At 47.8% G+C, this 72,089-nt stretch overlaps 1 protein-coding gene across 1 annotated transcript; it reads left to right on the forward strand.

Moving 5' to 3' along the window:
- Window positions 1-6,633: 6,633 nt before the first annotated feature.
- Window positions 6,634-31,915, forward strand: LOC141088177 (NADP-dependent alcohol dehydrogenase-like). The gene is made up of 6 exons (XM_073574101.1): window positions 6,634-6,654; window positions 10,473-10,558; window positions 16,854-17,395; window positions 17,511-17,566; window positions 29,893-29,967; window positions 31,268-31,915. The coding sequence occupies exons 1-6, from the start codon at window positions 6,634-6,636 to the stop codon at window positions 31,913-31,915; spliced, it is 1,428 nt and encodes a 475-aa protein (XP_073430202.1).
- Window positions 31,916-72,089: the final 40,174 nt, after the last annotated feature.

The raw sequence follows: 72,089 nt of genomic DNA on the forward strand, positions 1-72,089 counted from the left end.
TACCTGTAGTACATATCCTCCATCCCATAGTCCAGTGCCCATATACCCATCACACATCCTCCATCCCATAGTCCCGTGCCCATATACCCGTCATACATATCCTCCATCCCATAGTCCAGTGCCCATATACACATCACACATCCTCCATCCCATAGTCCCGTGCCCATATACCCGTCATACATATCCTCCATCCCATAGTCCAGTGCCCATATACCCATCACACATCCTCCATCCCATAGTCAACCATTTTGACATCATAATGAGCGGCAGGGCTTGCAACCTATGATGACATCAGCGTCGCCATGGCAACCATTATGACATCATAATGAGGGGCGGGGCTTGACACGCACACACTCTTTCCCCATTATGTAGATAGGGGCATTATGACATCATAATGAGGGGCGAGGCTTGACACGCACACTCTTTTTCCACATTATGTAGATAGGGGCACAATTATTTGGTAAATTGGAATGTGCAGGGTTAAAATTTCACCTCACAACATAGCTTAGGACGCTCTCGGGGTCCAGACATGTGACTGTGCCAAATTTTGTGGCTGTAGCTGCGATGGTGCGGATGCCTATCCCGGACATACACACACACACACATACATACATACACACATTGAGCTTTATATATAAGATGATGTTTTTACAATGATATTACTGAGGTTAGTCGAAAGTCGTGGAGGACTGAGGACAAGGAGGAGGAGATCATGGTCAGTCGTACTCTTGGTAAGGACACGGAAGTATTGACTGTTAGCAGTCTTACACGCATGGCTGAGTTTATGTTACGCTGCTTTTCCCGTCACCCTTGCATTTTCAAAATTTTGCTTGATGGGCAATACTGATTGGTGACACTTATAGACCCACGCTACAAGGAGAACTTTATATCTCTTATTCCAGAGGCAGACAGGTGTACTAAAATGTTGGAGGACCAGAGGGCCCTTCTTGCGGAATTATTAAAAAAATTCCCATATGAAAACGCTGACAGCAGAGGTCTCAGTTCATTGGCGAAGCAAGGAGTACAGGTGAGAGAGACACAACTCCAATCCAGCAGACGCAGTGGTACACTGGCAAAGTTCGGGGAGAGTTTTCTCAGACCATCCCATCGCCCTGACCCCGAGGCACGGGGGACTCTCACAAAGAGTGCAAAGTTTGGGAAAATGCTGAGGGAGTACCTTGCTAACCGCACCAACGTCCTCTGTCATTCCTCTGTGCCTTATAATTATTGGTTATCCACGCTGAACACGTGGCATGAACTTGCTCTCTCTACTGCGCACGTGCGTGGTACTCATGGTCAAGGAACGCACAGCGCCTCGCTCTCTGGTGGTCAGTGGGCACACAGCGCCTCGCTCTCTGGCAGTATCACTTTTAGTGGCGGGAGCCAACGGGAACAGCCCTTTGCAGCGCCAGTGCTCTAAGGATGGAGCACACTGCTCAGCCTCCTATGCGCTGCTTGTCCACGCCAAAAATCTCTGCTGTCATGCCCGCTTTCTCTTAAGCTGGCCCCCTGCCTCTAGGTCACTGGGTCTGTCCGTCTGCTACAGTTTGACGCGGCGTTGGCACTTTGGGTGCGTAGTGCACTGGCCCCCTTGCTGCTCACACGCTCACAGCTGGGGACTCACTCCTACTTTGCATTTTTTTCCTCAGCTTCCGGACAGGTTCCCTGTCTAAACATGCCCCCTCTTCCTGGGTAATGGGGTCTGTCCGTTCCCCTATTCCTTCCCCTGGGAAATACGGGACGCAGCCTTGACAATTCCTGACCCGATGCAGCACATGTACCCGCAGCCCGGTCATCCTGACCCCGTACATATCTGGCCAATCAGTTCTTTAATGCAAGCATCATTACATCCAGAACAGTTTCATTTTGAAGGACTTTGTGGCTCATATCAATCCACAAGATGACACTAGTCATCTTGTCTCCTAGTCTCCAGCATCCATACTACCCAGTTGCACACAGTATGTTACCTGCCTCACTAGAGACAACAAAACAATGGACTTGTTCTTTGCCAATGTGAGAGGGGCATATGCCTCGTCAGCCCTACCGCCCCTTGGAAGATCGGATCACAACCTAGAGCACCTCCAACCCGTGTACAAGCCACTTGTACAGAGAACCTGCTGTCACTCGCACAGTGAGGATATGGACTGAGGAGAGTGATGATGCTCTGAGAGACTGCTTTGAAACAACCACTTGGGAAGTGCTGCAAGATTCATATGGTGATGACATGGATGGTCTCACACACTGTATAACGGACTACATTAATTTCTGTGTAGACAACATGGTACCCACAAAAGTAGTGAGGTGCTTCTCTAACAATAAACCAGGGATCAGCCCCGGAATAAAGGCTCTTTTCAAAGAGAAGTTGGCCTTCAGATCAGGTGACAAGGGCAGGCTGAGAGAGGTGCAGAAAGATCTGAAGAATCTAATCAGGCAGGGAAAGGCTAATTATAAGACAAAGATTGAACTGAAATTGTCACAGAAAAGGATTCATGAAGTCTGGGAGGGTCTAAAGTCTATGTCTGGGCATAGACAGACTGTCACCAGGATGGTTGTAGATAAAGAGGGGCTTAATGAACTTAATCTATTCTTTAACAGATTTAATCACACACTGGCTGCTCCTGCCCCTGCATATCATTCACACCTCTCTGCTACAATAACCTCACCCCCTGCTGCAACTTGTCAACTGAGCCAGGGTCTGTTCTTCACAAGTACCCAGGTTGCAAAAGAACTGGATAAGATCAAAGTTTTGAAGGCTGCAGGTCCTGACGGTGTTGAGGTAGGGCTAAATTAACCCTTCACGGTTGAGCCAGTAATTTCCAAATTAATTCACAGGGCGTTGCTAGCAACTGGGAATGACCACACGGAGACGGGGGTCTCTGTACGGGAGGATCGAGGCAGATCACTGAGCCCCTTTACTGAATCTCACATTACATAGCATTCTGCTTAATTATGCAAAGTATACAGCAACCAATAGAATCGTAATACATGTAAGCCAATAGTATTGCAAGAGAATCAGAATATGTCCCTCGCTGCGTGACATAGAATATAGAACAATAGCACATTCTTTTAGGGTCTCATCTCATATCTCATATCTTGTACAAGCTGGAACAGTCTGGCTTCATAACAGCCATGAACTTTCATCTAGTTAAGTTACAAAATTTAACTCGTAAACAGCAAAATGGCGTCGCAAGCACAAAAATGGATCCCGGAGAACAAGATGTCCTGTACATCTGAATACTGTACTTCACAACGGCATCAGTGCAAGGCTAATCAAAACCTGCGGGCACCAGCTGAGTGAGATCATTACATATCTGTTCAATATGAGCCTGAGAATAGGTATAGTACCACAATTGTGGAAATTATCGTGTGTGGTACCAGTTCCGAAGAAACCTTATCCGAAAGACCTTAATGACTATAGACCTCTAGCATTGACATCACACCTGATGAAGGTACTAGAGAGATTGGTTCTCACACGTCTCCGTCCTCTAGTGAGCTCGGATATGGACCCTCTCCAGTTTGCCTACAGGCCGGGCATTGGTGTGGATGATGCCATTATCCACCTTCTAGATAGGACTCTCTCTCACCTGGAGAAACCTGGGAACACTGTGAGAATGTTCTTCGATTTCTCTAGCGCTTTTAATACCATACAGCCAGCTCTACTGAGAGACAAACTGGGCCTTGTTGGCGTGGACCTCCAACTCTCCACCTGGATCCTTAACTACCTCACGAACCGACCTCAGTTTGTAAAGGTTCAGGACATTGTGTCAGACACAGTGATCTGCAATACAGGGGCACCTCAAGGTACAGTTCTTGCCCCTTTTCTCTTCACACTGTACACTGCGGATTTTAAGTGCAACTCTTCTAGCTGCTACTTGCAGAAGTATTCTGATGACTCTGCAATAGTAGGCCTCATCTCAGGAGGAGATGAAAGAGAGTACAGAGATACTAACCAAGCTTTTGTGGAGTGGTGTCAGAGGAACCACCTTAGGATTAATTCCGTGAAGACCAAGGAATTGGTGGTGGAGTTTCGCAAGGGAAAAAATCCACCAGTAGTGGTGAACATTCAGGGAAATGACATTGAGATAGTCGACACCTATAAGTACCTTGGTGTGATCCTCAATAATAAGCTTGACTGGGCCCATCACTTGGATGCAGTGTACAGGAAGGGCCAAAGTAGGCTTTATCTGCTCTGAAGGCTGAGGGCCTTCGGAGTTAGAGGGGCACTCCTTGCATCCTTCTCCAATTCTGTTGTGGCATCAGTCATCTTCTTTGGTGTGGCGTGCTGGGGTAGTGGCATATCAACCAGGGACAGAAATAGGCTGGACAAACTGATTAGAAGGGTCAGCTCTGTCTTGGGATGCCCCCTTGATCCAGTTCAGGAAGTAGGCGACAGGAGGATACTGGCCAAGGTGAGCTACATGGTGCAGAATGATTCCCATCCCATGCATGAGACCGTGACAAAGATGTGCAGTACTGTCAGTGACCGGCTACTTCATCCTAAATGTGAGAGGGAGCGCTATCGAAAGTCCTTCCTTCCTGCTGCAGTTAGGCTGTATAACCAGCACTGTCCAAAATGGAGAACGACCCAAACAGTGAACTGATAGATCCAAAGTTGTGATAGTCCGGTTACATCTTTTTTTTTTTTTTTTTCGTATATGTACCTACCTACTGTCAGTGTAATGCCTTTATGCATCTGTATCTGTACTTGTTCCTGCCTTGCTGCTGTAATGCTCTGAATTTCCCCTTGGTGGGACGATTAAAGGATTATCTTATCTTATCTTAGTCTCATACTTCAAAATTTTGGTGGTAAATCAATTCCCCATTGTTAGGTTGTGTATGTTTTGACTTATGACTTTGGACGGCTCAGTCCACATACGCTTTCCAGACGCCAGCCATTTAACATTTCCACTGGCCATCCAGACTCTCTACTTTGTCCTTCTTTTGGCTACCATTGCAAGGATTTATTTATTTCAGTAAACGAGATTTTTCTGATGAATGTCCTATGCTGGACCGAAAACGTTTAAACCTTTCTGTCTGGATGCACAAAATAAAAGTGTCTGAATATTTCACATATTGACTGCAAAGATTTTTGTCATTTTTTGATTGATGGGTTGGATACCCGACTTGAGCACCAACAACCAAGCTATTCCTGAGTGCCGTGCTCTCTTTATAGGATTGATTTGACTTATGTAACATCAATTGGGTGATAATTATTCACACCTATTTGCTTCACAATATATTCATCTTTTTCTTCAAGGCTTCGGAATATAATGTTGTAAAAGTGAAAGCAAATTGGTGAAGAGAGTTTTAACTCAAATGTGAAACTAATTGTCATCTTTACTATTTCTCCATTCCGTGTGCGGCTAACCACCTCATTGATCTTATTGAGTTTCTTTGGCAGGAAAACAACAGCTCCATCAATACCATGTGTTTTTCCTATTAATTCATCATGCTTGTAAAGCAGAGGTGAGATTAGGGATCTAAATTACATCTGTGGACTGTAGTAAAAATGACACTGTGCAAGACCCACTAGGGTCTAGCTACCAATTTGACATACCATATATACTCGAGTATAAGCCGACCTGAGCATCACCCGAGGCCCCTAATTTCGTCACAAAAAACTAGGAAAATTTATTGACTTGAGTATAAGCCGAGGGTGGAAAATGCAGCAGCTACTGGTAAATTTCAAAAATAAAAATAGATACTAATAAAAGTAAAATGGTGGCCCCATAAGATGCTCCATATTAATATATGCCCCATATAATGCTGCACAAAGGTTAATGGTGGCCCTATAAGATGCTCCATATTAACCCCTTTCTGTCATATGATGTACTATCCCGTCCATGTGACCTGGGACTTAATTCCCATGGACGGGATAGTACGTCATAGCGATCAGCAGCGCTCACGGGGGGAGCGCCGCTGATAGTGGCCGGGTCTCAGCTGATTATCACAGCTGACACCCGGCACTATGTGCCAGAGGCGGTCACGGACTGCCCCCGGCACATTAACCCCTGGCACACTGCGATCAAACATGGGCATAGGGAAGAATCACGCAGGGAACAGTGCAGGCCCCCGGATCCAAGATGGCCGCGGGGGCCTTCGGGGTCCTGCAGGGAGGTGGATTTCTCAGTGCCTGCTGAGATTAGGCGTTGAGAACGCCTCCTGCAGTACATGTCAGATCGCTGATCTTACACAGTGCACTGCAAAGTGTCAGATCAGTGATCTGACACTTTACAGCAGAGGTCTCAAACTCGGCAGAGTAAATGTGCCGCACATAAAAAAAATTTGAGCTGGCGGGCGCCATTCCTTTCAAACTTAATACACCTCGTACACACACGGCTCCGCTCCATCCACCTCATACATACGTGGCTCCGCTCCGTACACCTCGTACACATGCGACTCCGCTCCGTAAGCCTCGTTACTGTAGCCATTATCAAAGTGATCAGACCCATAGAAAACCTTGAAATAATCTTAAGCCAACCTGTTAATAATCATATCAAATTATAGATGCCGATACAGTTGAAAGCAGTAATGAAGGAGAGAGCATCATGTGATGCTCCCTCTCCCATCACTCGCCTCTGACTCAGCATGTACCAACAGGGGAGCTGATTTGAAGCTGAGAAGCTCTGCAGTATGCAGAAGCGAGAGCAGCAGGTAAGTACTGTGTGTGTGTGTCTGCTGTACTATTCTGTGTATGGGGGGACTGCACTATACTGTGTTGTGTATGTCTGCTGAACTATAGTGTGTATGGGGGGACTGCACTATACTGTGTTGTGTATGTCTGCTGAACTATAGTGTGTATGGGGGGACTGCACTATACTTTGGTGTGTGTGTGTGTCTGCTGTACTATACTGTGTGTGGGGGGACTGCACTATAGTGTGTTGTCTGCACTATACTGTGTGTGGGGGGGCCTCCACTATACTGTGTTGTGTATGTCTGCTGCACTATAGTGTGTATGGAGGGACTGCACTATACTTTGGAGTGTGTATATCTGCTGTACAATACTGTGTGTGGGGTTGACTGCACTATACTGTGTTGTCTGCACTATACTGTGTGTAGGGGGCTGCACTATACTGTGTTGTGTATGTCTGCTGCACTATAATGTGTATGAGGGAACTGCACTATACTTTGGTGTGTGTTTGTCTGCTGTACTATACTGTGTGTGGGGGACTGCACTATACTGTGTTGTCTGCATTATACTGTGTGTGGGGAGAATGCACTATACTGTTTTTTTGTGTGTCTGCACTATTCTGTGTGTGTGGGGGGACTGCACTATACTGTGTGTTTGGGGGACTGCACTATACTTTGTATGTGTGGGGGCTGCATTAAACTGTGTGTGGGGGCTGCATTATACTGTGTGGGGGGCTGCATTATACTGTGTGTGGGGGCTGCACTATACTTTGTGTGTGTTTGTGGGGGGATGAATTATACTGTGTGTGTGGGGCTGCATTATACTCTGAGGGGGCTGCTTTATACTCTGGGGGTATACATTATACTGTGTGTGTGGGGGGGCTGTATTATAATCTGAAAGGGCTGCATTATACTCTGAGGGAGCTGCATTATTCTCTGAAGGGGCTGCATAATACTGTGGGTGTGGGTTCTGCATTATACTGTGTGTGAGGGCTGCACTATGTGTGTGTGTTTGTGGGGGGCCGCATTATACTCTGAGGGGCTGCTTTATACTCTGAGGGGGGTTGCAGTATACTCTATCAAGGACCATGGGAGCGCATTTTACTATATGTACTATATGGGACCTGCATTATACAGTATCAAGGACTATCTGCACCAATCATTCTCCCTCAGCCAGAGTAAGGGTAGGTGCATACGGTCAGTAAATGATGTGGGTTGGATGCTGCGTACCTGTGCAGCATCCAGATGTTACAGCATAGCGGATGGGATTTCAAGAAATCCCATGCCTACTGTGCGTGCACCGATGCCCACGGATCACCCAGAGATGGACATGTGGCGTGTCTCTCCAGTTCGCAGCATGTCTATTTATCTTGCAGAGACACAAGCCTCCGTAAGATAAATCTCACCCGTACAATGTATTTGAAGGTTTAATTCCGCACAGTTCAATGGACACATTCAGAATCACCTGCATTCAATAGCTGGCAACACTATGGACGTAGCGGACATGCGCTGCATACAAATCGCTGCCAATTACTGAACGTGTGCAGATACCCTAAAAATTCCAGGAAACAAGCGTTGAATGACTTCAATATTGTCGATCGGGCTCGTTTAGCGGCCTGAACTCAGCGCAAGTAAATACAACAGAAATGTTTCTGAGTGATGGAGCGATATGTGAGCATTTGCAGACCCACTTTAAGCTTTTGCCAAGGGCCCCACTTTGTCTAAAACCGACCCTGCATGGCGGACGCATCCCTCAAAGATCAACCCAACCCACCTCGTCAAGGAATCTCTGAAAAGGGACATCTCATTTGGTGTAAAGTTCATTAATAAAACCTAGTTGAAAAAATGATTTTTAGCCCCAAATACATGAATTTTAAGGAAAAAATACCCATATCCCAACAGTAGAAAAGTGAAGGGTATATGTCAAAGACTGAAATAAAAAAAAAAGTTGAGAGTTAAAAAAAATTGGGGGCAATAAATATTATAATATGATTACACAGACAACATTTGTCACAGTACGTACAGGTATAAATGTGAAACTATCACATTTTCTGCTTTTATTTTTAAGAAAGTTTTTTGCATTCAGGAAACTTTCTGATGTTCTATTCTCTTTAGATTTATTTGTGAGAATACTGACGATCTGCTGACAAAACCGTTCACTGGTGGTATTGATGATGATGGTAGTGATGATCTCACTGGTGGTAATGATGATGATGGTAGTGATGAGCTCACTGGTGGTAATGATGATGATGGTAGTGATGATCTCACTGGTGGTAATGATGATATTGTTGATGTTGTCCATCTTGAACTGTCCTCCCACCTCTCCTCCTGCTCCCTCTTTGACCGCTTACAATCAGGCTTCCGACTGCACCACTCAACTGAAACTGCCATAACTAAAGTCACCAACGACCTACTAACCGCCAAGAGCAAGCGACAATACTCAGTCCTTCTTCTCCTGGACCTGTCTTCTGCCTTCGACACTGTGGACCATTCCCTCCTGCTCCAGATTCTCTCATCTCTGGGCATCACAGGCTTGGCCCTATCCTGGATCTCATCATATCTAACAGACTGATCATTCTGTGTCTCCCTCTCCCACACCACCTCCTCACCTTTCCCATTCTCTGTCAGTGTTCCTCAAGGCTCAGTTCTAGGACCCCTACTCTTCTCCATCTACAACTTTGGCCTGGGACAGCTCATAGAAGTCCACAGTTTGCAGTATCATCTCTATGCCGATGACACGCAGATCTACCTATCTGGACCTGACCTCACCTCCTTACTGACCAAAATCCCACAATGTCTGTCCGCTATTTCAGCTTTCTTCTCTGCTCGCTTTCTAAAACTGAACATGGACAAAACAGAATTCATAATCTTTCCCCCATCTCACTCTACCCCTCCACCAGACTTATCCATTAATGTCAATGGTTGCTCACTTTCCCCAGTCCCGCATGCTCGGTGCCTCGGGGTGATCCTCGACTCTGCCCTCGCTTTCAAGCCACTTATCCAAACCCTAACCTCCTGCTGTCGCAATCTCAAAAATATTTCCCGGATCCGTGCATTCCTTGACCATGACACCGCAAAAACACTAGTGCATGCCCTTATCATCTCCGGCCTTGACTACTGCAACCTCCTACTCTCTGGCCTCCCCTCTAGCACTCTGGCACCACTCCAATCCATCCTACATTCTGCTGCACGACTAATCCACCTGTCTCCCCATTATTCCCCAGCCTCTCCCCTATGCCAAGCCCTTCATTGGCTTCCTATTGTGCAGAGGTTCCAGTTCAAAACCCTAACTATGATATACAAAGCCACCCACAGCCTGTCTCCTCCTTACATCTGTGACATGGTCTCCCGGTACCTACCAGCATGCAACCTTCGATCCTCTCAAGATCTCCTTCTCTACTCTCCTCTTATCTCTTCTTCCCACAACCGCATACAAGACTTCTCCTGTGCTTCCCCGATTCTCTGGAATTCCCTCCCCCTACACATCAGACTCTCGCCTACCATGGAAACCTTCAAAAAGAACCTGAAGACCCAGCTCTTGCGACAAACCTATAACCTGCAGTGACCCACAGTCTACTGATCCGCCGCACAACCAGCTCTACCCTCTCCTAGTGTATCCTCACCCAACCCTGTAGACTGTGAGCCCTTGCGGGCAGGGTCCTCTCTCCTTTTGTACTTATGTGTGTCTTGTACTGCTCATGTTTATTGTACTTGTCTATATTTGCCCCTTTTCACATGTAAAGCACCATGGATAAATGGCGCTATAAATTGTATAATAATAATAATAATAATAATAATGTTATCTATAAATCTTGATTGTATTCTTTCTTCGTCTCTTTCAGCCTTCCACTGACCTTACCCAGTCCACTATTTCCTCTTTTCTGATATTGAAGGGACGCTCTGTTTGTGAAAAACAGGAGAAGATAATGTAATTATTTCTTTGGGTGTAATGGAGGAGGCCAACTCAAAATTAGTAAAGGTACTGTCACACTAAGCGATATCGCTAGCAATATCGCTATAACTTGTGACGTTATAGTGATATTGCTAGCGATATCGCTGTGTGTGATACTTACCTACAACCCGCTCCCCCCCGGTTATCGCTGATCGCGCGAGAACGTTCAGGACCGCTTCTCGTCGTCAGCTTCCTGTTGTGATGACGAGCGACACGTGGAGCCGGGCGGGAGGATGCAGGATCGCCTGGTGTGACAGGTAAGTAGCGACCCCCGTCCCCAGCGATGTCGCTGGTGAGATCTGCCAGTGTGGCAGCTCACTAGCGACCACTTAGCGATGCACCAGCGATCCTGACCGCGTCATATCGCTGGTCGGGATCGCTGGTACATCGCTAAGTGTGACAGTACCTTTAGGCCTCATTCAGATGTTTTGGGGCTGTTTTTGCATGCAAAGAGAAAATTTTCATCCATTTTTGGTCAATGTGTCCGCTTTTTCCATCACGGTACAATCGTTTTTTCCTCTATCCAAAAAATAAGTTCTCCTACCCTTTAAGCAGTAAAAAAAAATATGCAGTTCATTTGCTTTTTTTTTATAGACCCACATTATTGTACTTACCTGGGTCATCACTTATTATTTCTATCAGCTCATCTTCTTCCTGAACCTTTGTTTTGTTACTGAAAATAGGAAATAGAGAAAATCTTTAATCTCCTTATCATGGGCAGGAATTCTAGAAGGAAGCAATGTGCAGAATAATGCATTGTCCAACTCCAGGAAATGCACCCTATTAAGAGCGGTTATAGGAAGCTTCGCCCCCAGCAATTTGCCTCCAGCAGTTCGCCCCAGGTACATTTTGCCCCCAGCATTTGGCCCCCAGGATGTTTCGCCACCGCACATTTCACCCCCAGCGTTTCGCCCCTGGATGTTTCGCCCCCGGATGTTTCACCTACAGCATTTTGTCCCTGGATGGGTCGCCATCTGATGTTTCGCCCCTAGCATGTTGACCCCTGATGTTTCACCCTCAGCTTTTGGGGTCAACATGCAGGGAACAAAACATCTAGGGCTGAACATACCTGAGGGTAAAATATACAGGACCCCAATTGCTGGGGATTCCTGTGGCTGCCTTTTCAGCAGCTCACCCAGTGTCTCATCTGGCTGGCCTTAAAGGAGTATTATCACCCTAGAACACAAAAAAACTGACATACTTACCTGTCACAGCTGCAGCTCCTTGGGTATGGGGCGAAATGTGCGGGGGTGAAATGTGCGGGGTCGAAACACCCTGGGGGCAAAATGCTGGGGGCGAAATGTGCGGGGGCGAACTGCTGGGGGCGAACTGCGGGGGGCGAAACATCCAAATCCCATATAACACAGTCCACATAGTATATAACACAGCCACATAGTATATAACACAGTCCACATAGTATATAACACAGCCCACATAGTATATAACACAGCCCACATAGTATATAACACAGCCACATAGTATATAACACAGTCCGCATAGTATATAACACAGCCACATAGTATATAACCCACCAACATAGTATACTTTATAACACAGTCACATAGTATATAACACAGGCCACATAACATATAACATAGCCTATAAAGTATGTAACACAACCACATAGTATATAACACAGTCCACATAGTATATAACACAGTCCACATAGTATATAACACAGCCCACTTAGTATATAACACAGCCACATAGAATATAACACAGCCCACATAGAATATAATACAGCCCACATAATATATAACACAGCCCACATAGTATATAACACAGCCACATAGTATATAACACAGCCCACATAGTATATAACACAGCCACATAGTATATAGCACAATCCACATAGTATATAACACAGCCACATAGTATATAACACAGCCCACATAGAATATAATACAGCCTACATAGAATATAATACAGCCCACATAGTATATAAACACAGCCACATAGTATATAACACAGCCACATAGTATATAATACAGCCACATAGTATATAACACAGGCCACATAGAATATAACACAGCCCAAATAGTATACAACACAGCCACATAGTATAAAACACAGCCCACATAGTATATAACACAGCCACATAGTATAGTGTATAACACAGCCACATAGTATATAACACAGGCCACATAGTATATAACACAGGCCACATAGTATATAACACAGCCAACATAGTATATAACACAGTCCACATAGTATATAACACAGCCCACATAGTATATAACACAGGCCACATAGTATATAACACAGCCCACATAGTATATAACACAGGCCACATAGTATATAACACAGCCCACATAGTATATAACACAGTCCACATAGTATATAACACAGTCCACATAGTATGTAACACAGCCCACATAGTATATAACACAGCCCACATAGTATATAACACAGTCCACATAATATGTAACACTTCCCACATAGTATATAACACAGCCACATAGTATATAACACAGCCACATAGTATATATCACAGCCCACATAGTATATAACACAGCCCACATAGTATATAACACAGCCACATAGTATATAACACAGCCACAAAGTATATAACACAGCCACATAGAATATAACACAGCCACATGGTATATAACACAGCCACATAGTATATAACACAGCCCACATAGTATATAACACAGCCCACATAGTAAATAACACAGTCCACATAGTATATAACACAGCCAAATAGTATATAACACAGCCACATAGTATATAACACAGCCACATAGAATATAACACAGCCCACATAGAATATAACACAGCCACATAGTATATAACACAGCCACATAGTATATAACACAGGCCACATAATATATAACACAGCCCACATAGTAAATAACACAGTCCACATAGTATATAACACAGCCACATAATATATAACACAGCCACATAGAATATAACACAGCCCACATAATATATAACACAGCCCACATAGAATATAACACAGCCCACATAATATATAACACAGTCCACATCCCCCCCCCCCCCCGAGAATGGCCCCACAGTCCAGAACTCACTGATATATTAAAAAACTCCACAATTTTCACCTCTCCTCGTGCCATGCGCTGCTCCCGTCTGGCTCCTACATAAACATAAAAAGTACCAGCACAAAGTCAAGAAAATTTCATGTATATAAACTCAGATACATATCAGAAAATACAGAGAAAAAAATGAGTTTACCATATACAACGAAAAATAAGTATTTATTAATACAGAAGTTCATCAATTACATAAATAGTAAAATGTACAATAAAATATATCAAGTCAATTAGTATGTATGAATACACATGATCCACAAGACTGATGGCCACAGACTATGAGCAGAACATAATAGCAGGACAGAGCAAAAAATAACCTATGTCAAACCAATAGTAATAGAAAGAGTTAATGTAAACATCAGGCAGCTGATTCACTCAGTATCAGGAGGCTCATATAGCCAACCATGCAGTGCAATGGTATGCTGAACAAGTGCCCCTAAATCATAAACATCACCATGGTAGTGTGGGAGGAATGGCCCCAGTCGAGTGTCCGGACCGGAACCAAGGGAGTCATCATCTGGGGTCCGGGGGAAACTGTCCCCGGGGGACAGAGTTCGTGGACAGGCTGTTGTGACAGACAGATGGGCTGGAGGAGGGAACAATATAAAGGAGGCGGGGAATCCCCGGGACGATGAGTCAGCAGACTGTGACAGAGGCAGCAGGAGACTGTGGGAGCGACTGCAAGATAGAGCGACCTACCAGTGCCAGGGAAGATGCCGACTGAGGACTCCAGAGGGACGGTGGCAGGGCGATCATCCGAGATTTGCTGCCCCGCTCCAGCCCGCGGCTGCAGCCTACCCGCGGCCGCTGCCATCTCGCTCCACCCCGCGGCAGCGACCTGTTACCCGCCACCCGCAGTCGCCCTGCTCTCACCAGTGTTCGCGGCAAGTACAGTGCCGCCGCCGGCCACCACTGTCCCGCACCGGTTCGCAGCAGGGGCCGAGCCTCTGCTGGCCGTGGACTCCCCGTCGCAGCCGTTAGCTGCGCGGGTGGTCTGTGATTCGCCACCCTACATCGCTGCCACTTGCCCCAGTCTGGGAACTGCGGCCCATCCGTCCAAGGACTCAGCCGGGGCCTGTGGGGCTCCAGTGTCATCAGAGCGCTGGAGCGTGCGAAGACTACGCCAACGCCTCAGCAACTGGGCCCAGCGACTACTACGCCGAAAGACCACCATCCCGAATGGCGAGGGACGCCTGGACGGCTAAGTTGACTATATATTTACGGACCCGTAGTCAGCCATACCGCGGCCCTATAGTGACCGTCTATTGCCGGAAGTAGTCGTGTTCTACCCGTTTGTGTTTGCTTGTTTTAGAGCCCCTGCGAGGGCAACCCGTGTTACTGTGGCACCCCTGAGGCTTCAGTCGCCACAGAGGTACTGCACCTCCTCCTGAGGTGTGGTGCCCCACCATCCAGGCAAGGTGAGAACTCCTGACCACGCTGCAACACTCGCATCCCACACAACATGGTAGTTCAGCAAAGCCACATTGTGGCTCCTTGCTTAGAGGGTAGCAGAGCACCTTTGGTGGTTCCCTGCTTGGAACACGAAACGTGCTGGGAGGCGGGTGGAGTTTAGACTACATAAAGAGCAGGAAGAGTTAGTTAGTCAGTCAGTCAGCGAGAGAGAGAGAGAGTCACTCGGAGAGGAGTGAGGATTCCTGGAAGAGGGATGGAGGAAGGAGTGCTGCAGCTGCCTCAGTGATCTGAGCCAGCTGGCACAGGAAAGGAAAGAAGGAGAAAGACATTGGACTGAAACCTGACCTTCTATGAGAGAGAGGGATTAGTACAGAATGAAGGAGAAAAATGGAACAGAGAGGACGTTGGTTAGAGGAGAACCCTGCCTAGAAGTTCTAAACGCAAGGCCGGGGCCCGGTCCCCGAGGTTGTATGGATACTGAAGGCTCTGCAGCAGACACCGGTGGAGTAGTGAGCTACTCCCATCTAAGACTTGGGGGCACAACAGCAACTTGGATAGTGAGCTGGGACTCAGGAGTAAGGCGTCCCCGAAGCAGGCTACAGCTGTCTGCTGTACAAGTAGAGTTCTTGGGAACATCTGTCAGGAGGCACTCCAGTGTAACTCAGTACTAGGAGTACTTCAGTAAAAGGCGCTATAGAGGCGACATTCAGAAAGGTACATGTTGGCGGAGTGTTCGAAGGGAGCATCCTATCTTGCCTGGAGGTTGACTGAGCCCAGGACCCGGAGGACACAGCATGGAGGCAGGCATCTGTGTGAACTGCAGACTGTGAGTAAAGCTTTGGAACTACATGCCCTGGTGTCCTCCACTTATTCCCGCATCACTACACCCTGCAAAGCTACATCTGGGCAACGGCCTCTACACCGCCTGTGCCTCTCCTCCATTGCTACATCTACACTGCCCTGGGACTACGGCTCCACCTGTGGGGAGCTTCACCATCTTGGCTGCAACCCACCACCAGTCCCAGAGGATCTGCGTGCAGCGTCGGTCTAACACCTCACTTGCCGAACACCACAGGTGGCGTCACAAACTATTCATAAACTTTATTTCATTGTTCATTCACCCCCTTTTTTGCCATGGAGCCCCAGGGCCACGGACCGGGTCACAGCTTCCGTGACACTCCCATTGAGATCAACGGGTCCGATACCGAGTACCCCGCTAGACCCTGGTGTCGGCGCTCCATTACCGCTTTTGGTGATCAAGCCGTGACTGAGGAAAGTTCCCTCTAGTCTTATAAAAGTTATTATAGAAAGCACCAAATTGTCTCGCGACTCGTCACTGCATCCTGCGTACCTGCAATTACCACAGTATCAACAATAAATATATTTATGTATACATTACGTATGCAAAGACCGCTACATGACTAAGTAAAGAATGAAGAGGTTAATTACCCATAATGACTGCCCGTGCTGTGACCACGTTCCCCAACGCACGTTTCGCTTGATATTTCGTCGCTTCCTCAGGGGGCTCCTGTCTCAACGGCTGCACTGCCTGGCACACAGTGAGTGCGCGATGATGTCATCACACACCCGCAGTGTCAGAGGCAGAGGGGAATGATGGGAGAGGAGGCATCAGCTGACGCTCTCTCCTCCATCATTGCTTTGAACCGGAACCACCATGAGCACCGCAGGAAAGGCTATTAAATGCAAGGCCGCTATTGCCTGGGAACCATGCAAGCCCCTCAGCATTGAAGATATTGAAGTAGCTCCTCCAAAGGCTCATGAAGTCAGAATAAATCGTGCAGAGCTTGCGATGGCCAACACAGTAACATCTGCAAAAAATTAGAGTTTGCATTTGGAGCTCAATCAGGACTGATGGATGATGGTGCAAGCAGATTTACCTGTAAAGGCAAAGCGATTTATCATTACGCATGCACAAGTACATTCACTGAATACACTGTGGTGTCTGACATTTACGTTGCCAAAGTGGATGACGGTGCCCTTGTTGAAGTTTGTCTTATAGGCTGTGGATTTTCTACTGGATATGGTGCAGCTGTCAACACTGCTAAGGTGACCAAGCGCTCTAGTTGTGCTGTTTTTGGCTTGGGAGGAGTTGGTTTTTCATCAATTGTAGGATGCAAGGATGCAAGCGCTACACGAATCATTGGAGTAGGTTCACATAAGGATAAGTATCCAAAAGCCTTACAACTGGGAGCCACTGAGTGCCTAAACCCAAAGGTTTACGATAAACCCATTCATGAGGTCATTACTGAGCTAACTAATGGAGGAGTGGATTTTGCCGTTGAATGTGCAGGACGCTCTGAAACCATGCTGACTGCTCTCCAGTGTACTTACTGTGGAAATGGTGTTGCTTGTTTGCTCATGAAGTCAAAAGAAATCGTGCAGAGCTTGCGATGGCCCACACAGTAACATCTGCAAAAAATTAGAGTTTGCATTTGGAGCTCAATCAGGACTGATGGATGATGGTACAAGCAGATTTACCTGTAAAGGGAAAGCGATTTATCATTACTAGTGTTGAGCTTTCCGATACCGCAAGTATCGGGTATCGGCCGATATTAGCTGTATCGGAATTCCGATACTGACTTCCGATACTTTTTTCGTATCGGATAACGGAATGGGAAGTTCCCATAATGCTATCAGCCCGCTCGCTTTGATTCAGCCAATGGGAATCCTCAGAAGTGTGGGCACATCCTGTTAGGCATGTAAACTATTGGCATGGCTGTGATTGGCTGCTGAAATGATGTCATGATGCACTATAAAAGCCGCCGCCATTTCTGGTCACTCGGCTGTGAATTCAGTTAGGGACAGGCTGCTGTTGAAGACTGTGAGGGACAGTTAGAAATAGCGATTCTCAAAACAATATTGTGCTTTACCCAGGCTACATAAACCACCACTGTAGCTTTCTTTTCCTTAGCAGCAGTGTTCACAGCTGTCTGCAAGGGCTGTGTGAGTGCAGCTCACGCTGTGGAGTGGGTCCTGCAGCCACGTCTGGTTGTAGGCCGCCCAGCATGCCTCACTGCTGCCTCATACATATTTTTCTTTTTGAGCTGCTTATTTTTAAAAAATTCTATCTAGTGTGCTTCCATCCGAATCAATATACGTTGGTTGCAAACACTAGTAGTAGACAGCGGAGCCTTTCTGCAGCCTTTCAGTGCTAGTGCCCACTTAGCTGCACTATTCACGGCTGTCTGAGAGGTCTCTGACTGTGTGTGAGTGCAGCTCACGCTGAGTAGTGTGTCCTGCAGCTACGTCTGGTTGTAGGCTGCTCAGCGTGTCACTGCCTCACACATTTTTCTTTTATTGCAGCTCATTTTTTCTGCTATTAGTGTGCATCCATCCGTATCCATATATGGTGGTTGCAAACACTCTAGGAGTACACAGCGGAGCCTTTCTGCAGCCTGTCAGTGCTAGTGCCCACTTAGCTGCACTGTTCACGGCTGTCTGAGAGGTCTCTGACTGTGTGTGAGTGCAGCTCACGCTGAGTAGTGTGTCCGGCAGCTACGTCTGGTTGTAGGCTGCTCAGCGTGCGTCACTGCCTTGCACATATTTTTCTTTAATTGCAGCTCATTTTTTCTTCTCCTATTAGTGTGCATCCATCCATATCCATCTACATTGGTTGGTTGCAAACACTATATAGGAGTAGAGGAGCCTTTTTTCTGGCTTGTGCCCTTCAGCTGCAGCCAGATTAGTATTACCCAAATTTTTTGGAGCCTCATCTTTTGCATTGTAGGTTACCTGCCTGCATTGTAATAGCTCCAGAAAGTTGGTGATACTCTCACTTTCAAATCTTTGATCACATCATTTTATTTTTTTTTCCCCCCCAAAAAAACAGCAAAGTTCACCAAACACTACAGTTGAAAGTTGTGTAGGCCACATTAGCTCCCATTAAAGTGTAGTCGATACACACACTTCATAAAATTAGTGTTTCTTATACCTGTAACCAGCTGTTCAGGAATAAGCACACTAAGGCCCCCCTTTGTACTTTTCTGCCTATCTTTCTCAGTCTAGCAAGATGAAGAAGGCAGGGAGTAAGGCACGTGGGCGTGGAGTTTCAGCAGGGAGAGGACGTGGGGATTCTGCAGGGAGAGGACGTGGGGATTCTGCAGGGAGAGGACGTGGGGAGTCTGTGCCTGCTGTTGGCACCAGTGAGTCAGCATCCCCCAGTTTTAGCAGGCAACAGTCCTTTATGCGCAGCTTTGTAGGACCTCACCGTACCCCACTGCTGCGGTAAAGGCAAAACGGGCGCTCCCAAGACTTGCAGTGCGTGGTCCTTTTTTGACACAGTTGCAGATGACATTTGCTTTGTCAAATGCAAGCTGTGTCATCAGAGAGTCAAAAGAGGGAAAAATGTCAGCAACCTCAATACCACTAATATGTGGAAACATGTGCGGACCAAGCACGAGGTGGAGTTACACAGACACACTGAAGACGTAGGCCAACGTACAGCACCACCTACCACCTCTTCAGCTCGTGTTGGGGCCTCTTCCTCCAGCTCACACACAGCTGGTTCGGCTTCCTCACAGGATCGCCAAGGAAGAACCTCTGGCACTGTTGTCCGGAGACCCTGTGACATTCCACCCACAGCACCACATTCCAAGTCATCCTCACACTCCCAGGCCACTCGACAGCCATCGGTAGCACAGGCATGGGAGAAAGGTGACCATACTCAGCAAACCATCCCCGAGCACAGGCTCTGAATGCTGGCATTGCCAAACTACTGGCACTTGAAATGCTGTCATTCAGGCTGGTGGAGACTGACACCTTCCGGGACTTCATGGCATTGGCGGTCCCACAATACACCGTGCCCAGCCGCTTTTATTTCAGCAGGCGAGCCGTCCCTGCCCTGCAGAAACATGTGGAGGCAAACATAAAACATGCGCTACTAAACGCCGTCAGTAGCAAGGTCCACCTGACCACCGATGCGTGGACCAGTAACCATGGACAGGGACACGATACCTTTCCCTCACTGCCCATTGGGTCAATGTTGCTGAGCCGGGTACAGATCTGGAGAGTGGCACTGTACGTGTTCTGCCAACTCCACGGATTGCAGGAATCCAGTCTGTACACATTGACTCCTCCTCCTATTCAAGTTCCTCTGAAACAGCGCAGCAGGAGCCTGTTATGACCGATATGAGCACAGCCGTGGCCAAACGTCAACAGGCCGTACTGAAATTAATTTCTTTGGGGAATCGAAGCCACACAGCGCAGGAGCTCTGGAATGCCATCAAGCAGGAGAGCGACGTGTGGTTTCTGCCAGCGAATCTCCAGCCGGGCTTGGTAGTGTGTGACAATGGCCGAAATCTGGTGGCAGCTCTTGGCCTTTGCAACCTCACTCACATCCCATGTCTGGCACATGTGCTCAACTTGGTCGTGCAGAGCTTTCTGAGCGACTATCCGGATCTTGATGCACTGCTGCACAAGGTCCGCATAGAGTGCGCTCACTTGCAGCGTTCCAGCACGGCAAGGTCGCGCCTTGCTGCTCTGCAGCGCCGATTACGCCTTCCGGAACATCGCATCATATGTGACTTACCCACCAGGTGGAATTCTACGTTACATATGTTGGAGCGGTCGTGTGAGCAGCAGGCAGCAGTCATGGAGTACCAGCTGCATCAGGCGCAAACAAGTCGCACTGTGCGCCGGTCACACTTCAGCACCACTGACTGGGCCTCTATGAAGGACATCTGCCTCGTTTTGCGTGCCTTCGATGATTCCACGCGGATGGCGAGTGCAGATGATGCACTAGTCAGCATGACTGTCCCCCTTATCTGTCTGCTTCAAAAAACACTGCAAGCACTAAGGGATGAGGTTTTGGAAGAGGTGGAGGATGAGGAGTCCCAAATGCCATCTGCTACTGGACAGTCTGCGCCACGTGCTTCCTCACAAAGGCCTAGGCAGGGGACACTTTGTGAGGTGGATGAGGAGGAGTCGATGGAGGAGGAAGACATCTCTCCAGAGGAGGGAGGTACACAAAGCTCTAATCAGTATGTACAGCGAGGGTGGGGAGATGCAGAGCAGGCAGAGATCACGCCTCAAGCAGGGGACAGCGGTTCTTTGGCAGTTGGGAGTCTTCAGCACATGGTTGACTTCATGCTGCAGTGCCTGAGAAACGACCGTCGCATCGCCCACATTCTCTATACGGCTGATTATTGGGTGTACACCCTCCTAGATCCTCGCTACCGGGACAACTTGCAAACCCTCACACCAACGTTGAACCGGGAGTGTAAACTGCGGGAGTACCAAGACACACTGGTGCAGTCCATCATGTTTTCCATTCCACCCGACAGCAGTGGTGCTAGTGCTTTACAAAGCACCTCTGTGCGTCGAGCCAGTGGAGGAAACTCGGCACAAAGAGGGAGCAGAGGCAGAGCCTCAGCACAAGGCAAGACCACTATGGCCCAAATGTGGCAAAGTTTTGTGTGTCCGCCACAATTGTCTACACCATCACTGACGGCTCCAGTCAGCAGGAGGCAACGTTTCCATCAGATGGTGACAGACTACATGTCTTGCCCTGTGAGTGTACTCCCAGATGGCTCTTCCCCCTTCAAGTTTTGGGTCTCTAAGCTGGATACATGGCCAGAGCTTAGCCAGTATGCATTGGAGGTGCTGGCTTGCCCTGCTGCCAGTGTATTATCGGAACGCGTCTTTAATGCCGCAGGTGGTGTACTAACAGACCGTCGCACGCGACTTTCTTCCGATAACGTTGACCGGCTTACTTTTCTGAAAATGAACAAGGCCTGGATCTCCCCAGAATTTGCCAGTCCTCTTCCCGACTAAATAATTGGTTGGCAACTGTATCCAGGTCTCCTGTTGTGTTCATGTTTCTACCACCTGAACTATAATCCCTGGGCTTCAACACAGCCAGTTGTCGCTCAGATGTGTCGTCTGCACAGAGAAAAACACTAGCTCCTGTGTTATTGGGGTTCAGTAATGCCAGCTGCTCCCCTGCTGTGTGGACTGCAAAGTCTCCTGCTCCATCCACATTCAAACTACTACTGATTTTTAACCGTGCTTCACTTAGGCCTCTGGCTCCACTGTCTCTAGTATTTCCCCTGGCCTCCAACCCCGCCAGTTGCTGCTCTGAAGTGGCGTCTGCACAATCCACACTTCTTCCTGAGTTACTGGGGCTCAGTCACGTCAGTTGATCCCCTGATGTGTGTCCGGCAAAGTCTCCTGGTCTGTCCACATTCCCATTACTAGTAGTATGAATGAGGACAGAGCAGGAGACCTTGCCGGACACACATCAGGGGATCAACTGACAGGACTGAGCCCAAGTAACATAGGAACAAGTGTGGATTGTGCTGACGCCACTTCAGAGCTGTCACTGGTGGGGTTGGAGGCCAGGGGAAATACTAGAGACAGTGGAGCCTGAGGCCTAAGTGGAGCACGGTTACAATCAGTAGTAGTCTACAACCTCTATAAAACAGGCTGCAAGTTGGCCTCAGCCTGCTCCATGCTTCATCCTGGGCTCCAACAACGCCAGTTGGTGTTCAGAAGTGCCGTCTTCACAGAACAAAACACACTAGCTCCTGTGTTAGTGGGATTCAGTAATGCCAGCTGTTCCCCTGCTGTGTAGACAGCAAAGTCTCCTGCTCCATCCACATGCCAACAACATCAGACCTCAGCCTGCTCCATGCCTCATCCTGTGCTCCAACAACGCCAGTTGGTGTTCAGAAGTGCCGTTTTCACAGAGCAAAACACACTAGCTCCTGTGTTAGTGGGGTTCAGTAATGCCAGCTGTTCCCCTGCTGTGTAGACGGCAAAGTCTCCTGCTCCATCCACATGCCAACAACATCAGACCTCAGCCTGCTCCATGCCTCATCCTGTGCTCCAACAACGCCAGTTGGTGTTCAGAAGTGCCGTCTTCACAGAGCAAAACACACTAGCTCCTGTGTTAGTGGGGTTCAGTAATGCCAGCTGTTCCCCTGCTGTGTAGACGGCAAAGTCTCCTGCTCCATCCACATGCCAACAACATCAGACCTCAGCCTGCTCCATGCCTCATCCTGTGCTTCTACAACGCCAGTTGGTGTTCAGAAGTGCCGTCTTCACAGAGCAAAACACACTAGCTCCTGTGTTAGTGGGGTTCAGTAATGCCAGCTGTTCCCCTGCTGTGTGAATGGCAATGTCTCCTGCTGCCTCCAAACTCACACTGCAACGCATTTTCTCCTCGCTCCAAGTAGGCCTCAGCCTGCTCGGAGCATTGATCCTGGGCTACAACACAGCCAGTTGTAGCTTGGAAGTGCTGTCTGCACAGATTCAAACACTCGCTCCTGTGTCTGTGGGGTTCAGTAACGCCTGCTGTTCCCCTGCTATGTGGATGGCAAAGTCTCCTGCTGCCTCCAAAATCACACTACTACTGATTTTCCACCGTGCTCCACTTAGGCCTCTGGCTCTACTGTCTCTAGTATTTCCCCTGGCCTCCAACCCCGCCAGTCGCTGCTCTGAAGTGGCGTGTGCACAATCCACACTTGTTCCTGTGTTACTGTGGCTCAGGCACGTCAGTTGATTCACTGATGTGTGTCCGGCAATGTCTGCCGCTCTGTCCCCATTCTCATTACTAGTAGTCGGAATGTGGACAGAGCAGGAGACCTTGCCGGACACACATTAGTGGATCAACTGACGTGACTGAGCCCCAGTCACACAGGAACAAGTGTGGATTGTGCACACGCCACTTCAGAGCGGCGACTGGCGGGGTTGTAGGCCAGGGGAAATACTAGAGACAGTAGAACCAGAGGCCCAAGTGGAGCCCGGTTAAAATCAGTAGTTGTGTACAACCAATATAAAACTAGCTCGAAGTAGGCCTCAGCCTGCTGCATGATTGACCCCTGGGCTCCAACATCGCCAGTTGCAGCTCAGAAGTGTCTTTGGCACGGGTACTCCCTCCTGCTCAGCCTGGTTCCAGCACCGTCAGCTGGTTCCCGGCAGAGCCTTTGGCCTATGTGCCTCCTTCTTGGTATCGGAGTTCCAGCAACGTCTGCTGGTCCTTGGTAGTGCTTTTTAGCACAGGTACCTCCTGCTTAGAAACCGTGTTCCAGCACCGTCAGCTGGTCCACGGTTGTGCCATTGGTTCTTGTTCCTTCTGCTGCCCCTCTGGGTTCCAGCACCGTCAGCAGGTTCTCGGTAGTTCCATTGACTCTTGTAGCTTCTGCTACCCATCCGGGTTCCAGCACCGTCAGCTGGTTCTCGGCAGTGTCTTTGGCACGGGTACTCCCTCCTGCCCAGCCTGGTTCCAGCACGCCTGTTTCCGGGTAGTGTCAACGTAACTTTGCCACCGATACGTTGTCCTGTCGTGTTGCGGTCGGGTTTGCCGAGTCTATGGTGCCTGCAGTTTTGGTGCTTTCTATGTGGGCTGCGGGTTCTGGTAATAAAGACTGGTTCTGTAGTGCCAATAGGACAAGCACCCCCTGTTGGACTGTGGGTTTCGGAAACTGCGTCCTGCTCGCGGCCTTGCAACTTTGTTGATCATGGGTACCTTCTGCTACCCATCCGGGTTCCAGCACCGTCTGCTGGTTCCCGGCAGAGCCTTTGGCATTGTTGCCTCCTTGTCGGTATCCGAGTTCCAGCAATGTCTGCTGGTTCTTGGTAGTGCTTTTCAGCACAGGTAACTCCTGCTTAGAAACCGTGTCCCAGCACCGTCAGTTGGTCCACGGTTGTGCCATTGGCTCTTGTTCCTTCTGCTGCCCCTCTGGGTTCCAGCACCGTCAGTTGGTTCTCGGTAGTTCCATTGACTCTTGTAGCTTCTGCTACCCATCCGGGTTCCAGCACCGTCAGCTGGTTCTCGGCAGTGTCTTTGGCACGGGTACTCCCTCCTGCCCAGCCTGGTTCCAGCATGCCTGCTGTTTCCGGGTAGTGTCAATGTAACTTTGCCACCGATACGTTGTCCTGTCGTGTTGCGGTCGGGTTTGTCAAGTCTATGGTGCCTGCAGTTTTGGTGCTTTCTATGTGGGCTGCGGGTTCTGGTAATAAAGGCTGGTTCTGTAGTGCCAATAGGACAAGCACCCCCTGTTGGACTGTGGGTTTCGGAAACTGCGTCCTGCTCGCGGCCTTGCAACTTTGTTGATCATGGGTACCTTCTGCTACCAATCCGGGTTTCAGCACCGTCTGCTGGTTCCCGGCAGAGCCTTTGGCATTGTTGCCTCCTTGTCGGTATCCGAGTTCCAGCAACGTCTGCTGGTTCTTGGTAGTGCTTTTTAGCACATGTAACTCCTGCTTAGAAACCGTGTTCCAGCACCGTCAGCTGGTCCACGGTTGGGCCATTGGCTCTTGTTCCTTCTGCTGCCCCTCCTGGTTCCAGCACCGTCAGCTGGTTCTCGGTAGTTCCATTGAGTATTGTAGCTTCTGCTACCCATCCGGGTTCCAGCACCGTCAGCTGGTTCTCGGCAGTGTCTTTGGCACGGGTACTCCCTCCTGCCCAGCCTTGTTACAGCACGCCTGCTGTTTCCGGGTAGTGTCAACGTCACTTTGCCACCGATACGTTGTCCTGTCGTGTTGCGGTAGGGTTAGCCGAGTCTATGGTGCCTGCAGTTTCGGTGCTTCCTATTTGGGCTGCGGGTTCTGGTAAAAAAGGCTGGTTCCATAGTGCCAATAGGACAAGCACCCCCTGTAGGACTGTGGGTTTCGGTAACTGCGGCCTGCTCGCGGATGCAAAACTTTGTTAATCATGGGTACCTTCTGCTACCCATCCGGGTTCCAGCAACGTCAGCTGGTTCCCGGCAGAGCCTTTGGCCTAGGTGCCTCCTTGTCGGTATCTGAGTTCCAGCAACGTCTGCTGGTCCTTGGTAGTGCTTTGGAGCACAGGTACCTCCTGCTTAGTAACGGTGTTCCAGCACCGTCAGCTGTTCCACGGTTGTCCCATTGGCTCTTGTTCCTTCTGCTACCCATCCGGGTTCCAGCACCGTCAGCTGGTTTTCGGCAGTGCCTTTGGCCTAGGTGCCTCCTTCTTGGTATCCGAGTTCCAGCAACGTCTGCTGGTCCTTGGTAGTGCTTTGGAGCACAGGTACCTCCTGCTTAGTAACTGTGTTCCAGCACAGTCAGCTGGTCCACGGTTGTGCCATTGGCTCTTGTTCATTCTGCTGCCACTCCGGGTTCCAGTACCGTCAGCTGGTTCTCGACAGTTCCTCAGCCTTCTTGTAACTTCTGCTACTTTTCCAAGTTCAAGCTTGTGGAAATGGTTTTTGATTCTCACTCTGGATCTCCATGAAAATGACCCTGAAGACGAATACCCTGAAGACCACACAGAAGAATACCTAAAAGATGACTCTGAAGAAGATGACCAAGAGGACAAAGAACTGGAAGACAACCACCAAGATGCAGAACAACAAGAGACAGAAGACCAAGAAGCATAAAAAACAAAAGCAGAAGAACATTAAGCATAAGACTAAAAATCTGAGCAAAGGATATTATCAAATTTATTAGCAGAAGAAGACTAAGCACCCCCTGTAGGACTGTGGGTTTCGGTAACTGCGGCCTGCTCGCGGATGCAAAACTTTGTTAATCATGGGTACCTTCTGCTACCCATCCGGGTTCCAGCAACGTCAGCTGGTTCTCGGTAGTTCCATTGAGTATTGTAGCTTCTGCTACCCATCCGGGTTCCAGCACCGTCAGCTGGTTTTCAGCAGTGCCTTTGGCCTAGGTGCCTCCTTCTTGGTATCCGAGTTCCAGCAACGTCTGCTGGTCCTTGGTAGTGCTTTGGAGCACAGGTACCTCCTGCTTAGTAACTGTGTTCCAGCACAGTCAGCTGGTCCACGGTTGCGCCATTGGCTCTTGTTCATTCTGCTGCCACTCCGGGTTCCAGTACCGTCAGCTGGTTCTCGACAGTTCCTCAGCCTTCTTGTAACTTCTGCTACTTTTCCAAGTTCAAGCTTGTGGAAATGGTTTTTGATTCTCACTCTGGATCTCCATGAAAATGACCCTGAAGACAAATACCCTGAAGACCACACAGAAGAATACCTAAAAGATGACCCTGAATAAGATGACCAAGAGGACAAAGAACAGGAAGACAACCACCAAGATGCAGAACAACAAGAGACAGAAGACCAAGAAGCATAAAAAACAAAAGCAGAAGAACATTAAGCATAAGACTAAAAATCTGAGCAAAGGATATTATCAAATTTATTAGCAGAAGAAGACTAAGCAGTGTATGGGGGTGTGTTATGAAAGAGTCACCGAAGGAGGAAAAAACAAAAATACAAGCTAAGTCCAGAAAAACTGGAGAGGTTGGTAGCTATCGGATTGCAGACCCCTGATCCTATCCACAACAACTAACAGTAGCCGTGGGGGGTTCCTACGATGCCCTAGACCCCTTCGATCACAGCCGGAGAACAAAATAGGCCTAAAGAAAGAAAGGTGAAATCTAAACTGCCCCAGAGCAGACCCCAAAGCAATAGGCAGCCCCCAACAAATAATGACGGTGAAGCAAGATGAAAACACTAACACAGATAGAAAGATAGGTTGAGCAAACGATGGGGCCTAAGCTAACTAAAAAGGACAGGATAGAAAAGCTGCTGTCTGCAATCCGTAAAAAACCCTACCAAAAACCCTACCAAAAAATGTCCCAACCGTCTGATAGGAAAAACAGGCCCTGAAGTCGCTATATCAGCACTCAGGTAAATTCTGAAGACAGAGCCAAGAGACCACCATAGTATCTTTTACGGTTTCTGACAAACGCTTCCGAAAGAGAGCTGCCAAGGCACCATCATTCCAGGTAGTAAGGACCGCCCACTTTTGGAATTTTTGACAGTACAACTCTGCAGAATCCCGACCCAGGCTCAATGCCAGCAGGGCCTTTTCAGCCTGATCAATAGCATTAGGTTCATCATACAACAACCCCAAGGCTTGAAAAAATGCGTCCACATTAGTAAGAATAGGATCATCAGGTTTCAAAGAAATCCTGGGGATCGCCGCGCAGCAAAGAGATGACAATTTTAACCTGCTGCGCGGAGCTCCCCGACGAGTTAGGCTTCAAGGCAAAAAATAATTTACAATTATTCTTAAAATTCAAAAATTTAGACCGATCCCCAAAAACACATCAGGAGTAGGGTTCTTTGGTTCAGCAGCATGTGAATGAGCAAGATAGGCGGAAATTCCCCGCACTTCAGCAGTGAGCTGCTCCACACGATCAGACAATTGCTTCATCTCCATTGAGAAAGAAAAAAAAAATTCCCCCTACGGCCTCAGAGACATAGAGGAAGAAATATACACAAAAAAAAACCAAAAAAACATTCTGACAAACTCTCTTTTTTTTTTTACAATTCTTTCCTGCTATTGAGTACCCTAGGATCTGCGGTATGGCTGGTAATTCTGTTATGAATGAGTCACCGAAGGAGGAAAAAACAAAAATACAAGCTAAGTCCAGAAAAACCGGAGAGGTTGGTAGCTATCAGATTGCAGACCCCTCATCCTATCCACAACAACTAACAGTAGCCGTGGGGGGTTCCTACGATGCCCTAGACCCCTCGATCACAGCCAGAGAACTAAATAGGCCTAAAGAAAGAAAGGGGAAATCTAAACTGCCCCAGAGCAGACCCCAAAGCAATAGGCAGCCCCAACAAATAATGACGGTGAAGCAAGATGAAAACACTAACACAGATAGAAAGATAGGTTGAGCAAACGATGGGGCCCAAGCTAACTAAAAAGGACAGGACAGAAAAGCTGCTGTCTGCAATCCATAAAAAACCCTACCAAAAAATGTCCCAACCGTCTGATAGGAAAAACAGGCCCTGAAGTCGCTATATCAGCACTCAGGTAAATTCTGAAGACAGAGCCAAGAGACAAAAATGGAACTCAGCACACCCCCGACCGGGGATGGCTGAACTCCAAAAAACAAGGTAAACAAAACAAAACTAATAAGTTCAATAGCAGAGCAAAAATTTATCTTTGGGAAGCAGGAATCAGACTGGTCTCCAAGAATCCATCAGAGAAATCACCAGCGACTCAGAAGGGCGTCGGCTGCCTTATATCCAGTCAGAATTTCCTGTTACCCAGTCATCATCTACCAGATCAGGTGTTTGGTAATCAGCCTCACTACCTTCCTTCACCAGAAGAGGGAGTTCATCAGACAGCGACGGTGAAGGGAAAAATGAACTCACAACAGGGGTGTGTCCGTTCCTCCTCGTGGTGCCCCTGGAAAAGGCCTGCTGCTGCAGGACAAACTGAACGCGGACAAATCCTGTTGTAAATCTTTTGTGACAGGCTGAACGGAAGGTGTAATCTTCAAACTTTTATAGATAACAACTACAGGAATGCCTGACACAAATAAGAATATGATGAAGAAGAATAGGAAGAAGATGAAGTAGAATATGAAGAAGAGTAATAGTTGAATAAGAAGAATATGAAGAATGTAAAAAAAAAAAAGAAAAAGAAGAAAAAAAAGAAGAAAAAGAAGAAGTTGATGAAAAAGATGCTGCTGCTGAGGATCATGAAGGAGAAAGTGTGGGAGAAGTAAAAAAGAAGGTAAAGAGCATGGAAGTAGTGAAACATACATATCTGACAAAAAATTAAAGACTTTAACATAGTCAATATCTTTGTAACTACGAACGTCTTTAAAAAAAAAAAAAAATCCTGCTATTCCATTTGATTGGGCTAAACCTCTATGGCTTTAATGTCTCCTACACCTCCCACAATACATTCTACATTATTATTAGTTGTTTTTCTTCATGTAGAATTAACCTACAGGGAAAGAAAGGGTTTTTTTTAATTCCGATATTTCTGTTCCATTCACTTGAATGGGACTTCCGGGATCGGAATCTGCGATACCCGATACTTTTTTTTAGATCGGCCGATCCATTCCGATACGATATTTTTCAGTATCGGGTGGTATAGCTCAACACTAATCATTACGCATGCACAAGTACATTTACTGAATACACAGTGGTGTCTGACATTTGCGTTGCCAAAGTGGATGTGTGGCGCCCCTGAGGCTCAGTCGCCACAGAGGTACTGCACCTTCTCCTAAGGTGTAGTGCCCCACCACCTAGGTAAGTAGGGAACTCCTTTCCACACTCCAACACCTGCACCCCACACAGGATAGTTCAGCAGGACCACATTGCGGCTCCATGCTTAGAGGGTAGCAGCGCACCTTTCGTGGGTCCTTGCTTCGTAACACGAGATGTGCTGGGAGGTGGGTGGAGTTGAGATATATAAAAGGTTGGGAAGGTTTAGAATTACAGATCAGTCTGGAGGTTCAGTCTGACAGAGGGTCAGAAAGGAAGGAAGGGAGCCACTCGGGAGGAGTGGGGATCCCTGGAAGAAGGGATGGAGGAAGGAGTGCTGCAGCTGCCTCAATGACCTGAGCCATCTGGCACGGAAAAGGAACAGAAGGAGAAAGACGTAGAACTGCAACCTAAGTTTCCATAAAAGAGAGAAGAAACAGTGCGGAACGAAGGAGTAGGAGAACAGAGAGGAGTTGTGGGTTGGAAGAGGAACCCTGCCTATAGGTTCTCAGCGCAAGGCCAGGGACCGGTCCCCGAGGTTGTATGGACACTTATGGTTCTGCAGCAGACACCGGTGGAGTAGTTGGCTGTAAATGCACTACTCCCATCTAAGACTTGGGGCACAACAGCAACTGAATAGAGAGCCAGGACTCCGGAGAAGGGAGTCCCCAAGAGAGGCTACAGCTGTCTGCCATACGAGTAGAGTTGTTAGGAACATCTGACAGGAGGAACTTCAGAGTACCACGGTGCTCGAGCTCTTCACACTAAAAGGCGCAATAGAGGAGTCGTTCAGGAAAGGTACATGTTGGCAGAGTGTTGGAGAGGATAATCCTGACTAGCCCGGGAGGTTGATTGAGTCTCTACCCCGGAGTCAGGCACCAGTGTGTACCATGAACTGTGAGTAAAGCTTTGGAACTGCAAGCCCTGGTGTCTTCCATTCATTTGTGCGCCAACACCGTCAGCACCGCTACATCTGGCTACCAACATTCCTCACACCGCCTACGCCTATACACTGTCCTGGGGTTACAGCTTCACCTGTGGGGAGCTACACCATCTATGCTGCAACACACCATCAGCCCCAGAGGATCTGCACGCAGCGTTGGCTTACCATCTTGCTTGCCAAACACCACAGGTGGCGTCACAAACTATCACATAAACTATATTACAAACCACCATTGATTCGGGCGCCCAGGGCCACGGACCGGGTCACAGCTGCTGTGACTTATCCCACTTACACTGGCCCGGTACCGAGTACCCCACAGCCCTTGGAGGGCGACCCAGATGCCCATGCCCTTGTTGAAGTTTGTCTTATAGGCTGTGGATTTTCTACTGGATATGGTGCAGCTGTCAACACTGCTAAGGTGACCAAGCGCTCTAGTTGTGCTGTTTTTGGCTTGGGAGGAGTTGGTTGTTCAGCAATTGTAGGATGCAAGGATGCAAGCGCTACACGAATCATTGGCGTAGGTTCACATAAGGATAAGTATCCAAAAGCCCTACAACTGGGAGCCACTGAGTGCCTAAACCCAAAGGATTATGATAAACCCATCCATGAGGTCATTACGGAGCTAACTAACGGAGGAGTGGATTTTGCCATTGAATGTGCAGGACGCACTGAAACCATGCTGACTGCTCTCCAGTGTACTTACTGTGGAAATGGTGTTGCTGTTGTGTTGGGTGTGGCATCTCCCAAGGACACACTTTGTTTGCATCCAGGTTTGCTTGTCACAGGGCGTACCTTGAAAGGATCTATATTTGGAGGCTACAAGGGTTCTGATATCCCAAAACTGGTTACAGATTATATGAACAAAAGGAACAATCTGGAACATTTAGTAAGCAAGAAGCTAGCCCTGCAAAAAATCAATGAAGCATTTGAACTGCTTAGCAGTGGGGCAGGAGCTCGGAGTATTGTGATATTCTAATCGTACTGCAAGTGAAAATATGGAAGTAGACCATGGAGCTGTCCTTGTAGAAATGCACTTTACAGCTTCTGATTAATCATATCTTATATGCATACATTCTCCTATCTGATTGGTGTATGATTTTTTTGTTCACAGTGATAGAATCCACTTAAGAATTTCGGCATTTGCTTTGGTTCAACTTCTATACTAATGCAGACACCGGTATAGTTCAATGTGGCGGCGGTGGGGGGAGTCGCCACTAGCGGCAGGTGGGCCCCCCCGCCTCACGGGCCCCATAGCGGATGTGTGATGTGCCGCTACCCGGGGGCCCCTGGGTTAGCGGGGAACCTAGGCAGCTGCCTGGTCTGCCTGCCCCTAACGCCGTTACTGCTCCTGGGACTCGCCATGGTGGGAGGAAAGAGGATCAGGGTGAGGATTCTGTGGTCCAGACTCCTGGCTAGTGAGACTGGACCGTGTGGAAGACAGGTAGTGCTGGGAAATACTGGAAGCATTATCTGCCATTTAACCAACCACCTGTTTGCACTGATCTGGCTTTAAGAGTGGTGTCCTGCAACCCTCTGCAAAATGGGACAGGAACCTACGTCTCATGGATGATCATGTTTGTTGTGTTCCCAAAGCATGCATAGTTTCACTTGGCCAACGGCTTTGGCCTCTGCGTGCACCATCAGCAGCACGTAAACTTCTCTGTCCCTTACCCCACGCCTTGTGCTTTTTTAAATTACGTATATAATTTATGCATGCAAATTTTCTGGTATTAATAGGTAAAAGAAAATATGTTGCCTTGAAAAGGACTTTTGTTTTTAGCTTACAGCAGCAGTATACCTATGGAAGGCCTGTAAGGCAATAAATCCTGCCTGTATGCCTCTAATCCAAAACTACTTGAGAATGGCACTTGAGCACCCGCGATACTCAATCGAGTAACGAGTGTAACCAAGCACCACGATCAGTGGCGTAGCAACTGTTTGTGGTGCCCGGGGCGGTCGAAAAATTTGCCGCCCCTTTGGTCGTTGATAATACATAAGGGGCCCCACCTATAGCGTCAGACAGAGGGCCCCCACCAAACAGCGCCACACAGAGGGTCCCCACCAAACAGCGCCACACAGAGGACCCCCACCAAACAGCGCCACACAGAGGGCCCCCACCAAACAGCGTCACACAGAGGGCCCCCACCAAACAGCGCCACACAGAGGGCCCCCACCAAACAGCGCCACACAGAGGGCCCCAACCAAACAGCGCCACACAGAGGGCCCCCACCAAACAGCGTCACACAGAGGACCCCCACCAAACAGCGCCACACAGAGGGCCCCCACCAAACAGCGCCACACAGAGGGCCCCCACCAAACAGCGTCACACAGAGGGCCCCCACCAAACAGCGCCACACAGAGGACCCCCACCAAACACAGTCACAAAGAGGGCCCCCACCTACAGCGCCACACAGAGGGCCCCCACCACATAGCAAGTGCCAACCATGATGCTACCAAAGAAAGGAAACCAAAATAAATGTCTCACGAAGATAAACCCTGTATACCCGTCATTGCGAGGTGGTCACCTGCCCAGGACCCCCATGTATTAGCAAGAGCTGTGTGGATTAAAGATGTTTGTTTATTAATACCACAAATATCTGCCCGTCCCCAGTAAAGGTGGATTAACAGCGAAACCCTGTCTGCAATGAAACAATCCAATAAAATATCACAGAAGAAAATAATAAATCCAAAACCTGTTGGTCGCGTTGCTGTACGTCCTGGTGTGCAGTAGCGTGACAGCGCAAACACCGGCACCAGGGCATCCAGAAAGCTCATCCAGCAATTTGACCATTCTGCATTTATAATGCTTTTGCTTAAATTCAGCTTACTTACAGATGTAGCAGAGCCATGTTTGTCATTTGGCATAACTCACTCATCTAATATATAAAGCTCAAAGTGTGTATGTATATATGTACAGTTGTGGCCAAAAGTATTGACACCCCTGCAATTCTGTCAGGTAATACTCAGTTTCTTCCTGAAAATGATTGCAAACACAAATTCTTTGGTATTATTATCTTCATTTAATTTGTCTTAAATTAAAAAACACGAAAGAGAATGAAGCAAAAAGCAAAACATTGATCATTTCACACAAAACTCCAAAAATGGGCCAGACAAAAGTATTGGCACCCTCAGCCTAATACTTGGTTGCACAACCTTTAGCCAAAATAACTGCGACCAACCGCTTCCGGTAACCATCAATACGTTTCTTACAATGCTCTGCTGGAATTTTAGACCATTCTTCTTTGGCAAACTGCGACAGGTCCCTGATATTTGAAGGGTGCCTTCTCCAAACTGCCATTTTTAGATCTCTCCACAGGTGTTCTATGGGATTCAGGTCTGGACTCATTGCTGGCCATCTTAGAAGTCTCCAGTGCTTTCTCTCAAACCATTTTCTAGTGCTTTTTGAAGTGTGTGTTTTGGGTCATTGTCCTGCTGGAAGACCCATGACCTCTGAGGGAGACCCAGCTTTCTCACACTGGGCCCTACATTATGCTGCAAAATTTGTTGGTAGTCTTCAGACTTCATAATGCCATGCACACGGTCAAGCAGTCCAGTGCCAGAGGCAGCAAAGCAACCCCAAAATATCAGGGAACCTCCACCATGCTTGACTGTAGGGACCGTGTTCTTTTCTTTGAATGCCTCTCTTTTTCTCCTGTAAACTCTATGTTTATGCCTTTGCCCAAAAAGCTCTACTTTTGTCTCATCTGACCAGAGAACATCCTTTCAAAACGTTTTAGGCTTTTTCAGGTAAGTTTTGGCAAACTCCAGCCTGGCTTTTTTTTGAATCAGATCTTTTTCATTAAACATTCAGGAATCAATACAGAAAGAATATGACATCTTAAATAGCTAGTAAAAATTACATTGAGAGCAGATATTATTTAAAGGGTAAAACTCTTCCTGTGTAAGAATAAATAAAAAGAAGAAATCTGAAAACACAGATATTTGCATAAAATTGAGCCTATAAACAACATGGCTCCACAAATAAACAAAAATCAAAATTATACATCAGTGCCTCATTTCAGCGGGAAAACCATCCCCGCCAGCCGCGCCACTCCGCATCATATTTCGCCCCGCCCCCCACGGATATCAGGTCCAATCCACCCCAGCCCCCTCCCACCGCGCCACTCAAAATCTACTTCGCCACAAAGGGCACTAGACTTTATTTTCACCCCCCAAGCATCTCCTCATCGCAAGCACAACAGCAACTGGTCCAACATCGCATCCCGTACCAGTGCGCCCGAGGGGAGACCCGGTGACTCCATCCATGGCTGCCAAATTTTGTAAAACTTTCTTAATGCATTTCTTTTTAAATAAGCCCCCCTTTCCAAACTGATGACATTATTTAGTTTATTTTTAAGCTCTGACAATGTTGGTGGCATAGGATCCAACCAATGATATGCAAGTATCTTTCTTGCCTGATACAGGATGCGTGCTATTCCCAGGGCCACTGCAGAGTCCGGGTCAACCCCCTCCTCCCACAAATTCAACAAACATAGACGAGGTGACGGTCGTATTGTGATATGGTATACTTGGGCTATGAGTCCCAGGGTCTGCCTCCAGAAATCCCCAATGTGCCCGCACTCCCACATAACATGCATCAAGTGGGCATCATCCTGCCCACACCTAACACATTGTGTATTGGGCCTAAGTCCCATTTTAAATAATAAGCTGGGTGTTTTATATACCCTGTGAATGAGATATATTTGCGAAAGCCGCTGGCACTCAGAAACCACCATTTTAGGGACCTGTTCTAGAATATTGGACCACTGGTCCTCCGTCAGGGGGCCAACGTCCCGTTCCCACTTATTCTTAGCAGCAGTCAGTGGATATGTCTCCAGATGGGCAGGCAATAATCTTTTATATAATTCAGAGATAAGTCCCCTAGAAGACTCAGATGTAAGTAGCATATGTAGTGTTTGATTATGTGTCACTATCACAGGATTTGTCCTTCTCTGTTTTTCCAATGCATGTCTTAGCTGTAAGTACTGATAAAAGAAGACGTGCGGGAGGTGAAATTCTGTTCTCAATTGTTCAAAACTCTTAAGAGTATTATTTTGCAAAATTTGTGACACCAGATAAATCCCTTTATCTTCCCATCTTCCGAACCCCACCAGCTTTTTGATCTCTTGCAAATCCGGATTTCGCCACAATGGCCACAATTCCGTAGGCCCATTTATCTTCAAAAGAGACTTACCCCTATCCCACACCTTGAAAATCATAGCCAACGTGGGGTACCGTGCCCCATTTATCTGCCGTCTTCCCACCTCCAACCGGCACCCTGGATATTTCCATACCGATCCTTCCCTCACAATATCACCACCATTGTCACACGCCCCGTCTCTACCCCAACCCTTAAGATGTTGCATCTGGGAGGCTATAAAGTATATGAATGGGTTTGGCACCGCCAATCCTCCCTCCTCCTTCCCTCGCTGCAGTATCTCCAAGCGAATCCTAGCCTGTTTTTTCTTCCAAATTAATTCCCGGAATAATGTATTTATTTTTGCAAAAAAGTCCCTACAGATCCACACCGGAGAATTATGTATCAAATATAATTGTGGCATCATTACCATTTTGATTAAGTTAGATCTACCAATATTCGACAACGGCAGGCGACACCAAGTATGTACTTTTGCTCTAAATCGCTGCAACAGGGGCTCCAGATTCAGAGCCCGAAAATCCTTCGGGGCAGGACTAACAATTATACCCAGATACTTAAACCTCCGAACTACAGGGACCGGTATCTGCAAATCTGAGAAATCCGCCGGGAGAGGGTCTATCGGCATTAAAGCTGATTTGGACCAATTAATCCGAAGACCAGACCTCAGCCCAAATTCTCGAATGACCTCCATTGCCGGCAAAATCGAGGAATGTACCTTATCTAAATATAGAAGTAAATCATCCGCGTACAATGATATCCTCAACTCAACAGTTCCACATCTGAATCCCATTATTTCTCTGGACTTCCGAATTGCAACTGCCAATGGCTCCACCGCAGTAGCAAATAGCAAGGGCGAGAGCGGGCACCCCTGTCTAGTACCTCTCCCAAGAGGAAAAGACTCAGAGACCCTGCCATTAGCCCCAACCTTCGCCACCGGCGAGCCATACAACAGCCTCACCCAATTTATAAATCTGTGTCCAAAGCCCATTTTCCGAAGTACCGCCCACAAAAAACCCCACTCCAAACTATCGAACGCCTTAGCGGCGTCTAAGGACAAAATTGCTCTTCCCCCCAACTCCCCAGAACTATGTTGAATCCCCAAGTATAGTTTCCTAAGGTTCATAGATGTGGCTCTGCCTGGGATAAATCCCGTCTGATCCTTCTGTATAACAGATGAGAAAACTCGGGACATCCTATTGGCGAGTACCTTGGCCAATAATTTAACATCTGTTGATAATAGGGAAATCGGGCGATATGAATCCGGAACCTCTGGATCCTTTCCGGGCTTTAATATTAAAACTATCAAAGCTTCCCTCATAGATGGCGGGAGGACCCTCTGCCTTTCAGCCTCTTCAAATACCTTAAGTAGCTTAGGTAGCAGTAAGGGTGCATAGGTTTTGTAAATCTCGACAGGCAGGCCATCCATTCCTGGAGCCTTTTCATTTTGCATCTGACCAAGCGCCTCCTCCAACTCCTCCAACAGGATGTCCCGATCCAATGAATCCCTATCGCTATCAGCCAATGCAGGGAGAGAGAGAGCATCCAGGTACTGCTCAATCTCAGTCTCCGTGAGACTGCAATCTGATGTGTATAGTCGCATTTAATACCTCCTTATCTCACTCACTATGTCCGCACTGTCTGTCACAGGACCACCCGAGTCCGTTTTTAGCCTATTGATATATGAAGATCCGTCCTGTGCTCTAATGACCGTGGCCAATAAATGTCCTACTCCCTCCCCCTCTATAAAATATTTTTGTTTGAGGAAATAACGTTTATTTGCTGCCGCCGACATGAGGTTTTCCCTGAGCGACCCCTGTGCCTTCTCCAAAGCGTTTTTAGTTTCCTCTGTCGGGTTGAGTATCACCGCAGCCTCCGCAACAAGCCTGGCTTTTTTAATGTCTCGAGGTAAGAAGTGGGGTCTTCCTGGGTCTCCTACCATACGGTCCCTTTTCATTCAGACGCCGACGGATAGTACGGGTTGACACTGTTGTACCCTCGGACTGCAGGGCAGCTTGAACTTGTTTGGATGTTAGTCGAGGTTCTTTATCCAACATCTGCACAATCTTGCGTTGAAATCTCTTGTCAATTTTTCTTTTCCGTCCACATCTAGGGAGATTAGCCACAGTGCCATGGGCTTTAAACTTCTTGATGACACTGCGCACGGTAGACACAGGAACATTCAGGTCTTTGGAGATGGACTTGTAGCCTTGAGATTGCTCATGCTTCCTCACAATTTGGTTTCTCAAGTCCTCAGACCGTTCTTTGGTCTTCTTTCTTTTCTCTATGCTCAATGTGGTACACACAAGGACACAGGACAGAGGTTGAGTCAACTTTAATCCATGTCAACTGGCTGCAAGTGTGATTTAGTTATTGCCAACACCTGTTAGGTGCCACAGGTAAGTTACAGGTGCTGTTAATTACACAAATTAGAGAAGCATCACATGATTTTTCCAACAGTGCCAATACTTTTGTCCACCCTCTTTTTTATGTTTGGTGTGGAATTATATCCAATTTGGCTTTAGGACAATTCTTTTTGTGTTTTTTCATTTAAGATAAATTAAACGAAGATAATAATACCAAAGAATTTGTGTTTGCAAAGATTTTCAGGAAGAAACTGAGTATTATCTGACAGAATTGCAGGGGTGTCAATACTTTTGGCCACAACTGTATGTATGTATGTATGTATGTGTGTATGTCCGGGATTGGCATCCGCACCGTCGCAGCTACAGCCACAAAATTTGGCACTGTCACACGTCTGGACCCCGAGAGCGTCTTAAGCTATGTTGTGAGGCGAAATTTTAACCCTGTGCGTTCCAATTCACCAATTTTGCCCCTGCCTACATACTGGGGAAAAAGTGTGTGCGCGTCAAGCCCCGCCCCTCATTATGATGTCATAATGCCCCTATTTGCATCCTGGGGAAGCAGTGTGTGCGTATCAAGCCCCGCCCCTCATTATTATGTCACAATGGTTGCCATGGCGACGCTGATGTCATCATAGGTTGCAAGCCCTGCCTCCGCTCATTATGATGTCATAATGGTTGACTATGGGATGGAGGATGTGTGATGGGTATATGGGCACGGGACTATGGGATGGTGGATATGTATGTTGGATATATGGGCACGGGACTATGGGATGGAGGATGTGTGATGGGTATATGGGCACTGGACTATGGGATGGTGGATATGTATGACGGGTATATGGGCACGGGACTATGGGATGGAGGATGTGTGATGGGTATATGGGCACGGGACTATGGGTTGGAGGATGTGTAATGGGTATATGGGCACGGGACTATGGGATGGAGGATATGTATGACGGGTATATGGGCACGGGACTATGAGATGGAGGATGTGTGATGGGTAAATGGGCACGGGACTATGGGATGGAGGATGTGTGATGGGTATAGGGGCACGGGACTATGGGATGGAGGATGTGTGATGGGTATATGGGCACGGGACTATGGGATGGAGGATATGTATGACGGGTATATGGGCACGGGACTACGAGATGGAGGATGTGTGATGGGTATATGGGCATGGAACTATGGGTTGGAGGATGTGTGATGGGTATATGGGCACGGGACTATGGGATGGAGGATATGTATGACGGGTATATGGGCACGGGACTATGGGATGGAGGATGTGTGATGGGTATATGGGCACTGGACTATGGGATGGAGGATATGTATGACGAGTATATGGGCACGGAACTATGGGATGGAGGATGTGTGATGTGTATATGGGCACTGGACTATGGGATGGAGGATATGTATGACGAGTATATGGGCACGGAACTATGGGATGGAGGATGTGTGATGTGTATAAGGGCACTGGACTATGGGATGGAGGATATGTATGACGGGTATATGGGCACGGGACTATGAGATGAAGGATGTGTGATGGGTATATGGGCACTGGACTATGGGATGGAGAATATGTATGACAGGTATATGGGCACGGAACTATGGGATGGAGGATGTGTGATGGGTATATGGGCACGGGACTATGGGATGGCGGATAATTATAATTTGTTATAACTAACCACAGTTAGTAACTATGCCCGGGCAGCGCCGAGCTCTCCAGCTAGTTGTCACATAATAAGGCAATTGTTTTTGCTTTGGGTCCTACTATATATCAAGCAATTGCATTGTGAGCAATTCCCTGGCAATCTTTCTTTTTTTTCCCCTCAGTTCTCATCAGTTGTGTCAACCGCCTGCTGTACGACATGCACAAGGGGTGTAAAAAAGTCAAGTCGTAAGGGTACGTAAAATTCAGGCTCCTAAACTGGGCTACAAGATGTGGAATGGGAAAGTGCTTACAATGCAATTGCTTCACTGCTTGTACAGCATGCAGTTATATGACACACCCAACTCTGCTATATCTGTGCATAACCACATCACTATTATCAGCTCTGAGCTGCTGCTGCAGAACCTCTTGGCAGGGATCACACATACAGAGGGCATGCAGCCTGGTGAAGCAGTTTTTTCCATTAATAATAAAAAAAGAAAAAAAAAAACTTCATGAGTTTTCTACTAGTTGCACATACTAATAGGATTAGCAGGGCTGCCCTGCTCTCCCCCCATGCCTGGGGCACAGATCCCTGCAGCAGAGCTTCCTGGCACTCTATAGCCCCTCACCCACACAGTGCCCCCAGCACAGCAGGGGGGCAGCTTACCTGCAGGGCAGGAGTGGGCATCAGCCTGGCAGAGGACTTGGTTCCCAGGCTGTACAGCTCCTGTCCCGGGCACATTCAGCATGAGTGAGAGCATGGAGCAAACCCTGCCCTGGATCCAGTGTATACACATCAGACTGGGCTGGCCTACAGCAATCCCAGCCACCCCCCATAACTGGAGGAAGGAGGAGACCTCCAGCACTGCTGCACCATCCACAGCCAGGGAGAATGGGCGGAAATGAGTTCTCCCACAGAGGAGAGGAATTGCTGCGGCTGCTACCGCGCTGCCCCCACACACGTGCCGCCTGGGGCGGACCACCCCCCTGCCCCCCCACGCTACGCCACTGACCGCGATGCTTGATCAAGTATTGAGCAGTGGCAAGCAGGCTTGCTCATCACTTCTAGATACACCTCTGGCTCATACTGTATATAGGGGGCTATGTGTGGTCTCATACTATATACAAAGTGCTATGTGAGGGCTCATATTGAATATAGAGAGGCTATGTGGGGGATCATACTATATATAGAGGCTATGTGGGGGCTCATACTATATATAGAGTGGCTATGTGTGGTCTCATACTATATACAAAGTGCTATGTGAGGGCTCATATTGAATATAGAGAGGCTATGTGGTGGCTCATATTATATATAGAGGCTATGTGGGGGCTCATACTATATATAGAGTGGCTATATGGGGGCTCATACTATATAGAGGCTATGTGGGGGCTCATACTATATATAGAGTGGCTATGTGGTGGCTCATACTATATATAGAGAGGCTATGTGAGGGCTCATATTGAATATAGAGAGGCTATGTGGTGGCTGATACTATATATAGAGTGGCTATGTGTGGTCTCACACTATATACAAAGGGCTATGGGAGGGCTCATACTATATATAGAGAGGCTATGTGAGGGCTCATATTGAATATAGAGAGGCTATGTGAGGGCTCATACTATATATAGAGGCTATGTGGGGGCTCATACTATATATAGAGTGGCTATGTGGGGGCTCATACTATATAGAGGCTATGTGGGGGCTCATACTATATATAGAGTGGCTATGTGGTGGCTCATACTATATATAGAGAGGCTATGTGAGGGCTCATATTGAATATAGAGAGGCTATGTGGTGGCTCATACTATATATAGAGTGGCTATGTGTGGTCTCATACTATATACAAAGGGCTATGTGAGGGCTCATACTATATATAGAGAGGCTATGTGAGGGCTCATATTGAATATAGAGAGGCTATGTGAGGGCTCATATTGAATATAGAGAGGCTATGTGGTGGCTCATACTATATGTAGAGGCTATGTGGGGGCTCATACTATATATAGAGGCTATGTGGGGGCTCATACTATATAAAGAGTGGCTATGTGGGGGCTCATACTATATATAGAGGCTATGTGGGGGCTCATACTATATATAGAGTGGCTATGTGGTGGCTCATACTATATGTAGAGGCTATGTGGGGCTAATACTATATATAGAGGCTATGTGGGGGCTCATACTATATATAGAGTGGCTATGTGGGGGCTCATACTATATATAGAGGCTATGTGGGGGCTCATACTATATAGAGAGTGGCTATGTGGGGGCTCATACTATATATAGAGGCTATGTGGGGGCTCATACTATATATAGAGTGGCTATGTGTGGTCTCATACTATATACAAAGGGCTATGTGAGGACTCATACTATATATAGAGAGGCTATGTGAGGGCTCATATTGAATATAGAGAGGCTATGTGAGGGCTCATATTGAATATATAGAGGCTATTTGGGGGCTCATACTATATACAGAGTGGCTATGTGGAGGCTCATACTATATATAGAGGCTATGTGGGGGCTCATACTATATATAGAGAGGCTACGTGGGTTCTGACAACGTATATAGAGGGGCTATGTGAGGAATCATACAGTATGTAGGAAGCTACGTGTGAGCTCTTACAGAATAAAGAGGTATAGAGGAGAGCTGTATATGGGCTCATATGGTATGTATGGGGTGTCAGCATATTTAATTCTGCTCAATATTAAGTTATAAAGTTATTATTACTATAAAATAATAATTGTAATTAATATGTTACTGTCTATCATGTAGCCCCTTGGGATAAGTAATAGCCCAACCCTGGTATATAGTAACATTATCCTACAGTAGCATGTCCACCTCCCCATCCAACCATCCATATAATCTAATCTTCTATAATACTGGGATATATGAGTTATTATTATTGATTTATCACTGTTCAAATCAGTAGGAACTACTCCGGAATTACAGTGTATGGTAACATTGTGGCATTTTATAAAAGTTTTAAGAAGCCAAGGTGGATAATTAGAGTCCATTTCATGTATATGGTAATGAATTGGTTGTATGGCCTGCTCTGGTCTCTTTAAACAGCTGCTGCTCCTGCTGATGATGTCACAGAATGTTGAGGTTTCTGGCTCTGCCCCCTTGCATTATGACATCACACACAAACATTGTGTAAAGAGCTGCAGAGCCAACATTCCATCTGACAGTTGCAGACGGTGGAGAGAGATAAGTCGGCGCTATGTCATCTCTTGTTGTGTCCTTCATTTTCTTCTATCATCTATTTCTCATTTATTTTTTATTCATTAAGGAGTCTTTATTCTCTATAATACAAGCAGGTCCAAAATAAATAGTGAACCCCTCATATTAGGAGATGTCCAAATTTTACGGCCTTTCTTCCAACAGTAAAGAGATACATAGGATGTGACGGGATTTATCTTCAAGTACAGAAATGACAATGATTTACCGATTATCCATCACATTTTACTGGTTTCTGACTTTCTTGCTCATCAGGTCCATAGATTAGTTAATTAGTTAATTAAGAGAATCCCCTCAGCCATAACTGGAACATGACGACTTCTTGATTTTTAGGCCATGTATAGAATCATCCAAATCTGGGAAATTAAAGTTACATCCTGTAAAGGGAACACATGTAACATGAAGATAATTATGTAATTGTCGGATGTTATAGAGACACATAGTAAAATACAGTCCAGGTCAAAAATATAAATCCAACCAATATTGGGAAATCCTGGTACAACACCGATGTATATACATATTAGCTCCATATGTAGTAAAACTATTCAAATATTCCCCCACATTGGTAGGATTCATATAGTTTGATCTCTAATATATTGGACAATGCACTTCAGTGGAAGTGAGGTTGTTGGATCCGCACCCACTAGCTGCTACTTGCGATGTTACGGAATGTGGTAATTGTTGGCTCTGCCCACATTAGCTGTTCCTTGTTATGTCTTAGAGCAGCGTTCCCCAGCTCCAGTCCTCAAGAGCCACCAAGGATTCATGTTTTCAGGCTTTCCTTAGTATGGCCTACGTGATAATTGCAGTACCTGCACAGGCAAAAATTCCATCACCTGGGCAATACGAATGAAATCCTGAAAACATGAACCGTTGGTGGCTCTTGAGGACTGGAGTTGGGGAACACTGTCTTAGAGTGATGGGATAGTTGATCCACCCCAAATAGCTGCGTCATATGATGTCACGGAAGATTATGGTTGTTGGCTTCATTCACATTAGCTCTTATTTTTCATTTCACGGAATGTTTTGGTTGTTAGCTTTGCCCCCATAAGACACTACTTGTGATGTCACTAAATGTTTTGGTTGTTGGTTTCACCCCCATTACCTTCTACTAGTGATGTCACTGAATGAATAAAAGTAATAGAAATGTTAAGCTAGTCCTACCTGTATGCCTCAAATTAATGGTCTTGTTGTGGATAAATTTTACATTCTGTCTTTATACTAATGATCACCCCAAAGACTTATAATAACGCACAATTTCATCTGCTTTTTAGGTGGAAATTGGTCCCCTTACCTCTTGTCCTGTCTGCAGTTGTACAAGTTGCACCAACATGTCCGCCCCTGTCCACCCCTGAATGGAGAGATAGGAAGGATGACACTACAGCTACAGAGGTGACCGTATGATAGCCTAGCTTGACAATCCATTTCTCACAAAGACCCTTTCAGCTTTTCAGACATGGGTGGAGCACATGATCTCTGAAAATAGGGTCCCACAGCTGCACCCCAACAGTTTGAGCATCACTCTTAGAAGAGTACATACCCTCAGAGCAGAAGGCGGCGAATCGCCCCTCACTGTGTCACTGAGGAGGATAGCATTCGCTAGGGATTACTCCGGAGTGGTGGTTGTGGTGGGATGCAGGTCTGGACAGCTGTCGTCATCCTAGTAGATAGATAAAAATTTATATATGTCTGTTTATGCTTTAAATAGAATCTGTCATCCCCCCATGAGACGTCTATGGCCTATTAATATGGGCATACAGGTAATATAAATGTTAAGATACTCCTACCTGTATGCCTCATATTAATGGTCTTGTTGAGGATAAATTTTAGATTCTGTCTTTATGCTAATGATCAGCCCAATGACTCATCATAACGTACAGCTTCATCAGCTTTGGAAGTGGAAATTGGTACCCTTACCTCTTGGCCCGTGTGCAGTTGCACAAGTTGTACCAACAACATGTCCACCCCTGTCCACCCCTGAATGGAACCATAGGAAGGATGACACTACAGCTACAGAGGTGACCGTCTGATATCCTAGCTCGACTACCCACCTCTCCTGAAGACCCTTTCACCTTTTGAGACTTGGGTGGAGGACATCATCTCTGAAAATAGGGTCCCATAGCTGCAACCCAACAGTTTGAGCATTACTCTTAGAAGAGTACATACCCTCAGAGCAGAAGGGGGCGCGTAGCCATTCACTTTGTCACTGAGGAGGATAGCATTCGCCAGGGATTACTCCGGAGTGGTGGTTGTGGTGGGATGCAGGTCTGGACAGCTGTTGTCATCCTATTAGATAAATAAGAATTTATATATGTATGTTTTATGCTTTAAACTGAATCTTTCCCTCCCCACCCGAGACGTATATGACTTATTAATATGGGCATACAAGTAATAGAAATGTTAAGCTAGTCCTACTTACATACCTCATATGAATGGTCTTGTTGTGGATAAATTTTATATTCTGTCTTTATGCTAATGATCACCCCAATAACTCATCATAACGCACAGCTTCATCTGCTTTGGAGGTGGAAATTGGTCCTCTTACCTCTTGGCCCGTGTGCAGTTGCATCAACAACATGTCTGCCCTTGTTCACCCCTGAATGGAACCATAGGAAGGATGACACTACAGCTACAGAGGTGACCGTCTGATAGCCTAGTTCGACTACCCACCTCTCCTGAAGACCCTTTCAGCTTTTGAGACTTGGGTGGAGGACATCATCTCTGAAAATAGGGTCCCACAGCTGCACCCCAACAGTTTGAGCATCACTCTTAGATGAGTACATACCCTCAGAGCAGAAGGGGGCGCGTAGCCCCTCACTGTGTCACTGAGGAGGATAGCATTCGCCAGGGATTACTCCGGAGTGGTTGTTGTGGTGGGATGCAGGTCTGGACAGCTGTCGTCATCCTATTAGATAGATAGATAGATAGATAGATAAGAATTAATATATGTACCTCATCGCCCGTGTGCAGTTGCACAAGTTGTACCAACAACATGTCCGCCCCTGTCCACCCCTGAATGGAACCATAGGAAGGATGACATTACAGCTACAGAGGTGACCGTCTGATAGCCTAGCTCGACTACTCACCTCTCCTGAAGACCCTTTCAGCATTTGAGACTTGGGTGGAGGACATCATCTCTGAAAATAGGGTCCCACAGCTGCACCCCAACAGTTTGAGCATCACTCTTAGAAGAGTACAAACCCTCAGAGCAGAAGGGGGCGCGTAGCCAGTCACTGTGTTACTGAGGAGGATAGCATTCGCCAGGGATTACTCCGGAGTGGTTGTTGTGGTGGGATGCAGGTCTGGACAGCTGTCGTCAACCTATTAGATAGATAGATAAGGATTAATATATGTACCTCATCGCCCGTGTGCAGTTGCACAAGTTGTACCAACAACATGTCCGCCCCTGTCCACCCCTGAATGGAACCATAGGAAGGATGACATTACAGCTACAGAGGTGACCGTCTGATAGCCTAGCTCGACTACCCACCTCTCCTGAAGACCCTTTCAGCTTTTGAGACTTGGGTGGAGGACATCATCTCTGAAAATAGGGTCCCACAGCTGCACCCCAACAGTTTGAGCATCACTCTTAGATGAGTACATACCCTCAGAGCAGAAGGGGGCGCGTAGCCATTTACTGTCTCACTGAGGAGAATAGCATTCGCCAGGGATTACTCCGGAGTGGTTGTTGTGGTGGGATGCAGGTCTGGACAGCTGTCGTCATCCTATTAGATAGATAAGGATTAATATATGTACCTCATCGCCCGTGTGCAGTTGCACAAGTTGTACCAACAACATGTCCGCCCCTGTCCACCCCTGAATGGAACCATAGGAAGGATGACACTACAGCTACAGAGGTGACCATCTGATAGCCTAGCTCGACTACCCACCTCTCCTGAAGACCCTTTCAGCTTTTGAGACTTGGGTGGAGGACATCATCTCTGAAAATAGGGTCCCACAGTTGCACCCCAACAGTTTGAGCATCACTCTTAGATAAGTACATACCCTCAGAGCAGAAGGGGGCGCGTAGCCCCTCACTGTGTCACTGAGGAGGATAGCATTCGCCAGGGATTACTCCGGAGTGGTGGTTGTGGTGGGATGCAGGTCTGGACAGCTGTCGTCATCCTATTAGATAGATAGATAAGGATTAATATATGTACCTCATCGCCCGTGTGCAGTTGCACAAGTTGTACCAACAACATGTCCGCCTCTGTCCACCCCTGAATGGAACCATAGGAAGGATGACACTACAGCTACAGAGGTGACCATCTGATAGCCTAGCTCGACTACCCACCTCTCCTGAAGACCCTTTCAGCTTTTGAGACTTGGGTGGAGGACATCATCTCTGAAAATAGGGTCCCACAGCTGCACCCCAACAGTTTTAGCATCACTCTTAGATGAGTACATACCCTCAGAGCAGAAGGGGCGCGTAGCCAGTCACTGTGTTACTGAGGTGGATAGCATTCGCCAGGGATTACTCCGGAGTGGTTGTTGTGGTGAGATGCAGGTCTGGACAGCTGTCGACATCCAATTAGATAGATAAGAATTTATATATGTCTGTTTATGCTTTAAATAGAATCTGTCACCCCCCCCGCGAGACGTATATGGCCTATTAATATGAGCATACAGGTAATAGAAATGTTAAGCTAGTCCTACCTGTATGCCTCATATTAATGGTCTTGTTGTGGATAAATTTTAGATTCTGTCTTTATGCTAATGATCAGCCCAATGACTCATCATAACGCACAGTATCATCTGCTTTGGAGGTGGAAATTGGTCCTCTTACCTCTTGGCCCGTGTGCAGTTGCATCAACAACATGTCTGCCCTTGTTCACCCCTGAATGGAACAATAGGAAGGATGACACTACAGCTACAGAGGTGACCGTCTGATAGCCTAGCTCGACTACCCACCTCTCCTGAAGACCCTTTCAGCTTTTGAGACTTGGGTGGAGGACATCATCTCTGAAAATAGGGTCCCACAGCTGCACCCCAACAGTTTGAGCATCACTCTTAGATGAGTACATACCCTCAGAGCAGAAGGGGGAGCGTAGCCATTTACTGTCTCACTGAGGATAGCATTCGCCAGGGATTACTCCGGAGTGGTTGTTGTGGTGGGATGCAGGTCTGGACAGCTGTCGTCATCCTATTAGATAGATAGATAAGGATTAATATATGCACCTCATCGCCCGTGTGCAGTTGCACAAGTTGTAAAAACAACATGTCCACCCCTGTCCACTCCTGAATGGAACCATAGGAAGGATGACACTACAGCTACAGAGGTGACCGTCTGATAGCCTAGCTCGACTACCCACCTCTCCTGAAGACCCTTTCAGCTTTTGAGACTTGGGTGGAGGACATCATCTCTGAAAATAGGGTCCCACAGCTGCACCCCAACAGTTTGAGCATCACTCTTAGATGAGTACATACCCTCAGAGCAGAAGGAGGCGCGTAGCCCCTCACTGTGTCACTGAGGAGGATAGCATTCGCCAGGGATTACTCCGGAGTGGTGGTTGTGGTGGGATGCAGGTCTGGACAGCTGTCGTCATCCTATTAGATAGATAGATAAGGATTAATATATGTACCTCATCGCCTGTGTGCAGTTGCACAAGTTGTACCAACAACATGTCCGCCCCTGTCCACCCCTGAATGGAACCATAGGAAGGATGACACTACAGCTACAGAGGTGACCGTCTGATAGCCTAGCTCGACTACCCACCTCTCCTGAAGTACCTTTCAGCTTTTGAGACTTGGGTGGAGGACATCATCTCTGAAAATAGGGTCCCACAGCTGCACCCCAACAGTTTGAGCATCACTCTTAGATGAGTACATACCCTCAGAGCAGAAGGGGGCGCGTAGCCATTTACTGTCTCACTGAGGAGGATAGCATTCGCCAGGGATTACTCCGGAGTGGTTGTTGTGGTGGGATGCAGGTCTGGACAGCTGTCGTCATCCTATTAGATAGATAGATAAGGATTAATATATGTACCTCATCGCCTGTGTGCAGTTGCACAAGTTGTACCAACAACATGTCCGCCCCTGTCCACCCCTGAATGGAACCATAGGAAGGATGACACTACAGCTACAGAGGTGACCGTCTGATAGCCTAGCTCGACTACCCACCTCTCCTGAAGACCCTTTCAGCTTTTGAGACTTGGGTGGAGGACATCATCTCTGAAAATAGGGTCCCACAGCTGCACCCCAACAGTTTGAGCATCACTCTTAGAAGAGTACATACCCTCAGAGCAGAAGGGGGCGCGTAGCCAGTCACTGTGTTACTGAGGAGGATAGCATTCGCCAGGGATTACTCCGGAGAGGTTGTTGTGGTGGGATGCAGGTCTGGACAGCTGTCGTCATCCTATTAGATAGATAAGAATTTATATATGTCTGTTTATGCTTTAAATAGAATCTGTCACCCCCCCCGCGAGACGTATATGGCCTATTAATATGAGCATACAGGTAATAGAAATGTTAAGCTAGTCCTACTTGTATGCCTCATATTAATGGTCTTGTTGTGGATAAATTTTAGATTCTGTCTTTATGCTAATGATCAGCCCAATGACTCATCATAACGCACAGCTTCATCAGCTTTGGAAGTGGAAATTGGTACCCTTAACTCTTGGCCCGTGTGCAGTTGCACAAGTAGTACCAACAACATGTCCGCCCCTGTCCACCCCTGAATGGAACCATAGGAAGGATGACACTACAGCTACAGAGGTGACCGTCTGATAGCCTAGCTCGACTACCCACCTCTCCTGAAGACCCTTTCAGCTTTTGAGACTTGGGTGGAGGACATCATCTCTGAAAATAGGGTCCCACAGCTGCACCTCAACAGTTTGAGCATCACTCTTAGAAGAGTACATACCCTCAGAGCAGAAGGGGGCGCGTAGCCCCTCACTGTGTCACTGAGGAGGATAGCATTCGCCAGGGATTACTCCGGAGTGGTGGGATGCAGGTCTGGACAGCTGTCGTCATCCTATTAGATAGATAGATAAGAATTAATATATATACCTCATCGCCCATGTGCAGTTGCACAAGTTGTACCAACAACATGTCCGCCCCTGTCTAGCCCTGAATGGAACCATAGGAAGGATGACACTACAGCTACAGAGGTGACCGTCTGATAGCCTAGCTCGACTACCCACCTCTCCTGAAGACCCTTTCAGCTTTTGAGACTTGGGTGGAGGACATCATCTCTGAAAATAGGGTCCCACAGCTGCACCCCAACAGTTTGAGCATCACTCTTAGAAGAGTACATACCCTCAGAGCAGAAGGGGGCGCGTAGCCAGTCACTGTGTTACTGAGAAGGATAGCATTCGCCAGGGATTACTCCGGAGTGGTTGTTGTGGTGGGATGCAGGTCTGGACAGCTGTCGTCATCCTATTAGATAGATAGATAAGGAGTAATATATGTACCTCATCGCCCGTGTGCAGTTGCACAAGTTGTAAAAACAACATGCCCACCCCTGTCCACCCCTGAATGGAACCATAGGAAGGATGACACTACAGCTACAGAGGTGACCGTCTGATAGCCTAGCTCGACTACCCACCTCTCCTGAAGACCCTTTCAGCTTTTGAGACTTGGGTGGAGGACATCATCTCTGAAAATAGGGTCCCACAGCTGCACCCCAACAGTTTGAGCATCACTCTTAGATGAGTACATACCCTCAGAGCAGAAGGGGGAGCGTAGCCATTTACTGTCTCACTGAGGAGGATAGCATTCGCCAGGGATTACTCCGGAGTGGTGGTTGTGGTGGGATGCAGGTCTGGACAGCTGTCGTCATCCAATTAGATAGATAAGAATTTATATATGTCTGTTTATGCTTTAAATAGAAACTGTCACCCCCCGCGAGACGTATATGGCCTATTAATATGAGCATACAGGTAATAGAAATGTTAAGCTAGTCCTACCTGTATACCTCATATTAATGGTCTTGTTGTGGATAAATTTTAGATTCTGTCTTTATGCTAATGATCACCCCAATGACTCATCATAACGCACAGTATCATCTGCTTTAGAGGTGGAAATTGGTCCTCTTACCTCTTGGCCCGTGTGCAGTTGCATCAACAACATGTCTGCCCTTGTTCACCCCTGAATGGAACCATAATAAGGATGACACTACAGCTACAGAGGTGACCGTCTGATAGCCTAGCTCGACTACCCACCTCTCCTGAAGACCCTTTCAGCTTTTGAGACTTGGGTGGAGGACATCATCTCTGAAAATAGGGTCCCACAGCTGCACCCCAACAGTTTGAGCATCACTCTTAGATGAGTACATACCCTCAGAGCAGAATGGGGCGCGTAGCCATTTAATGTCTCACTGAGGAGGATAGCATTCGCCAGGGATTACTCCGGAGTGGTTGTTGTGGTGGGATGCAGGTCTGGACAGCTGTCGTCATCCTATTAGATAGATAGATAAGGATTAATATATGTACCTCATCGCCCGTGTGCAGTTGCACAAGTTGTAAAAACAACATGTCCACCCCTGTCCACTCCTGAATGGAACCATAGGAAGGATGACACTACAGCTACAGAGGTGACCGTCTGATAGCCTAGCTCGACTACCCACCTCTCCTGAAGACCCTTTCAGCTTTTGAGACTTGGGTGGAGGACATCATCTCTGAAATTAGGGTCCCACAGCTGCACCCCAACAGTTTGAGCATCACTCTTAGATGAGTACATACCCTCAGAGCAGAAGGGGGCGCGTAGCCATTTACTGTCTCACTGAGGAGGATAGCATTCGCCAGGGATTACTCCGGAGTGGTTGTTGTGGTGGGATGCAGGTCTGGACAGCTGTCGTCATCCTATTAGATAGATAGATAAGGATTAATATATGTACCTCATCGCCCGTGTGCAGTTGCACAAGTTGTACCAACAACATGTCCGCCCCTGTCCACCACTGAATGGAACCATAGGAAGGATGACACTACAGCTACAGAGGTGACCGTCTGATAGCCTAGCTCGACTACTCACCTCTCCTGAAGACCCTTTCAGCATTTGAGACTTGGGTGGAGGACATCATCTCTGAAAATAGGGTCCCACAGCTGCACCCCAACAGTTTTAGCATCACTCTTAGATGAGTACATACCCTCAGAGCAGAAGGGGGCGCGTAGCCAGTCACTGTGTTACTGAGGAGGATAGCATTCGCCAGGGATTACTCAGGAGTGGTTGTTGTGGTGGGATGCAGGTCTGGACAGCTGTCGTCATCCAATTAGATAGATAAGAATTTATATATGTCTGTTTATGCTTTAAATAGAATCTGTCACCCCCTCCGCGAGACGTATATGGCCTATTAATATCAGCATACAGGTAATAGAAATGTTAAGCTAGTCCTACCTGTATGCCTCATATTAATGGTCTTGTTGTGGATAAATTTTAGATTCTGTCTTTATGCTAATGATCAGCCCAATGACTCATCATAACGCACAGCTTCATCAGCTTTGGAAGTGGAAATTGGTACCCTTAACTCTTGGCCCGTGTGCAGTTGCACAAGTTGTACCAAAACATGTCCGCCCCTGTCCACCCCTGAATGGAACCATATGAAGTATGACACTACAGCTACAGAGGTGACCGTCTGATAGCCTAGCTCGACTACTCACCTCTCCTGAAGACCCTTTCAGCTTTTGAGACTTGGGTGGAGGACATTATCTCTGAAAATAGGATCCCACAGCTGCACCCCAACAGTTTGAGCATCACTCTTAGAAGAGTACATACCCTCAGAGCAGAAGGGGGCGCGTAGCCAGTCACTGTGTTACTGAGGAGGACAGCATTCGCCAGGGATTACTCAGGAGTGGTTGTTGTGGTGGGATGCAGGTCTGGACAACTGTCGTCATCCTATTAGATAGATAGATAGATAAGGATTAATATATGTACCTCATCGCCCGTGTGCAGTTGCACAAGTTGTACCAACAACATGTCCGCCCCTGTCCACCCCTGAATGGAACCATAGGAAGGATGACACTACAGCTACAGAGGTGACCGTCTGATAGCCTAGCTCGACTACCCACCTCTCCTGAAGACCCTTTCAGCTTTTGAGACTTGGTTGGAGGACATCATCTCTGAAAATAGGGTCCCACAGCTGCACCCCAACAGTTTGAGCATCACTCATAGAAGAGTACATACCCTCAGAGCAGAAGGGGGCGCGTAGCCAGTCACTGTGTTACTGAGGAGGATAGCATTCGCCAGGGATTACTCCGGAGTGGTTGTTGTGGTGGGATGCAGGTCTGGAAAGCTGTCGTCATCCAATTAGATAGATAAGAATTTATATATGTCTGCTTATGCTTTAAATAGAATCTGTCACCCCCCCGCGAGACGTATATGGCCTATTAATATGAGCATACAGGTAATAGAAATGTTAAGCTAGTCCTACCTGTATGCCTCATATTAATGGTCTTGTTGTGGATAAATTTTAGATTCTGTCTTTATGCTAATGATCAGCCCAATGACTCATCATAACGCACAGCTTCATCAGGTTTGGAAGTGGAAATTGGTACCCTTAACTCTTGACCCGTGTGCAGTTGCACAAGTTGTACCAAAACATGCCCGCCCCTGTCCACCCCTGAATGGAACCATAGGAAGGATGACACTACACCTACAGAGGTGACCGTCTGATAGCCTAGCTCGACTACCCACCTCTCCTGAAGACCCTTTCAGCTTTTGAGACTTGGGTGGAGGACATCATCTCTGAAAATAGGGTCCCACAGCTGCACCCCAACAGTTTGAGCATCACTCTTAGATGAGTACATACCCTCAGAGCAGAAGGGGGAGCGTAGCCCCTCACTGTGTCACTGAGGAAGATAGCATTCGCCAGGGATTACTCCGGAGTGGTGGTTGTGGTGGGATGCAGGTCTGGACAGCTGTCGTCATCCTATTAGATAGATAGATAAGAATTAATATATGTACCTCATCGCCCGTGTGCAGTTGCACAAGTTGTACCAACAACATGTCCGCCCCTGTCCAACCCTGAATGGAACCATAGGAAGGATGACACTACAGCTACAGAGGTGACCGTCTGATATGCTAGCTCGACTACTCACCTCTCCTGAAGATCCTTTCAGCTTTTGAGACTTGGGTGGAGGACATCATCTCTGAAAATAGGGTCCCACAGCTGCACCCCAACAGTTTGAGCATCACTCTTAGAAGAGTACATACCCTCAGAGCAGAAGGGGGCGCGTAGTCAGTCACTGTGTTACTGAGGAGGATAGCATTCGCCAGGGATTACTCCAGAGTGGTTGTTGTGGTGGGATGCAGGTCTGGACAGCTGTCGTCATCCTATTAGATAGATAGATAAGGATTAATATATGTACCTCATCGCCCGTGTGCAGTTGCACAAGTTGTACCAACAACATGTCCGCCCCTGTCTAGCCCTGAATGGAACCATAGGAAGGATGACACTACAGCTACAGAGGTGACCGTCTGATAGCCTAGCTCGACTACCCACCTCTCCTGAAGACCCTTTCAGCTTTTGAGACTTGGGTGGAGGACATCATCTCTGAAAATAGGGTCCCACAGCTGTACCCCAACAGTTTTAGCATCACTCTTAGATGAGTACATACCCTCAGAGCAGAAGGGGGCGCGTAGTCAGTCACTGTGTTACTGAGGAGGATAGCATTCGCCAGGGATTACTCCGGAGTGGTTGTTGTGGTGGGATGCAGGTCTGGACAGCTATCGTCATCCAATTAGATAGATAAGAATTTATATATGTCTGTTTATGCTTTAAATAGAATCTGTCACCCCCCCGCGAGACGTATATGGCCTATTAATATGAGCATACATGTAATAGAAATGTTAAGCTAGTCCTACCTGTATGCCTCATATTAATGGTCTTGTTGTGGATAAATTTTAGAATCTGTCTTTATGCTAATGATCAGCCCAATGACTCATCATAACGCACAGCTTCATCAGCTTTGGAAGTGGAAATTGGTACCCTTAACTCTTGGCCCATGTGCAGTTGCACAAGTTGTACCAAAACATGTCCGCCCCTGAATGGAACCATAGGAAGGATGACACTACAGCTACAGAGGTGACCGTCTGATAGCCTAGCTCGACTACCCACCTCTCCTGAAGACCCTTTCAGCTTTTGAGACTTGGGTGGAGGACATCATCTCTGAAAATAGGGTCCCACAGCTGCACCCCAACAGTTTGAGCATCACTCTTAGATGAGTACATACCCTCAGAGCAGAAGGGGGAGCGTAGCCCCTCACTGTGTCACTGAGGAGGATAGCATTCGCCAGGGATTACTCCGGAGTGGTGGTTGTGGTGGGATGCAGGTCTGGACAGCTGTCGTCATCCTATTAGATAGATAGATAAGAATTAATATATGTACCTCATCGCCCGTGTGCAGTTCCACAAGTTGTACCAACAACATGTCCGCCCCTGTCCACCCCTGAATGGAACCATAGGAAGGATGACACTACAGCTACAGAGGTGACCGTCTGATAGCCTAGCTCGACTACCCACCTCTCCTGAAGACCCTTTCAGCTTTTGAGACTTGGGTGGAGGACATCATCTCTGAAAATAGGGTCCCACAGCTGCACCCCAACAGTTTGAGCATCACTCTTAGATGAGTACATACCCTCAGAGCAGAAGGGGGCGCGTAGCCCCTCACTGTGTCACTGAGGAGGATAGCATTCGCCAGGGATTACTCCGGAGTGGTGGTTGTGGTGGGATGCAGGTCTGGACAGCTGTCGTCATCCTATTAGATAGATAGATAAGAATTAATATATGTACCTCATCGCCCGTGTGCAGTTCCACAAGTTGTACCAACAACATGTCCGCCCCTGTCCACCCCTGAATGGAACCATAGGAAGGATGACACTACAGCTACAGAGGTGACCGTCTGATAGCCTAGCTCGACTACCCACCTCTCCTGAAGACCCTTTCAGCTTTTGAGACTTGGGTGGAGGACATCATCTCTGAAAATAGGGTCCCACAGCTGCACCCCAACAGTTTGAGCATCACTCTTAGATGAGTACATACCCTCAGAGCAGAAGGGGGCGCGTAGCCCCTCACTGTGTCACTGAGGAGGATAGCATTCGCCAGGGATTACTCCGGAGTGGTGGTTGTGGTGGGATGCAGGTCTGGACAGCTGTCGTCATCCTATTAGATAGATAGATAAGAATTAATATACAGTGGGGCAAAAAAGTATTTAGTCAGTCAGCAATAGTGCAAGTTCCACCACTTAAAAAGATGAGAGGCGTCTGTAATTTACATCATAGGTAGACCTCAACTATGGGAGACAAACTGAGAAAAAAAAAATCCAGAAAATCACATTGTCTGTTTTTTTTTCCTTTTATTTGCATTTTATAGTGGAAAATAAGTATTTGGTCAGAAACAAAATTTCATCTCAATACTTTGTGATATTTCCTTTGTTGGCAATGACAGAGGTCAAACGTTTTCTGTAAGTCTTCACAAGGTTGCAACACACTGTTGTTGGTATGTTGGCCCATTCCTCCATGCAGATCTCCTCTAGAGCAGTGATGTTTTTGGCTTTTCGCTTGGCAACACGGACTTTCAACTCCCTCCAAAAAGGTTTTCTATAGGGTTGAGATCTGGAGACTGGCTAGGCCACTCCAGGACCTTGAAATGCTTCTTACGAAGCCACTCCTTCGTTGCCCTGGCGGTGTGCTTTGGATCATTGTCATGTTGAAAGACCCAGCCACGTTTCATCATCAATGCCCTTGCTGATGGAAGGAGGTTTGCACTCAAAATCTCACGATACATGGCCCCATTCATTCTTTCATGTACCCGGATCAGTCGTCCTGGCCCCTTTGCAGAGAAACAGCCCCAAAGCATGATGTTTCCACCACCATGCTTTACAGTAGGTATGGTGTTTGATGGATGCAACTCAGTATTCTTTTTCCTCCAAACACGACAAGTTGTGTTTCTACCAAACAGTTCCAGTTTGGTTTCATCAGACCATAGGACATTCTCCCAAAACTCCTCTGGATCATCCAAATGCTCTCTAGCAAACTTCAGACGGGCCCGGACATGTACAGGCTTAAGCAGTGGGACACGTCTGGCACTGCAGGATCTGAGTCCATGGTGGCGTAGTGTGTTACTTATGGTAGGCCTTGTTACATTGGTCCCAGCTCTCTGCAGTTCATTCACTAGGTCCCCCCGCGTGGTTCTGGGATTTTTGCTCACCGTTCTTGTGATCATTCTGACCCCACGGGGTGGGATTTTGCGTGGAGCACCAGATCGAGGGAGATTATCAGTGGTCTTGTATGTCTTCCATTTTCTAATTATTGCTCCCACAGTTGATTTCTTCACTCCAAGCTGGTTGGCTATTGCAGATTCAGTCTTCCCAGCCTGGTGCAGGGCTACAATTTTGTTTCTGGTGTCCTTTGACAGCTCTTTGGTCTTCACCATAGTGGAGTTTGGAGTCAGACTGTTTGAGGGTGTGCACAGGTGTCTTTTTATACTGATAACAAGTTTAAACAGGTGCCATTACTACAGGTAATGAGTGGAGGAAAGAGGAGACTCTTAAAGAAGAAGTTACAGGTCTGTGAGAGCCACAAATCTTGATTGCTTGTTTCTGACCAAATACTTATTTTCCACCATAATATGCAAATAAAAGGAAAAAAAAACAGACAATGTGATTTTCTGGATTTTTTTTTCTCAGTTTGTCTCCCATAGTTGAGGTCTACCTATGATGTAAATTACAGACGCCTCTCATCTTTTTAAGTGGTGGAACTTGCACTATTGCTGACTGACTAAATACTTTTTTGCCCCACTGTATGTACCTCATCGCCCATGTGCAGTTGCACAAGTTGTACCAACAACATGTCCGCCCCTGTCAACCCCTGAATGGAACCATAGGAAGGATGACACTACAGCTACAGAGGTGACCGTCTGATAGCCTAGCTCGACTACCCACCTCTCCTGAAGACCCTTTCAGCTTTTGAGACTTGGGTGGAGGACATCATCTCTGAAAATAGGGTCCCACAGCTGCACCCCAACAGTTTGAGCATCACTCTTAGATGAGTACATACCCTCAGAGCAGAAGGGGGCGCGTAGCCCCTCACTGTGTCACTGAGGAGGATAGCATTCGCCAGGGATTACTCCGGAGTGGTGGTTGTGGTGGGATGCAGGTCTGGACAGCTGTCGTCATCCTATTAGATAGATAGATAAGAATTAATATATGTACCTCATCGCCCGTGTGCAGTTCCACAAGTTGTACCAACAACATGTCCGCCCCTGTCCACCCCTGAATGGAACCATAGGAAGGATGACACTACAGCTACAGAGGTGACCGTCTGATAGCCTAGCTCGACTACCCACCTCTCCTGAAGACCCTTTCAGCTTTTGAGACTTGGGTGGAGGACATCATCTCTGAAAATAGGGTCCAACAGCTGCACCCCAACAGTTTGAGCATCACTCTTAGATGAGTACATACCCTCAGAGCAGAAGGGGGCGCGTAGCCCCTCACTGTGTCACTGAGGAGGATAGCATTCGCCAGGGATTACTCCGGAGTGGTGGTTGTGGTGGGATGCAGGTGTGGACAGCTGTCGTCATCCTATTAGATAGATAGATAAGAATTAATATATGTACCTCATCGCCCGTGTGCAGTTCCACAAGTTGTACCAACAACATGTCCGCCCCTGTCCACCCCTGAATGGAACCATAGGAAGGATGACACTACAGCTACAGAGGTGACCGTCTGATAGCCTAGCTCGACTACCCACCTCTCCTGAAGACCCTTTCAGCTTTTGAGACTTGGGTGGAGGACATCTTCTCTGAAAATAGGGTCCCACAGCTGCACCCCAACAGTTTCAGCATCACTCATAGAAGAGTACATACCCTCAGAGCAGAAGGGGGCGCGTAGCCAGTCACTGTGTTACTGAGGATAGCATTCGCCAGGGATTACTCCGGAGTGGTTGTTGTGGTGGGATGCAGGTCTGGACAGCTGTCGTCATCCAATTAGATAGATAAGAATTTATATATGTCTGTTTATGCTTTAAATAGAATCTGTCACCCCCCCCGCTAGACGTATATGGCCTATTAATATGAGCATACAGGTAATAGAAATGTTAAGCTAGTCCTACCTGTATGCCTCATATTAATGGTCTTGTTGTGGATAAATTTTAGATTCTGTCTTTATGCTAATGATCAGCCCAAAGACTCATCATAACGCACAGCTTCATCAGCTTTGGAAGTGGAAATTGGTACCCTTAACTCTTGGCCCGTGTGCAGTTGCACAAGTTGTACCAACAACATGTCCGCCTCTGTCCACCCCTGAATGGAACCATAGGAAGGATGACACTACAGCTACAGAGGTGACCGTCTGATAGCCTAGCTCGACTACCCACCTCTCCTGAAGACCCTTTCAGCTTTTGAGACTTGGGTGGAGGACATCATCTCTGAAAATAGGGTCCAACAGCTGCACCCCAACAGTTTGACCATCACTTTTAGATGAGTACATACCCTCAGAGCAGAAGGGGGCGCGTAACCCCTCACCGTGTCACTGAGGAGCATAGCATTCGCCAGGGATTACTCCGGAGAGGTGGTTGTGGTGGGATGTAGGTCTGGACAGCTGTCGTCATCCTATTAGATAGATAGATAAGAATTAGTATATGTACCTCATCGCCCGTGTGCAGTTGAACAAGTTGTACCAACAACATGTCCGCCCCTGTCCACCCCTGAATGGAACCATAGGAAGGATGACACTACAGCTACAGAGGTGACCGTCTGATAGCCTAGCTCGACTACTCACCTCTCCTGAAGACCCTTTCAGCTTTTGAGACTTGGGTGGAGGACATCATCTCTGAAAATAGGGTCCCACAGCTGCACCCCAACAGTTTGAGCATCACTCTTAGAAGAGTACATACCCTCAGAGCAGAAGGGGGCGCGTAGCCAGTCACTGTGTTACTGAGGAGGATAGCATTCGCCAGGGATTACTCCGGAGTGGTTGTTGTGGTGGGATGCAGGTCTGGACAGCTGTCGTCATCCTATTAGATAGATAGATAAGGATTAATATATGTACCTCATCGCCCGTGTGCAGTTGCACAAGTTGTAAAAACAACATGTCCACCCCTGTCCACTCCTGAATGGAACCATAGGAAGGATGACACTACAGCTACAGAGGTGACCGTCTGATAGCCTAGCTCGACTACCCACCTCTCCTGAAGACCCTTTCAGCTTTTGAGACTTGGGTGGAGGACATCATCTCTGAAAATAGGGTCCCACAGCTGCACCCCAACAGTTTGAGCATCACTCTTAGATGAGTACATACCCTCAGAGCAGAAGGGGGTGCGTAGCCATTTACTGTCTCACTGAGGAGGATAGCATTCGCCAGGGATTACTCCGGAGTGGTTGTTGTGGTGGGATGCAGGTCTGGACAGCTGTCGTCATCCTATTAGATAGATAGATAAGGATTAATACATGTACCTCATCGCCCGTGTGCAGTTGCACAAGTTGTACCAACAACATGTCCGCCCCTGTCCACCCCTGAATGGAACCATAGGATGGATGACACTACAGCTACAGAGGTGACCGTCTTATAGCGTAGCTCGACTACCCACCTCTCCTGAAGACCCTTTCAGCTTTTGAGACTTGGGTGGAGGACATCATCTCTGAAAATAGGGTCCCACAGCTGCACCCCAACAGTTTTAGCATCACTCTTAGATGAGTACATACCCTCAGAGCAGAGGGGGGCGCGTAGCCAGTCACTGTGTTACTGAGGAGGATAGCATTCGCCAGGGATTACTCCGGAGTGGTTGTTGTGGTGGGATGCAGGTCTGGACAGCTGTCATCATCCAATTAGATAGATAAGAATTTATATATGTCTGTTTATGCTTTAAATAGAATCTGTCACCCCCCCCGCGAGACGTATATGGCCTATTAATATGAGCATACAGGTAATAGAAATGTTAAGCTAGTCCTACCTGTATGCCTCATATTAATGGTCTTGTTGTGGATAAATTTTAGATTCTGTCTTTATGCTAATGATCTGCCCAATGAATCATCATAACGCAAAGCTTCATCAGCTTTGGAAGTGGAAATTGGTACCCTTAACTCTTGGCCCGTGTGCAGTTGCACAAGTTGAACCAACAACATGTCCGCCCCTGTCCACCCCTGAATGGAACCATAGGAAGGATGACACTACAGCTACAGAGGTGACCGTCTGATAGCCTAGCTCGACTACCCACCTCTCCTGAAGACCCTTTCAGCTTTTGAGACTTGGGTGGAGGACATCATCTCTGAAAATAGGGTCCCACAGCTGCACCCCAACAGTTTGACCATCACTTTTAGATGAGTACATACCCTCAGAGCAGAAGGGGGCGCGTAGCCCCTCACTGTGTCACTGAGGAGGATAGCATTCGCCAGGGATTACTCCGGAGTGGTTGTTGTGGTGGGATGCAGGTCTGGACAGCTGTCGTCATCCTATTAGATAGATAGATAAGGATTAATATATGTACCTCATCGCCCGTGTGCAGTTGCACAAGTTGTACCAACAACATGTCCGCCCCTGTCCACCCCTGAATGGAACCATAGGAAGGATGACACTACAGCTACAGAGGTGACCGTCTGATAGCCTAGCTCGACTACTCACCTCTCCTTAAGACCATTTAAGCTTTTGAGACTTGGGTGGAGGACATCATCTCTGAAAATAGGGTCCCACAGCTGCACCCCAATAGTTTGAGCATCACTCTTAGAAGAGTACATACCCTCAGAGCAGAAGGGGGCGCGTAGCCCCTCACTGTGTCACTGAGGAGGATAGCATTCGCCAGGGATTACTCTGGAGTGGTTGTTGTGGTGGGATGCAGGTCTGGACAGCTGTCGTCATCCTATTAGATAGATGGATAAGGATTAATATATGTACCTCATCGCCCGTGTGCAGTTGCACAAGTTATACCAACAAAATGTCCGCCCCTGTCCACCCCTGAATGGAACCATAGGAAGGATGACACTACAGCTACAGAGGTGACCGTCTGATAGCCTAGCTCGACTACCCACCTCTCGTGAAGACCCTTTCAGCTTTTGAGACTTGGGTGGAGGACATCATCTCTGAAAATAGGGTCCCACAGCTGCACCCCAACAGTTTGAGCATCACTTTTAGAAGAGTACATACCCTCAGAGCAGAAGGGGGCGCGTAGCCCCTCACTGTGTCACTGAGGAGGAAAGCATTCGCCAGGGATTTTTCCGGAGTGGTGGTTGTGGTGGGATGCAGGTCTGGACAGCTGTCGTCATCCTATTAGATAGATAGATAAGAATTAATATATGTACCTCATCGCCCTTGTGCAGTTGCACAAGTTGTAAAAACAACATGTCCACCCTTGTCCACTCCTGAATGGAACCAAAGGAAGGATGACACTACAGCTACAGAGGTGACCGTCTGATAGCCTAGCTCGACTACCCTCCTCTCCTGAAGACCCTTTCAGCTTTTGAGACTTGGGTGGAGGACATCATCTCTGAAAATAGGGTCCCACAGCTGCACCCCAACAGTTTGAGCATCACTCTTAGATGAGTACATACCCTCAGAGCAGAAGGGGGCGCGTAGCCAGTCACTGTGTTACTGAGGAGGATAGCATTCGCCAGGGATTACTCCGGAGTGGTTGTTGTGGTGGGATGCATGTCTGGACAGCTGTCGTCATCCTATTAGATAGATAGATAGATAAGGATTAATATATGTACCTCATCGCCCGTGTGCAGTTGCACAAGTTGTAAAAACAACATGTCCACCCCTGTCCACCCCTGAATGGAACCATAGGAAGGATGACACTACAGCTACAGAGGTGACCGTCTGATAGCCTAGCTCGACTACCCACCTCTCCTGAAGACCCTTTCAGCTTTTGAGACTTGGGTGGAGGACATCATCTCTGAAAATAGGGTCCCACAGCTGCACCCCAACAGTTTGAGCATCACTCTTAGATGAGTACATACCCTCAGAGCAGAAGGGGGCGCGTAGCCATTTACTGTCTCACTGAGGAGGATAGCATTCGCCAGGGATTACTCCGGAGTGGTTGTTGTGGTGGGATGCAGGTCTGGACAGCTGTCGTCATCCTATTAGATAGATAGATAAGGATTAATATATGTACCTCATCGCCCGTGTGCAGTTGCACAAGTTGTACCAACAACATGTCCGCCCCTGTCCACCCCTGAATGGAACCATAGGAAGGATGACACTACAGCTACAGAGGTGACCGTCTGATAGCCTAGCTCGACTACCCACCACTCTTGAAGACCCTTTCAGCTTTTGAGACTTGGGTGGAGGACATCATCTCTGAAAATAGGGTCCCACAGCTGCACCCCAACAGATTTAGCATCACTCTTAGATGAGTACATACCCTCAGAGCAGAAGGGGGAGCGTAGTCAGTCACTGTGTTACTGAGGAGGATAGCATTCGCCAGGGATTACTCCGGAGTGGTTGTTGTGGTGGGATGCAGGTCTGGACAGCTGTCGTCATCCAATTAGATAGATAAGAATTTATATATGTCTGTTTATGCTTTAAATAGAATCTGTCACCCTCCCCGCGAGACGTATATGGCCTATTAATATGAGCATACAGGTAATAGAAATGTTAAGCTAGTCCTACCTGTATGCCTCATATTAATGGTCTTGTTGTGGATAAATTTTAGATTCTGTCTTTATGCTAATGATCAGCCCAATGACTCATCATAACGCACAGCTTCATCAGCTTTGGAAGTGGAAATTGGTACCCTTAACTCTTGGCCCGTGTGCAGTTGCACAAGTTGTACCAACAACATGTCCGCCCCTGTCCACCCCTGAATGGAACCATAGGAAGGATGACACTACAGCTACAGAGGTGACCGTCTGATAGCCTAGCTCGACTACCCACCTCTCCTGAAGACCCTTTCAGCTTTTGAGACTTGGGTGGAGGACATCATCTCTGAAAATAGGGTCCCACAGCTGCACCCCAACAGTTTGAGCATCACTCTTAGATGAGTACATACCCTCAGAGCAGAAGGGGGTGCGTAGCCATTTACTGTCTCACTGAGGAGGATAGCATTCGCCAGGGATTACTCCGGAGTGGTTGTTGTGGTGGGATGCAGGTCTGGACAGCTGTCGTCATCCTATTAGATAGATAGATAAGGATTAATATATGTACCTCATCGCCCGTGTGCAGTTGCACAAGTTGTACCAACAACATGTCCGCCCCTGTCCACCCCTGAATGGAACCATAGGAAGGATGACACTACAGCTACAGAGGTGACCGTCTTATAGCGTAGCTCGACTACCCACCTCTCCTGTAGACCCTTTCAGCTTTTGAGACTTGGGTGGAGGACATCATCTCTGAAAATAGGGTCCCACAGCTGCACCCCAACAGTTTTAGCATCACTCTTAGATGAGTACATACCCTCAGAGCAGAAGGGGGCGCGTAGCCAGTCACTGTGTTACTGAGGAGGATAGCATTCGCCAGGGATTACTCCGGAGTGGTTGTTGTGGTGGGATGCAGGTCTGGACAGCTGTCGTCATCCAATTAGATAGATAAGAATTTATATATGTCTGTTTATGCTTTAAATAGAATCTGTCACCCCCCCCCCCCGCGAGACGTATATGGCCTATTAATATGAGCATACAGGTAATAGAAATGTTAAGCTAGTCCTACCTGTATGCCTCATATTAATGGTCTTGTTGTGGATAAATTTTAGATTCTGTCTTTATGCTAATGATCAGCCCAATGACTCATCATAACGCAAAGCTTCTTCAGCTTTGGAAGTGGAAATTGGTAACCTTAACTCTTGGCCCATGTGCAGTTGCACAAGTTGTACCAACAACATGTCCGCCCCTGTCCACCCCTGAATGGAACCATAGGAAGGATGACACTACAGCTACAGAGGTGACCGTCTGATAGCCTAGCTCGACTACCCACCTCTCCTGAAGACCCTTTCAGCTTTTGAGACTTGGGTGGAGGACATCATCTCTGAAAATAGGGTCCAACAGCTGCACCCCAACAGTTTGACCATCACTTTTAGATGAGTACATACCCTCAGAGCAGAAGGGGGCGCGTAGCCCCTCACTGTGTCACTGAGGAGCATAGCATTCGCCAGGGATTACTCCGGAGTGGTGGTTGTGGTGGGATGCAGGTCTGGACAGCTGTCGTCATCCTATTAGATAGATAGATAAGAATTAATATATGTACCTCATCGCCCGTGTGCAGTTGCACAAGTTGTACCAACAACATGTCCGCCCCTGTCCACCCCTGAATGGAACCATAGGAAGGATGACACTACAGCTACAGAGGTGACCGTCTGATAGCCTAGCTCGACTACCCACCTCTCCTGAAGACCCTTTCAGCTTTTGAGACTTGGGTGGAGGACATCATCTCTGAAAATAGGGTCCCACAGCTGCACCCCAACAGTTTGAGCATCACTTTTAGATGAGTACATACCCTCAGAGCAGAAGGGGGCGCGTAGCCTCTCACTGTGTCACTGAGGAGGATAGCATTCGCCAGGGATTACTCCGGAGTGGTGGTTGTGGTGGGATGCAGGTCTGGACAGCTGTCGTCATCCTATTAGATAGATAAGGATTAATATATGTACCACATCGCCCGTGTGCAGTTGCACAAGTTGTACCAACAACATGTCCGCCCCTGTCCACCCCTGAATGGAACCATAGGAAGGATGACACTACAGCTACAGAGGTGACCGTCTGATAGCCTAGCTCGACTACCCACCTCTCCTGAAGACCCTTTCAGCTTTTGAGACTTGGGTGGAGGACATCATCTCTGAAAATAGGGTCCCACAGCTGCACCCCAACAGTTTTAGCATCACTTTTAGATGAGTACATACCCTCAGAGCAGAAGGGGGCGCGTAGCCAGTCACTGTGTTACTGAGGAGGATAGCATTCGCCAGGGATTACTCCGGAGTGGTTGTTGTGGTGGGATGCAGGTCTGGACAGCTGTCGTCATCCAATTAGATAGATAAGAATTTATATATGTCTGTTTATGCTTTAAATAGAATCTGTCACCCCCCCGCGAGACGCATATGGCCTATTAATATGAGCATACAGGTAATAGAAATGTTAAGCTAGTCCTACCTGTATGCCTCATATTAATGGTCTTGTTGTGGATAAATTTTAGATTCTGTCTTTATGCTAATGATCAGCCCAATGACTCATCATAACGCACAGCTTCATCAGCTTTGGAAGTGGAAATTGGTACCCTTAACTCTTGGCCCGTGTGCAGTTGCACAAGTTGTAACAACAACATGTCCGCCCCTGTCCACCCCTGAATGGAACCATAGGAAGGATGACACTACAGCTACAGAGGTGACCGTCTGATAGCCTAGCTCGACTACCCACCTCTCCTGAAGACCCTTTCAGCTATTGAGACTTGGGTGGAGGACATCATCTCTGAAAATAGGGTCCCACAGCTGCACCCCAACAGTTTGAGCATCACTCTTAGAAGAGTACATATCCTCAGAGCAGAAGGGGGCGCGTAGCCAGTCACTGTGTTACTGAGGAGGATAGCATTCGCCAGGGATTACTCCGAAGTGGTTGTTGTGGTGGGATGCAGGTCTGGACAGCTGTCGTCATCCTATTAGATAGATAGATAAGGAGTAATATATGTACCTCATCGCCCGTGTGCAGTTGCACAAGTTGTAAAAACAACATGTCCACCCCTGTCCACCCCTGAATGGAACCATAGGAAGGATGACACTACAGCTACAGAGGTGACCGTCTGATAGCCTAGCTCAACTACCCACCTCTCCTGAAGACCCTTTCAGCTTTTGAGACTTGGGTGGAGGACATCATCTCTGAAAATAGGGTCCCACAGCTGCACCCCAACAGTTTCAGCATCACTCTTAGATGAGTACATACCCTCAGAGCAGAAGGGGGCGCGTAGCCATTTACTGTCTCACTGAGGAGGATAGCATTCGCCAGGGATTACTCCGGAGTGGTTGTTGTGGTGGGATGCAGGTCTGGACAGCTGTCGTCATCCAATTAGATAGATAAGAATTTATATATGTCTGTTTATGCTTTAAATAGAAACTGTCACCCCCCGCGAGACGTATATGGCCTATTAATATGAGCATACAGGTAATAGAAATGTTAAGCTAGTCCTACCTGTATACCTCATATCAATGGTCTTGTTGTGGATAAATTTTATATTCTGTCTTTATGCTAATGATCACCCCAATGACTCATCATAACGCACAGTATCATCTGCTTTAGAGGTGGAAATTGGTCCTCTTACCTCTTGGCCCGTGTGCAGTTGCATCAACAACATGTCTGCCCTTGTTCACCCCTGAATGGAACCATAATAAGGATGACACTACAGCTACAGAGGTGACTGTATGATAGCCTAGCTCGACTACCCACCTCTCCTGAAGACCCTTTCAGCTTTTGAGACTTGGGTGGAGGACATCATCTCTGAAAATAGGGTCCCACAGCTGCACCCCAACAGTTTGAGCATCACTCTTAGATGAGTACATACCCTCAGAGCAGAAGGGGGCGCGTAGCCATTTACTGTCTCACTGAGGAGGATAGCATTCGCCAGGGATTACTCCGGAGTGGTTGTTGTGGTGGGATGCAGGTCTGGACAGCTGTCGTCATCCTATTAGATAGATAGATAAGGATTAATATATGTACCTCATCGCCCGTGTGCAGTTGAACAAGTTGTAAAAACAACATGTCCACCCCTGTCCACTCCTGAATGGAACCATAGGAAGGATGACACTACAGCTACAGAGGTGACCGTCTGATAGCCTAGCTCGACTACCCACCTCTCCTGAAGACCCTTTCAGCTTTTGAGACTTGGGTGGAGGACATCATCTCTGAAAATAGGGTCCCACAGCTGCACCCCAACAGTTTGAGCATCACTATTAGATGAGTATGTAGGGGTGTGAGGTGGGGTGCCGAGCTGGGGGGGGGTGGTCCTACTTCTTACCGCGCAGAGATGATACAGAGACACGATGAGGCAGATTCTGGGTGCAACAGGTCCAAGTTTATTGCTCACCGTCCGACTGACGGTCCTCGCGGTACACCGCGATATCTCTCTCTGCCCTCCGTGTTCAGGGCCGCTCCAACACCGTATGTTACACTAGGGACGTATTTATACGTCACGTCCCGTCTCACACTGTGACAATCCTGACAGCTCGGTTACTGTGGCCGCCTTAGGCCCGTACACCAACAGCACTTTACTGGTCAGTTTCGTCGTAACACATACGGTGTCTTCCACCCAGAGCCTTGTCTCTGCTGCGGTCCTTCCCTGTCAGGACCACCCCCCTGACGTTTCCTCTCCTCAGTCCCCCTGGTCGGATTCTCCTCAGGGAACACAGACTGGGGTGGTCCTCCTGTCACCTGGGCTCCCCCTGGGGACTGGAATCTTCTGGAACCCTCCCTCAGAATTTATAACTTCCCTGGTTCCTTGAAACTGTCACTAACTGTCACCACGCCCCCCATGACCAACGGTTTCTAAAGCCCTAAGCTGCTGTAAAGTCCTTTGCTCACACTCCACCCTGCCATCTAATGGTCATCCCAAGGTACTGCACGTCCACTACACTTTTCTAGTTGTTTCCCCACTGTAATCACTGTCTCCTACCTACACTGTGCAAACCTATCTTTCTTCACTCTGACTAGTCCGTCCGTCCGTCAGGTCACCTTCCCTACACTCTCCCTTCCTTTGTCCATTGTCGTCCTCGACAATCGTCATCCCTGCCTTCGTCGTTCTGAATCTACACCTACATTCTGTTGTCGGACCAGAAGTTGAGCCAAACCCACTATCTGCGGGGGCCGAACCATACTGGGAGCACTATGCTCTGAGCAGCCTACTGCTACTCACCAGCGCGCACGCCACATGACGTCTTTCAAATTGGGCAAGGTACACCCGTATTCTCTCTACGGCGTGTATCTTTCCCCTACTCTCCCCTACTGTTACCTTTCACTATCCGGTACGCCATGATCGAGGCCACTCACCTACCAGATCATTGCCGGCGCCCGCCTTTCCTTCTTCAGGGGTGTCCGTGGTGTTGGGGACCTGACCTAGGACGGCTGTCTTTCTCACATCTTCCCATTCATTTTCCTTCTTTCAATTACATGTCATGGTCGGCGTCCCGGTCTCCCAGACCTCAACTCTTAGATCCCTACCGGATCTCACACTTTCCTTTGGTCCCGCAGACCTTCCCTTAACCCGGACCAGTTGCATTTTACTTTGCATATTATACAACAAAACAACTTTATAATAGCACAAGTACCCCATTTTTTATAATTTTTTTTTTTTCATTTTCTCTTGCTTTTTAAACCAAAATATAACATAACATTGCATTTCCTCTTTCTTCCTCCCCCCCTTCCTTGGACCTGGACACTCCTCCACTTTTCCGTATCCCCGTTCTGTCAGGTAAACATATTTTCGTATATAAAGAACATAGAAAGAAGAAAGAAAGAGAGAGAAAATAGTTGCATCAGTTAAACAACAAAACTTTTTTCTAAATGCAACTGTCCTTATAATCTGCACAACGGTGCATCGAACTCCTGACAGTCTATACCACTCTCAATGGACAGAGGTGAGGGCTCCACGGGGATACTGAGGGTGTCCATTCAAGTCCTCTTCTTTTCCATGACGGCCTCTCCTTGAGTGTGGAGCAGGTTCCACACTTCCTGCTCCCGGGCCTTTTTCTTCCTGTTCACCTCCGCTTCCCACACGGAGGGAACAGCACGGGCCCTGGAGTCCGGTGGGCGGGACTCCGCTGAAAAAGACCGCAAGACAGAAACGGCCGAAGATTTCTGTGGCCCAGCAGCCGCTGGGGTCAGGTGGCAAATGGGGACAACCGGGTCCTCGGGGGCTGGAATCACAGGGCCCGCTAAGTTGGCCGCAGCCGACTCCAGCAGCGGCATAACCGCGGCCTCAGGACAGGCCGCATCCACTACTTCCAACGGAGCTGGAGTAACGGCCGATTTCAACGATGCAGCTGCTATTAGCAGGGAAAGCGCAGCAGCGTCTTCTTTGGGTGAGCTCTGCACTGGTGACTCCGGGCGGGGTAGTTCGGGGACATGAGCGGGGGCCTCGCTCAGCTCTGCATACACCACGGGGCCCGTGGTAACTAGGCCTTCCGGTGCGCAGGGGGCCGCGTGCTGCAGCAGAATGGTGGGGGCCGCTTGCGGAGGCACTGGTAGGGCTGGGGGTACTCTCACCTTCCCCGGCGCCGCGGCCTCCGTTTCATCATCACGCTGTTTCCCCCGCAGCCTCCGTTCCTTGCTCCACTGTCCTGCGGGCCTTCCCTCCAGACTCGGGGGCTCTGCTGAGAAGTCCTCTGCTGGTATTGGTGGCAGCCGTTCTCGCTGACTCCCCTCAGGCTCCGCTCCCCGGCTCAGCATCCCGCTGCCTGCCCGTAAATCTGAAGATGACTTCTGGTGCAGCTCCATCTCTCGCCGCCATTGCCACTCTAGGCGGCCGATGCCCCGACACCCGCAGCATCTCATACCGTCCGTTGGGCAGCACTCGAATGGCGTCAGACAGCCGCAGCCAAGTTTTTCTTCTGTGCCACTCCTCCTGCTGGGTGGGGCGTTGGCAGACCTTTCCACCCATCTGCCAGGGTCCAATATATGGAAACGTCGATCTCCGGGCATATATTGCTTCCTTTTGGGGTACGTTGGAGGGGGTCCCAGTCCATTCTGAACAACTGCAAACACCCGGACCTCTCCTCTGCGCTGAAGTAATACCGCCATCTTGGGCAGAATCAGCTACTGCCTTGGATCCTCTGCAAGCAACACAGATCCGACACAGCGTCCCAATTTGTAATCCACAGGTCAGTAATTGGTAGTCCACAGGTGTTTATAATCCGAAATAGAGCAGTCCAAGTTTTCCTCAGTACTTCAGTTGCAGGCCTGCCGCAGAAGATAGCGTATTAGCGGCGGCGATCCTGCCGACTACGCCAAATGTAGGGGTGTGAGGTGGGGTGCCGAGCTGGGGGGGGTGGTCCTACTTCTTACCGCGCAGAGATGATACAGAGACACGATGAGGCAGATTCTGGGTGCAACAGGTCCAAGTTTATTGCTCACCGTCCGACTGACGGTCCTCGCGGTACACCGCGATATCTCTCTCTGCCCTCCGTGTTCAGGGCCGCTCCAACACCGTATGTTACACTAGGGACGTATTTATACGTCACGTCCCGTCTCACACTGTGACAATCCTGACAGCTCGGTTACTGTGGCCGCCTTAGGCCCGTACACCAACAGCACTTTACTGGTCAGTTTCGTCGTAACACATACGGTGTCTTCCACCCAGAGCCTTGTCTCTGCTGCGGTCCTTCCCTGTCAGGACCACCCCCCTGACGTTTCCTCTCCTCAGTCCCCCTGGTCGGATTCTCCTCAGGGAACACAGACTGGCGTGGTCCTCCTGTCACCTGGGCTCCCCCTGGGGACTGGAATCTTCTGGAACCCTCCCTCAGAATTTATAACTTCCCCGGTTCCTTGAAACTGTCACTAACTGTCACCACGCCCCCCATGACCAACGGTTTCTAAAGCCCTAAGCTGCTGTAAAGTCCTTTGCTCACACTCCACCCTGCCATCTAATGGTCATCCCAAGGTACTGCACGTCCACTACACTTTTCTAGTTGTTTCCCCACTGTAATCACTGTCTCCTACCTACACTGTGCAAACCTATCTTTCTTCACTCTGACTAGTCCGTCCGTCCGTCAGGTCACCTTCCCTACAAGTACATACCCTCAGAGCAGAAGGGGGCGCGTAGCCATTTACTGTCTCACTGAGGAGGATAGCATTCGCCAGGGATTACTCCGGAGTGGTTGTTGTGGTGGGATGCAGGTCTGGACAGCTGTCGTCATCCTATTAGA

The sequence above is a fragment of the Dendrobates tinctorius genome, unplaced genomic scaffold, assembly GCF_039654945.1.
Source record: "Dendrobates tinctorius isolate UK_male_01 unplaced genomic scaffold, ASM3965494v1 ptg000038l, whole genome shotgun sequence".
NCBI classification, from domain to species: domain Eukaryota; kingdom Metazoa; phylum Chordata; class Amphibia; order Anura; family Dendrobatidae; genus Dendrobates; species Dendrobates tinctorius.

Excerpts from the sequence above, each read along its gene's own strand:
- LOC141088177 (XM_073574101.1), top strand. The coding sequence starts at position 6,634 with ATGCAGAAGCGAGAGCAGCAG. Across the intron at positions 10,559-16,853 it reads GAAAAACAGGAGAAGATAAT|AGCTTGCGATGGCCAACACA; the intron begins GTAATTATTTCT and ends TAAATCGTGCAG. Across the intron at positions 17,396-17,510 it reads CATGCTGACTGCTCTCCAGT|CTCAATCAGGACTGATGGAT; the intron begins GTACTTACTGTG and ends TTGCATTTGGAG.